Raw genomic sequence first — 72,089 nt, forward strand, 5'->3', positions numbered from 1 at the left:
CTTTTGCCTTTCTTTTTAAATCCCTTCTCCAGGACAGCAGCGATGGATGGTGATAGGTCTGCTGTTGTTACCTGCACAGAGCGTGCCATGTTTTTCTTCCTCCCGGAAGAAAGAACGGATTTCATCTGCACCAAGTGCAAGCTGGTCGCCATTTTGGAAGAAAAAATTAGAGGACTGGAGGCCCAAGCGTCGACCCTACGCTCGATCAGAGAGGATGAAGGACTTTCTCGATAGAAGGCAGCATTTAATCCTTCAAGCATGGCAGGCGGAAGAGCCAGAGAGGGCAGTACATGACCAGGAAGAGAACTGGCAGCATGTAACTTCTAGAAGGGGAAAAAGGCCAGCACGGGAATCCCCCAATGCTATAGAGGTAAGTAGTCGCTTTCAGGTTCTCTCCACAGGCTCTGCAGTGCTGAATGCTTTGGAAGGGACCTCACAAGGAAGAAACCGGAAGGGAACACCATCTACTGGAAGGCATGGGATGCGTAGTCCTAGGAGGTTCTACAGCCACCACCCCCAAAAGAAAATGATGGGTGGTGGTGATCGGGAACTCTCTCCTAAGAGGGACTGAGCCATCCCTCTGCCGTCTGGACCTGGAATCTCAAGAGGTGTGCTGCTTACCTCTCAGATTGAGTCTTCGCATGCTGTGATGAGCAAGTCCCTAACTCACTGAGTGTTTCGGACCCATCGGCTACCCTCACCTGGTTTAGCCAGCCTGTCAATGCCATTGCAGAAATGGTACATGAATACAAATGGGAAAATCATTTGCAGTAAATTACAACTTTTCCAAAGATCCCTTACAAGAAGTATTTTACCTAAAGCATATCCTAATAGAATATCCTAATCATATTCATAAGCATGTTTTTATAAATTATATGGATAGACCCATTATTCGCTGAGAACAATTTTCCAATCAGTTATGCATCCATCTTATAGTAGCTCTGTTAAGGTTACATTTCCCTAGTTTGTTTATGCATATGCATTAGAGTACAGTACATGATTACACATTATTTCTCAGATAGTACAATGTTTTCTCTAACAGCTTTGTAAAAGCGCATTTTAAAAGTAAGAGAATTAATTAGTGACTTGCAGGAACCCTTGCTTTTTTCACTGAACATCATGTTTGTAAATGACTTTCATGATTTGACTGCCTGGTATACTCAGAGTAGTGCAGTCTTAAAGATGCTACAAGTGTATCCAAGGTTTTAGACAAAACTATATGGTATTAAATGAGAAAAAATGTGAACTTATTTTTATTAGGAAAATGTTTGGTTTGAGAGTGCACATACAAATCTTGAACTCTCACATTAGTTTCTGTGTTTGTGTGTGACTATATCCTCTAAAATCTTGGTTTCGTTGCTATGAAAGAAGCTGAATCCATAACTTTGTCAGCAGGTGTGTGAGTAGAATTGCCTTAGCCCTAATCTTGCCTTATCCTCAATCTGTTCAAACAACATAAGATTGTTGCTCACTAGGGAGAAATCTATTGACAAGATCCAAACTTGTATTCATATAAAAATTCTCTTGTGTGTTTTAGTACCTTTAGCACTGGGGATCTGGTTACAAACAGCTTTTTTTTCACAACTAGATCTTCGAGGCAAAAGTTTCTTCTAGCCAGTAAGCAATTGTTTTAATTAGTGTAGTGCATCTAGGGATGGTACAGGTTGAACCATCAAATCTGGGACATTCTGGTCCTGCAACACCCTTGGACCAAAGAGCCCAGGGAAGGGGAGCCAGCTGGGAGTTCAGTGAAGTGACTGGGCCAGGGCTGGCAGTGACCAGATGAGTCCCCACCCTGGAGAGCCTCAGGAACAGGGCCGGCAGGCAGCAGGGGAGCACTGACCTTCTCTGGTCCAGCAAATATCTTGGTTTGAGGTCCCACCTGTATTTTCTCATAAGCAGAAAAAAGAAATCCCGTGTGACAGCATATAACATTATGAACTTGCTCACTGGAATTGGTTAAATCTGCCTCATGAGTCCATTCACCTTTACAAACGCATTTAATTCTTCAAAATCCATTGTTTGTTTTTACACTGGCTCTTATCAAGTGTGAGGCTGAGCGCAAAGGTAAACAAGACACAGTGGCACAGAGCCAGCCTTCTTTCTGCACACAAAAATTGCCTGTTCTCTAAGATCACCTTTTGTAGTTTGATGGTTGGCTAGAAAGTCAGATCTGTTTCTATCCTTAAAAGGAAAGTAATGTGATTCTTCATTTCTTCAGTTAAAAAATGAATGTTATTGAAGTGTACAGAGGGTTGTTTTTTTTATTCCCAACTTCAGTGCTTTGGCTATGTTTTGGCTTGTCTAAGTATTGGACCAAACGGGGTTCCAAAAGTGATTATTATTTCATGTCCGAAATTAATAATAATCTGTTATATAGCATTTTCAATCTGTAGCTCTCAATATGATCTGTAAATGAGACTGCAACACTGTGTAGTGTTGTCAGAAGGAAGCATCATCTTGGAAGGACTGACCACAGCTGTCTTCATATTCCTACAGCCCAGCAATATTATTTTTGAACAGATGAAAGTTCCTAGTAGATGATTTCCTAGATATAAACCTGAGTAAGTGAAATAACAACCATCAGCAAGAGCTACTGTCATCAAGTACACATGTGGAGCTGAAAATTAGATGGTATCAGACGCCTATTGCCAATTTTTATAGCTAATCTGGTGACAAACAGTGAGCCTTGGATCCCAATTCTTAATATTTTAGAAGGGAATTTAGATTCTCTGGGTCTGAACCCATCTCTCTGTCTTTGGTTCTCAGTCAGATCTCAAACTAGAAAAAAGCCCTTTTCCTGATTTGATTCTGTCAAGTTCACAAGAACAAATGCTTTTCTGAAATTTCAGCCTACAATCTTACCTAAAATGGCCCATCATTTTAGGCTAGCATCTCATGAAAATAATCTTGTTCTGATTTAGCCTTGAATTCAAGTTCCAAATCCAAATGTAAGCAAATATAGGTCCACATCTAAACCCTGCTTCCTCATCTCTAATAAAAAATGATTTGTATTTGTATTTGTTTTAACTCAGGTTTTTAATCTATCTAATATATTAATCTTCATTGAGTTTCTTTGGGAGAGTAAACAAGATATTTCCCACTTTTCCATAGCCTTCCCCGCCCAGTTCACTTTGGATGTTGCCAATTTTACAGTTTTCAGGTAGGCTCAGGAGTTCCAAATGCTCTTATCTGCTAATTTATATACAAGATTATTGAATGTGCTCTTCTGAAGAGATTTCTGACATATAAAAGTTCCAGATGTTAAATGTGTTTTAATGTGATTAAATCGTGTTAGATTTTTCTGTGAACAAAGGGCAATCTTATACTTTCTCTAGACAGCCTTTTTCATTTTTGCTTTGATTTCCCTTAATCTAAACTAAATCTCTGTGAAACTGAGTGTCTCTCTTGCAACTGGCTGCCTGTGGTCAGACAGATACTATAGAAATATAAAGGCACAGCACACAGGAAAAAAGGTTGCATGTGCTACATATGCTACTAATAGAAATATATAGTGATCTAATTGTGGAGAAAAAAGAAAGATTTTAATTTTTTGTGTGTGTGCAGATAGCCATTCATGATGTTGTCTTCATTCAGTTAAACCTTCCATTGATTTTTAGTAGGAGTTCTAAGTAAAAACAACAGGTTGTGTTTGTACGTGTATAAATATAGAAAGGAATGATTGTATATTGATCTATTCATGAGATGGCAAAGTAGTGTTTAATAGATGGGACTATTCTATTAAATTATTATTTCTATAGCAACTCTCTGGTGGTATGAACCAGAATAAGCAACAGGATAACATGCAAAGAACGAACTAGTTAAAACTCCTACATCTGTTAGACAATTGGAAGTAATTTAATATGTAAGTCTAAAGCTGCCAGAAATGGAGTCTGCGTCTTTTAACACAGCTGACAGAACATGTAGTTAAGAAAAACAAATCATCCCATAGTATTAATCATTAATGTGCTGCCATTATTTTGACAAAGGCCTCCCACAAATATTCTCCCCTTTAATGATCAATGGTGGGTGGTGCAGAAAACACTGGCAGCCATAAACTGGAGAATAACTTCATTTTTTTCCCATTTAAACAAAGCTGTTTTCTTATAACCAAGGAAGGAAGATCCGTCAACTGGCCAACAAACTTCTGTGACGTGGCTTTCTTTGGAATGTTTATATATTGTACTTGAAAGCTCAGTAAAGTATATTTTTGGTGTAGCCCAGTTCTAAACCTGCTTGATTTGGAATGAAGGGTGAGGATAGAGACTTTGGAAAAGCAGGCTAGAGGATATCCAGCTTTGGGAATATATTTGAAAATGCCTAAACCTTGGTGCAGTTTGGTAGAGTGCATTCCAAAGGCCAATAATGTGTCCCTAATTAGTATTTTATGAGCCCCAGGGCTACTATATCACCCTACAGAGAGGAATAAATCATATCAATCCTCACTTAGTCCACTGGCTATTTTCTTAAACTTCAGTGTTGTTGTATGGGATCCCTGGGGCATCAGGACTACAACTCCATGTCACTCCTTATGAAGAGAAAGCAGCTGCAGCTCCACTGCTTTCCTACCTACTTTGGAGTGACTTACCATGCTAGCATTGCAGAGGTTTTGGATACAGTTGAGCGCAAGGGGTGTTATTTTGCATGGCCTCTCCGAATGGGAGAGGATCCTTGCTTTCCTGTGCAGGAGCAGCATAAAGTCCCAAACTAAGGACTTCATTCTGCTTGTACTGATTTCAAGAGGACTTTGCAATTGATGTAAGTGGAAGCACAAAAAAACCCGCTTAATGTGCCTGTGTAATAGAAGCAGAACATTATTGTCACTATCCATTAGCCAAATCATGAAGTCTATAGTTCCTACATAGTTTTTTCCCTGCTAAAGCTTTCATTTCAATAGTATTTTTCGCTACTGTGGAGTAAACACTGAGTTAAGAACCTTTGGAGTTTTGTTCAGTAATAACACTTTGCACTTTTGTAGCACTTTTCATCTGAGGATGTCAATGTGCTTTACAATCACAACACCCCGGTTAGACACGTTTCATTTGATTGATCAGGAAGCAAACATTTTTGTTTCAAGGTTGCCCTGAGTTACTACAATCAAGATCAAATTCTGCCTTTTACATCCTTGTGACCTTGATAAAATACACAGGGTGAAGGTTACCTTTTACACTGTTCAAGTGACCTTCATGTTATGCAAAGGCCTCATCCTGGACCTCTGAATAGGGGTGTATTTCCCTTGCAGAGTATGAATAATAGAAGATGTTGATTTTAAAAAACAGTTGAAATGCTTTAATGGTACTTGATGTTTAGATAAGTGTTAATAGATTTTTAAATCACTATGCAGAATTTTGAATAGAATCTTAGAATCATGGAATACTAGAACTGGAAGTGACCTCAAGAGGTCATCAAGTCCAGTCCCCTGCTCTCATGGCAGGACCAAGTACCCTGATAGATGTCTATCCACCTGCTCTTAAACATCTCCCTAGGCAATTGCATATTGCAAGTCATTCTGGCGCACTGAGTAGGATGAATGGTCTTATACCTAAAGCACTGGATGATTCTTTAGCAATCTAAGTTCAACATTTAGCTCTCCCATGGAGTTCCTGTGAGACCTCAAGCAAGTCATTTGGTTAGAGCTGTCTGAAAAATTTCTGGAAAAAATATAGTTTATTCTGTTTCCCCAAATATTCTGTTTCACCAAAGCCTAGGGCTACGACTACACTATGACTTTTGCCGCAAGAGACAATGCAAATGAAGCACGGATTAGCATTTTCCCGCACTTCATTTGCATACTCTTTCAATCCGTTTTTGCGGAAAAACAATCAGTGTGGCCATGGCTGTTTTGCGCAAAATCTGTTTCCCACAAGATCCTTATGCCTCTATAGGACAGGCATAAGGATCTTGCGGAAAAAGGAGTTTTTGCGTGACACAGGCACACTGCCTGTTTTTGTGCAAAAACCCCTACCACAAAAACAGAATGAAAGAGAATATGCAAGTGAAGCACAGGAAAATGCTAATCTGTGTTTCATTTGCATTGCCTCTTGTGGCAAAAGTCGTAGGGCTCGTCTACACTGGCCCCTTTTCCGGAAGGGGCATGTTAATTTCACCTATCGTAGTAGGGAAATCCGCGGGGGATTTAAATATCCCCCGCGGCATTTAAATAAAAATGTCCGCCGCTTTTTTCCGGCTTTTAAAAAAGCCGGAAAAGAGCGTCTACACTGGCCCCGATCCTCCGGAAAAAGCGCCCTTTTCCGGAGGCTCTTATTCCTACTTCAAAGCCTCCGGAAAAGGGCGCTTTTTCCGGAGGATCGGGGCCAGTCTAGACGCTCTTTTCCGGCTTTTTTAAAAGCCGGAAAAAAGCGGCGGACATTTTTATTTAAATGCCGCGGGGGATATTTAAATCCCCCGCGGATTTCCCTACTACGATAGGTGAAATTAACATGCCCCTTCCGGAAAAGGGGCCAGTGTAGACGTAGCCATAGTGAAGCCATAGCCTAAATGTTTTCCAAAGATGCTTTGTTTTCAACCAAGTTTTTGATGGGAATTTTTCTGAGGTCAAGAGTGGACTGGCTGCTCACTTCTGAAGAGATAAAGCCCTGAATAGAAAAATGCAACCTTTTTGCTCTTTTAACATATTTCCACGGATGAATTTGAAATTTTTGTTTTCCTTTCAGTGTGAAATGAAAACAAATTCTGAAATCTCAAAACCTTAGGATGACTATTCTGAGGGGAGTATTTCTAGACATATATTTCTAGCATATTTATAAGAGCTGCAAGGGAACGGGAAGCAATAGTAGTAGCAGATGGTTTAAATTTGAAATGTTAAGAAGCATTTGGGTTGTAGGCTAGCCAAATTGTGTCCTTTATTTCTGTAGCTTTCCTATAAAATCCCATAAGAGCTGTCAGGAATTTTCAACGGGAATATTCCACAGGGTGGATCACTTTTCCCTGTAAGACCTTACTGTGTTTAAGAGGTTTAGGTGGCTATATAAATAGACACAGAGCTAATGGCAATGAACACAGTTTCTTTCTTATGTAAAAAAATTGATTTACTAGCAGTGGCTTGGGACTTAAGCTGCCTTTAATTTTTCGTTTACTGTTTGATTAGATTCCAGCTCTAAAAAATGGGCTGCTGGGTAAATGTTGCTGCTAGTCAGGGATTATGGTGGTAAACCATTATCTGAACATCTTACTTACCCACGATGGAAGGTTTGTATGAGTAAAAAATGCAGGATTTGGCCCAATGATGTTCATGTACTATCCTTCCAAACACATCTTTAGAATTGGATGTTTTATTTTATTCCTGCACAATGTCCATATGCCCCCATTTTCCACACAAACTCCATATTTGGGAACATAAGCAGACATTTGTTACTAGAGAAAAGGTAACTGTGACATTAATTTTGATCTGACACCAACTAAAATCAGAAGTAGCTGCATTCAAGTCAAGTTAATGGAGTTTCTTCTGATTTAACAAACTGTTTTTCCATGTTTCTGGAACAGTCTGCCCATATCCCATGTATCAGATTTACGGACACTTGTTTTTCATTTAATGGTCACACTTTCAATGAGTCCCGAGACAGTGTCCATGTTTGTGTGCATATACCCACCCCCAAAAAAAGCATACAGCTACTTAGTGCATCCAAACTTTGTACATTCAAGTCATATATTATAAAACTGAACTTACACCAGTAATATGAATTTCTATCAGACTGATATTCTGAGGTGTTGAGGAACACCTGCAATTCAGCACCTCTGAGAATCAGGTGAACACCATCCACTTCTGCTGATGTACCAGTTGCATGGATAATGGAGCAGAATGGAAATGTGGGCTCAAGACCGAACCCTACATATAAACATACTATAACTGCTTATCTTTAAATATTAAGAAGAAACCGCCGCTGATGGTTTATATTAGTTTTGGCAGATTGTGGTCTCTGTTTGGGTGTGTCTAAACTGCATGGCTCTGTCCAGCATTTCTGCAAGAAGGGTGATTGGATGTGTTTGCTCATTATCTACAAAATCAGCCTGTAGAGCCATTGTAATGGGGTTAACAGGTAACGGAGAAAGAAAGGAAATTACTTCTGCCTCACAGCAAATATTTGAATAGTGTCATTCTTCTGAAGGAATACATCCACCCATTACCCATACCTGAACAAAAACCTTATGCATCAAATGGGGAGATAATGATAGTCTAAGCTACTCAATGAACAGATCACTTTGTACAGTCCAAAATTAGTGAACATCAATTTATTTGATGCCTTAATGCACACTTTTGCATAGATAAATCTTATTTTTTCCCAGGCCACTGCAAATATGAGCTTAATAATGATTTGAATAGGCACCATGTTATAATAAAATCATCTAGATGTATCTAAATGGAATTTTAAATGATTTCCAGAAACTGGCAGACTGTACCAAATTACAATTTTGCTCTTGATGTATCTATAATGCCACACAGGAGAGGGAATAATAGCAAAGGCAGCATGGATCAAAGTATTTCTAGGTCCTATCTATTTGAAAATTTTCATCCTGTTTCTTGTGTTGCTATCTCAGGTGCCTAATATTTTGTGCCCCCTTTTCCTCCCTTTGAAATTCTTGCCTACAGATAAATTTCTGATCGTTTTTGGTTTCAGGATGCTTTTTTTCTTCTGGGTCTATTCTGACTTCCACACCTCCTTTGCCTTGCCACATATTCATTACATCTCAGATCTTTTCCTGTGTCATGTCATACGTTCTGCATCTGTGGTAAAAGTCATTAGGAGCTAGAGTAGTTGGTGGAGTTAGTATGTAAACTAAGTTGCAATATTATAATGAAGAAAAGACCAAGACAAAAGCAGGAAGGGTATGTCTACATGACAGCATGTATTTTGAAATAAGTTATTTCAAAATAACGTGTCTACACACAAAATGCATTTTGCTATTTTGAAATAGCGTGTCCACACTGAGTGGACGCTGAATCACATTTAAGGCCGGCCAGAACCAGGTCCAGCAGGGCATCAGGTCAGGAGTTACTTTGTGTGGCTGCTGCCCAAGGCTATCTGAGGTCTGTGCTTAAAGGAACTGCCCTTGACAGCCAGTTCTCAGGTTTCCCTGCTTGCTTGCCTACCTGGATGAGGGACAGCAAAGCATTTTGTCTCTGTGTGCTCTGGCTGTCTCTCGGGACACCACAGCGCTCTGCAAAATGGAGCCAGAGCTGCCCCCAGGCACTCCGGTGCTTCTCTTGGATGCGTTGCTGCAAGCCTGGCTGCACTTTCTGCAGGCTGCCATCTGGGAGGTCCATCAGGGGGCTGTCAGTATCCAGGAGGCCCTGCAGCAGAGCTTCCACCCTGAGGAGCTCTAAGAGCCTCCCTGGTCTGCCCCACTGGGGGCTTGTGCCTCATTCCTCCCTCACGTCCTTCCACTTACCCATCCCTAACCCCCCTTCCTGATGTTAAATAAAATACACATATTTTCATGAACACAAGCTCTCTTTATTTAACAAAACTGGGGAGGAGGGAATGAAACTCTGGTGAGACTGGGGAAAGGAGGTGGGAGAAGGGAGAAGAGAGGGTGGGAGAGGGGAGGGGGAAACCTGGGAGGAGGGAGCTGGAAGGGGGAAGCAAGGGGAAGGAGGGGGAGGGGAAGCTCAGGGTTGGGGGTCTCGCCAGACCAATTTGATTGTCATGCAAACCTGCTCCTGGGTTCGCATGTGGCTTTTGGTGGCCAGGCTGGCAGCTGTCCTTCCATAGATGTCCTCATTCCTCCATCTAGTGGGGAGATCGTGGATGTTGGGGGCATCCCCCCAAACCTGAATAAGGTCCATGATCTCCACCCTGGACCAGGAAGGCACCCACCTTTTCCAGGCCCTGGCAGGCTCCTGGAAGCTTGCAGACTGCTCCCGGAGAGCGGCGGCAGGCTGGCCTTCACTGGCTTGCTGGCTCATGCATTGGGGCCACTGGGTCGGGGCAGTGACTGCTGGCTCTGGGCTGGCTCTGCCCCTTTAAAGGCTCCAGGGAGGGGGGAGGGAGAGGAGTGTTCTTGGTTGAGGCTGGAGTGGCCACCAGGGCAACCTGGGAAGGCTGGAGGCCCCCTATTTTGAAATAAGTGTCTACACAGCACTTGTTTCGAAATAGCTATTTTGAATTTGGCCTTATTCCTCATGGAATGAAGTTTACCAAATTCGAAATAAGTGCTCCACTATTTCAAATTAATTTTGAAATAGTGGTTTGGCTGCGTAGACGCTAGATATTTCAAAATAACTGCTGTTATTTCAAAATAACTTTGCTGGGTAGGTAGACATACCCTAAGTCTCTCAGAAAAATAGCAAGGCAATCAACAGTAAGATGGAGAAAATCATGAAGAAGAAACAATGAGGAATTCTGTAGTGCCTTAAAAATTAAGAGATTCATTTAGGCACAAGCTTTCATGGGCAAAAATGTACTTCATCAGATACATGAAGTGGAAATAAGAGGGAGGCATAACTATATTAGCACATGAAAAGAAAGGAATTACCTTATCAGTTGGAGGACCAGTGATAATGAAGTCAATTTAGGTTGCCCACTCCCAACAGTAGCTGAGGTGTGAATACCAAGAGAGGAAAAAATGATTTTGTAATGAGCCAGCCATTCTCAGTCCCTATTCAAATCCAGATTAATAGTGTCAGGTATTAATTAATAGTTTCATGGCAGCTCTGCAGTTGCTTTTTGAAGTCTGTTTCTGAAATATTTCTGTTGAAGGATGGCCACTTTTAAATGTTCCTGAGGCTACATCTAGGCTGCAGGAATTTGTCAGCAGAGGCAACACAACTGAAGTGCTCATTAGCATGTCTCACGCTGTCATTTGCATAGCCTCTTCTGATCTTTTTTGAGGAAGAGGTGTTTGCGCAAAAAAAAGCAGTGTAAAAAAACCCCTTTTGCGCAAGATCCCTTACGCCTCAAAAAAGGAGATACACAGGAGCCTGAGTGTCCAGGGAGACTGAAGTGCTCTCCTACCAGTTTTTGTATGTTACCAAGCTTGATGTCAGGTTTGTGTCCATTTATTCTTTTATGCTGAGACTGTCCACATCAGACAGACAATATACATGGCAGTGGGGCATTGCTGGCACAGGATGGCATACAGGTGGGTGAATGAGGTGATGGTGTAGTTGATGTGGCTAGGCCCTATGATGGTGTTGCCTGAGTAGATATTCAGGTACAGTGGGTAATGGGGTTTGTTGCAGTGATTGGTTCTTGGGTTAGTGTTTCTGTTGTGTGGCATGTAGTTGCTTGTGCTTATTTGCTTTAGGTTGGGGGCATGTCTGTAAGAGAGGAGTAGCCTGCTTCCCAATGTCTGTGACACTGAGGGATCGTTTTCCAGGATAGTTGATGATCTGCTGAAGAGGTTTTAGCTGTGGTGGGGGAGGCTGTGTAGATGATGGCCAGCCATGTTCTGTTATTTTATGGGGAGCTGACAGCCTTGCCAGGCCCCCAGGTGAGGACTGGTGGATCAATGCTCATTGAAGAGGCGGGGCCTCAGGCAGAAGGGGCGGGACTTGGGCAGCCACACTGCCTGGACTGTGGCATCCCCACCCCTTAAACCCTTATGGCTGCCTGGAGCTTGTGGAGCAGTGCTCCAGTGGTGATTTGAATAGCCCAGATCTGTGGGATTGCCATGAGCACTGAGCCCTTTTGAATCACTGGGTCCCGGAGCAGTTGCCCCCTTTGCTCTCCCCTATCAGCAGGCTTGGATAGTTTCCTTGTTGGGACTGTCCTGTACCAGGTGACTTCTGGGTACCCATCTGGCTCTCTCATGCTGTTTCCTTGCTTCCCCAGGTGGGCATTACATAAGAATGGACATACTGGGTCAGGCCAAAGGTCCGTCTACCCCAGTATCCTTTCTGCCAATAGTGGCCAATGCCAGATGCGCCAGAGGGAGTGAACAGAACAGGTAATTGTCTGACAATTTTATTCTGAACTATAGTTTCAACTAATTTGCCCAACACTGACATTAGACTTAATTGTAATTACCAGAATCTGTAACTGCCAGGATCACCTCTAGAACCCTTTTTAAATATTGGCATCGCAGTAGTTATCTTCCAGTCCTAAGGTACAGAAGGTTATAAACCACAGTTAATAGTTCGGTAATTTCATATTTGAGTTCTTTCAGAACTGTTAGGTGAATGCCATCTGACTTGCTACTGTTAAGTTCACCAATTTGTTCCAAAACCTCCTCTAATGACACCTCAATCTGAGACAATTCCTCAGATTTGCCACCTAAACAGAGTGGCTCATGTTTGGGAATATCCCTAACATACTCAGCCGTAAAAACCAACAAATAATTAATTTAGTTTCTCCACAATGACTTTATCATCTTTGAGTGTTCCTTTAGCATCTTGATTGTCCAGAGGCCCCACTGGCTGTTTAGCAGGCTTCCTGCTTCTTATGTACTTAAAAAACATTTTGCTATTACTTTTTGAGTTTTTGACTAGCTGTAATTCAAGCTCCTTTTTGGCTTTTCTTATATTTTTACACTTAATTTGACTGAGTTTATGCTCCCTCCTATTTTCCTCACTAGGATTTTACTTCCACTTTTTAAACGATCCCTTTTTATCTCTCCTGCACCATTTACTTGGGTTAAGCCACCGTGGCACTTTTCTGGTTTTGTTATTGTGTTTTTTAATTTGGGGTATACATTTAAGATGGGCCTCTATTGTGGTGTCTTTGAAATGTTTCCATGCAACTTTCAGGGATTTTACTTTTGTCACTGTACCTTTTAATTTCTGTTTAACTAACCTCCTCATTTTTGTATAGTTCCCCTTTCTGAAATTAAATGCCAGTGTTGGGGGCTGCTGAAGTGTTTTTCCCACCACAGGGATATTAAATTTTATTATATTAAAGTCACTATTTCCAAGCGGTCCAGTTATATTTACCTCTTAAACTAGATCCTGTGCTCCACTAAGGACTAAATCAAGAATTGCCTCTCTCCTTGTTGATTCCAGAATCAGCTATTCCAAGAGGCAGTCATTTAAGGTATCAAGACATTTTATCTCTGTATCCCATCCTGAAGTGACGTGTACCCAGTCAATATGGGGATAGTTGAATTCCCCATAGCTTTAAGAATGCTTGATAAAGATCTTGTAGACATATGTTTCTTAGGGTATGTCTACACTGCAGAGGTTTTTTTTGGAAATACAGGCAATCCCCGGGTTACGTACAAGATAGGGACTGTAGGTTTGTTCTTAAGCTGAATTTGTATGTAAGTCGGAACTAGTACATATTGTAGGGGAAACTCTAGCCAAACATTTCTCCAGAGCTCAGTTTTATTCTCCCACACCTCACTTCCCTCAGTCCTTTATTCTCAAGCTGAGGTGTCTGCTGAGAAAAGCCGCTCCACGTCTCCCTGGTCTGCTGGGAGGGGTGCTAGCTTTGCGTCTCCCTGGTCTGCTGGGGGGAAGCAGCTAGTGCGGGGTTGCCTCACCCCGTTTGTAAGTAGGGATCTGATGTAAGTCGGATCCATGTAACCCGGGGACTGCCTGTACAGCCGTTTTTCTGAAAAAACTTCACTTACAATTCCATTTTTTTGAAAAAAATGGAAAGAACAGAGGGTTTTTTCCGACATTGGTAAACCTCTTTCTATGAGGAAGAAGTCTTTTTCTGAAAGAGCTGTTTTGGAAAAAGGCATGAGTGGACGTGGAAGAGGGAGTTCTTTCGAAAGAAGAAGAAAAAGGAAAAAGCACAGGTGCACTGGTGGCTACTCTGTCCATAGTAATAACAGCGGAAATGCAAGATAGCATCCATTCAGTGTGGACACTATCTTTCGAAAAAGCAGATTGCTTTTCTTTTGCTGTGTGGATGCTGTCTTTTGGAAGAATTTTTTTTTGGAAGATCTCTTCTGGAAAAGCTTCTTCCAAAAGAAGCCTGCAGTCTAGACGTAGCATTAGTGATGCACGTGGGGTTGCAATTTTAGGGATTGACTGTATACAATGGATTCTATGATATGTCCTGGATGGAAGCTAGAGGCATGTAGGTAAGCATAGCAGTTTCTGGTTTAGGGTGGTGTTTCTGTGACCATCACTTATTTGCACTATCTGTCCAGGAAGTGGATCTCTGTGTGATCCAGGAAGTGGATCTCTGTGTGATCCAGGAAGTGGATCTCTGTGTGAGCTGGTTCAGGCTGAAGTTGATGGTGGGATGGAGATTGTTGAAATCTCCAGTGGACTTCTTTAAAGGCTTCCTTCCTGTGGGCCCATGTGATGAAGATGTCATCAATGCAGTGCAAGCAGAGGAGGCATGATAGGAGCTGATGAAGTGTTGTTCTAAGTCATCCATAAAAATGTGGCATACTGTGATGGGCATGTGGATGCCCATAGAATGCCCCTAACTTGAAGGCATAGATTGTCCCCAAATCAGAAATAGTTGTGGGTAAGGACAAAGTCACAACGCTCAGTCACTGAGTGTGCTGTGGCATGACCAGGGATACTGTTCCTGATGACTTGTTGTCGATCTTTGCGTGGAATATTGGTGTAGCATGCTTCTACGTCCATAGTGTCAAGGATGGTGTTTTCAGGAAGATTACTGATGCCCCGTACTTTCTCAGGAAGTCAGTGGTGTCTCCAAGATAGCTAGGAGTGCTGGTAGCATAGGGTCTGAAGAGAGAGTCCTCCTAGCCAGATAATCCTTCTGTAAGAGTGCCAGTGCCTGAGATGATGGGACATCCAGGATTTCCAGGTTTATGGATCTGGAATAGCAGATGGAATTCTGCTAGTCTGGACTCAAGGGGTATGTCTGTGTAGATTTGTTCCGATGATTTTTGCAGTTTGTTTCATTTGGTACGTCTCAGAGGATAGTAGCTTATAGAATGTGGTGTTGGCAGCCTCTTAATTATAATTTCACCTATTCATGATGACTATAACACCTCTTTTGTCAGCCTCATTGATTATAATGTCAGAGTTGGTTGTGAGGCTGTGGATTGTGTTGCATTCTTTGGCCCAAACCAAGATTTCCATTCATATGTTCTTATGCAATATGGCTATGGTTTATTCAAAGTGTCACAAATCTTGGCAAGCCTGGCCTAACTTCTACATTTCCTAAGACTCAGTGTCTCCCTTGCTCTTTCATTTGTTTTAGTTTGGTTGCAATGGCAAAAACTCACAAAGGAACAGGGAGGATAAAATGAGTAGACATAGCTGCTGATCCTGCTTCCCCCCAACCTCCAGAAAAAGAATAAATAAAATGTGTAAAGTACAAGTAGTAGAATTTTCATATTTCAATTATATTCTGCCTGGAGGTGGTCCATGGGGAAATGAGCATTATGCTGTTAGAATCACTCTAAATTACCTTAACATCTAAATAGGGGTCTGGCCAAGTCTCTCATCAGCCTTGCATGACATGCCAGCAGATAGTTCAAAGGAAAAGTCATCATAGCTCCATTAAGGATTTTATATTGAAGATAAATGAATATGTGAAAGGAAAACATCTTGGACACCTATAATCTTCCTTTGGTTGTACTTCTTGACAGCAAGTGAAATGTAAGTGAATGGAAGGGTAAACAGAAACTTGAATTATGTTGTCAGTGGAGTTCTCAACACTTGACAGAAACAAGCTTGCAGACTTTTGTCTGGAATGTGTACTTGGATACATTTTCAAATGCGCTCTTGACAATGCGCTTTAACAAAATGTACATGTCCAAATATAAGCAAGCACTGTCAGTTGTATGGGCAAAGCATGAAGAAGTGTTCAAGAAGTTGATTTTGTGAAAGCAAATGCCTTTTTTTCCCCAACGCAGCATTTGTGTATATTTTTCTGCTCACAGACTGTAGCTCATGAACTTTTGCACGCACAAGTTCATTAGCTGAGTATGGAAAGCTGAACCTTAGTTGTGTCCTTTTACAGCTTTCATGTGAATAGGTGCAGAGATGATACCAGGATTTCGACAACAACTTACACGGAAGCAGTTAAAACTCTTTTCAGGAGGGAAGTTAGGTTGGGAGTTACCACCAAGGAGAGAGAATTCCAAAACTTCACCTATTTACGCTGTGTAGATATGACCCCTTTGTTCAATGGATACTTAGAATTAAACACAGCTGTTTCAAGACTAGGTGAGACAAAATCAGACCAATATAGCCTCCTTTATACCTGATGAGAAAAACATTTAAGTATACCCAGTTTGCTCTTTGGTTCTCATGCATAATTTTTACATCTTGCTTTTCTTCTTTCCTATTTCATTGACTGAATATATTCCACAAATACCAGTGATGTTCATTGCTCTGCTACCATTTCATAGAATCAGAGCCATAGCATAGGCAAACCGCTGGGAAGAGACAGATGGGGGCATCTGCCATGTGGCCACAACCCATTTGACTCCTTCCCATGCCACCCTCTAGCCTGGTGTAGGGCCAAGACAACTCTCCTTCTGCCCCAGCCCCACCTTTTCCTACCCCAGCACCCACTCCACCCCTTCCCCTGCAGCTCTTTTCCACTCCCTTTCTGCCTCTTCCTGCCCCTGCTCTGTCCTCACTCCACCTGTCCCCCAATCTCCCTACGTGACATGGTCTGGTGCTGGCAGCAGGGGTCAGGCCTGTTCTGCACTCACCAGTGTTGATGGGAAGCAGAGCAACTCAGCCCTAACGCACTCTGCTGCCCCAGATCACAACTGTGCTGCTCTGCTTCCTGATGCTGGCGAGTGTGGGAGACAGTTCCACCCTTTCCTTCAAGCCCATCCCCTGAGAGATGTGGCTAAGAGCCAGGGTAACAGAGCAGTCAAGAGCCAACTTTCTCCACTTCCTGCCATGTCTGGCGAGTGCAGGCACAGGCCCAAACTCTGCTGCCAGCACCCAGTCCTCTTTTAGCTCCCCAACATGGACCCCACAGGTCCCCCCCAAAACATGGGGCAATTGCCCCAAACTGTCCAATGGATGGAACAGCTTTGTCTGCTGGCTGCTGGTCCCTTACCGCTCCCTCCCATGGCATTTGGGGGAGGGCACATAATCCTATGCCTCCCCCCTACATGTCGATATTCATAGAAGATTCAGGTTGGAAGAGCCCTCAGGAGGTCCTTGCTCAACTCGAGACCAACCCCAAATAAATCATCCCAGTCATGGCTTTGTCAAGCCTGGCCTTAAAAACCATCCTCCATCTCTCTAGTATTCCAGTGATTCATTGTCCTTCTAGTGAAAATAGTTTTTCCTAATATCCAACCTAGACCTCACTCAGCACAAAGAGCAATGGTCTCACATTGCAGTGTCATTGCCATTCTTTTTGGACCTCTCTCCCTTCAGACAGTTGAAGGCTTCTCTTCTGCAGACTGACTAAACCCAGTTCCCTGATTCTCTCCTTGTAGGTCAGGTGTCCCAACCCCCAATCATTTTTGTTGTACTCTACTGGACCCTCTCCAATGTATCCACATCCTTTCTGTTCTGGGGGCCCCTCAATCTGGACACAATACTCCAGATGTGGTCTCATCAGTGCTGAGCAGAGGGAAATAATCACTTTCCTTAATCTGTTGGTAATGCTCCTAATAAGGCAGCCGAATATGCCGTTAGCCTTCTTGGCAAAAAGGGCACACCGTTGACTCATATCTAGCTTCTTGTCTATTGTAATCGCTGCCACTTAACTAGTCAGTCACCAGTCTGTAATGGTGCTTGGGATTCTTCCATCCTAAGTGCAAGATTCTGCACTTCTCCTTAATTAACCTCATTAGATTTGTTTTAGCCCAATCTTCCAATTTGATTAGGTCACTTCGGACCCTAACCCTGCTTTCCAGGTTATCTCTCTCTCTCTCTCCCCAGCTTAGTGTCATCCACAAATTTCCTGAGGGTGCAATACATCCCATCATCCAAATCATTACTGAAGATGTTGAACAAAATGGGTCACAGGACTGACCTCCGTGGCACTCTGTTTGATATTGGCTGCCAACTAGACATTGAGTCATTGATCATTACCCATTGAGCCTGATAAGCTAGCCGGCTTTCTGTCTACCTTATAGTCCATCCAAGCCATACTTCTATAACTCGCTGGCAAGAATACTGTGGGAGACAGTGTCAAAAGCTTTATTAAAATCAAGGTACATCATGTCCACTGCTTTTCCTGTACCGACACAGCCAGTTTATCGTGTTATAGACAATTAGGTTGGTCATGCATGACTTGCTCTTGGTGAATCCATGTTGACTATTCCTGATCACTTTCCTCTCCTCCAGATGTGTCAAAATGAATTCCTTGAGGACCTATTCCGTGATTCTCATACCCATCCCAGAGATACCCATGGAAGAACAAGCTTAACTTAAAAATCACAGAGGTCAATAGTATCAATCCTGATGAAACTAGAAAAAATGCAAACATTTCAATGGCTCTCTGGAAATGTCATTAACTATCATATATAAAATAATGATCTTCACTGTCCTGACATTTCTTGTATCTACATATAGGGTTTTTTTAAACTAACTTCATAATAATTATGTACTCATTTTTTTAAATGGAAAACCTCTTGCCACAATGTCCTCTAAATGCACCACTTCTATGTCCAGTAGTTTCTCTGAATAAGATATTCCTTAATAAGTAAATTGGTGATGTTTTAAAATTTGCATCTAATCATTATGGTTGTTGCAGCTGTTTGTTGTTAATAAAATGAATCCTGTTGAAATCAATGGGTACTTTATTAGAGTCCAGTCTTGCAAATGCTTACTTGCGTAAGTAGTACTTACTCCCATGAGCAGTCCTGTTGAATATACATAGCTGGTATGTGTAAGGGTTTGCAGCATCAGATTTTTAAAGCAGATCTTATTGCAACCTTTTCTCCAGGGTTCTCACTGTAAGCTGAAATTAATTAAATAGCTAGCATCTGTGACAAAGTCCAAGATGGTGCTCATTTTCTTCTCAAGCATAACTCTTATGGAGATCAGTGGGATTATTTCCTGAAGAATCAAACCTTAAGTGAAGCTACAGCAGTGAGAACAAGATAAATTTGAGCCTGGCAGTTTTCAGACCTAATATACTTTAGACCTCTAAAATTTGCACTTTTACATCAGTGGAATTTACCAGCAGGCATGTTACCAAAAAGACACAGAATTTAGACAATATTGTTGCACTAAAAGCTGCTAGGAATAAATCCAACATTTTTTTTTCTAGGTTTAGGGTTTGTTTATTTGTGAATTGGTTGCCCAGAATCCCTTTTTCCTTTTACTGTGTTTTCATGTGGCATGTGTTTCTATTAGCAGTGAGAGTCCTTGACAGGGCAACGGACTTTTATTTATTAATTTTTCTAACCTCTCCGACACCTTTGTATGATTAGAATCTCTTGGCCTCTCAAGGTGTTTGTTCAAAAGCCAAATGCTAACAGTTTTTAAACTATCACTAGAGGCACAAACTGGGCTTCTTTCTTTGAGCAGAAAGAAAAAATATACACTGGCTGACAGAATTCCCTCAAACAGTGCTATTTTAAAGTGGGACATAGGTAGCATAAAGAGTAGTTGGAAGGTCAAGTGTCATAACAAGTCTGTCATCTGTTTGATAGTTGAATACTTTAAAAGAATTATGCATATACTTTAAACAAACTTCTTAATTTGCTCCCCCTCCACCCCTGTATGTACTCTTTCCTTTTAATCTTGCAACATGCCCTAGAAGGCCTTCATTGTAGAGATGCACTAGAAAGCAGGTGGTCTTCCTTATATCTGTCACCATCTGTTCGTTGGAAATCAAAGATGAGTGATTTAAGGCAAATGGGAATGAAATCTACAGGGACACTGTCAGCACTTTTATTTATGTTTTTCTTTAAAAATTTGCTAGGTGAATAAATTGGATCTTTTTATCTGAATAAAATATTTCAGTGCAGTGTTACTTCTCACTTTATATTTTTCTGCATGCTTTCTCCCTCTTTCTTGTGTATTATACTCCTTTGGTTCCTCTCCTATAGTCTCACCCAACTGATAATGCAAGGTTCGAAAGTCACTGCAGCCTCTTATGTACTAAATCACTTGCTAATGACACTTGGTGTCCATTCAGTGCTAAAATGTTATCACTCAGGAAGATGTTTTCTTCACATCCCTAAGGGCATCTATACCACAAGGGCATTTTGAAATGAGTTATTTTGGAATAGTAACTCCTGAAATAACTATTTCAAAATAACCCTGCAGGAAAACATCAAAATTAGTCTGAGGCTGGCTTTCCAAATGTGGACGTGCTACCTCGATGTGGAACCCCAGGAATCACTCTAGGGAGGAGCTATTTTGAAAGAGCAACCGTGGTATACGTCTATCCTACTGCTATTTCGAAATAGCAATTTCTAAATCAGCATAATTCCTCATGAAATGAGAGTTTATTATTTCAAAATAATTTCAAAATAATGGGCTTGTGTGGATGCTCACCTTGTTTTTCTGAAATAATGTGAGTTATTTCAAAATAACACTGTAGTGTAGACATGCCCTGAATGACTCAAATTTCAGCCCTGAAAGTGGCAGTGTAGACACAGCTTTGAGAGCCTCATAAGCCTCTGTTAGCCAGCGGTGGATATAGGGCAGGGCAAGCGGGGCAGCTGTCCTGGGCCCTGCGCTCCAATAGGCCCCTGGCCCGGCAGTATACCAGGAATTTCCTGTTGGGCTGTCTGCTGAAGGGCCAGTTGGCAGCTGCTGGAGGAGGAGGGGGATTGTGACGGGGCGCCATAGCCCTGTACTTTAAATTCCCCGACGCCAGCCAGTACGGGCCATGTGGGGCCGAGGGAGCACATGCTGAAATGCCACGCAACAGCTGAGATGGGAGACCCTCAGGCGTGGCATGATGTCACAGCCCAGGACTTTAAAACTGCGTGGCCCAGCGTTGCACCGCTCAGTTCGGCATGTGGTCTGGAGCCTGGGCCGGGGTCGCGGCCGCCCTGCAAACTGAAAGGCAGAAGGTGGATGGCAGAGGAAGGGGCTTGTGCTAAGGGGAGGAAGGCAGGTCAGGAGAAGAAAGGGGAAGGGGAAGAAAGGGGAAGATGCCAAGGGACAGCGTGGAGGAGAGACAAATGCCCGGGGGCCAAGAGGAGACAATGAGGAAAAAGGCAGGAGGGGAGGTGTCAGTGGGAGGGAGGACAGGGTGATGCTGGGAGAGGAGAGATAAGGGCATTGGGGAGGGAGAGGTGCTGGGAGAAGGCTTGAAAGGAGGGGAGGGCATGAGGAAGGTGGGGATGGAGCAAGGCATATGTGAGGGCACAGGGGCATGAGGGGAATGGGGGCAGAGGGTGGTGAGGGGGTGGGAATCAGGGAAAAAGAGGGCAAAGGGCACGGGGCAGTGAGGGAAGGGGGAGGCACCAGGAGGGTGCAGGGCTAAGGGAAGGTACAGGTGCCAGGAGATTCTGGGGGTGAAGCAGAAGGGCAGACATCTGCAGGGGAGGGACCAGCATCAGAGGAGAGAGGCAGGGCAGGTGTGTAGAGGAAGGTGTTAGGAGAGGAGATGAGGAGGGGTAGCTCACATGATCAGAGTGGGGCTACTGGAGGAGTGGGCATAGAGGGGATGCCTTTTTTCTATTTTTACTCCTAAGGGTGGCCCCGCGAAATTGTGCTGCCCTGGGTCCCGCAAAACTCTCCTCCGCCCCTGCTGTTAGTTTTAGCAACAATAATAACATCTAACAGTGCTAAGGCATATGGTTTTCATTCTGGGGCAATGTGTTAATTCCCAGTAGAATTTCCTCTCTTTCCCTGGTCAATTATTATCTCTTAACATAATAGGGTTGACACAGCAAGCTATTGTGCAGTGCATGTCAACAGATGTCAAGCTAAAGAAACCCCTTTCTGCTCCTTGATGCTTTCATTCTTGTCACTGAAGTTTTATCCATCCTTGTTATTGAGCAAAGCTCTATATTTCATAGGAATGTAAGAGGTTGGATGAGAACAGAGCTCTGTCTAAAGCCATGATCTCATATTGAAGTGAGCAGTGATTAATGGAGAAGGTCCCTTTATTTTGCTCATATTGGATGCTTGGATTAGGTTGTCATCAAACTGATACTCCACTGATCATGGTTTGTGACTTGATTTGGATATCTCCTCCAGGCAGTGCCTTTAAAAAAAAAAAAGTGCCGGTACTCTAGGGGAAAAGTTGTTGATCTCTTGAGCTCTGACTTGAGGTGCCGGTACTGTGTCTGGAGGTGCCAGTACTGCATACCGAGCAGTACCATCACAAAAAAAGCACTGCCTCCAGGTTCTGCAACTGCTTTGAGCATTAAGCACTATTATCTTCGTCAGCAGCCCCTCAAATGCCTTAAATGTGTTTGGCTTTTTTTGGCATGAACTCAACATATATGATGCTGAAGCACACAGCCCTAGAGGGAACATTGGAATACATTATGTAAGTACAATGCTCCTTGGAGCTGCAGGAAACGTGGCCTGTGTGTCACCTTTGGAGAAGGTGCCATGTCTGCTCCCATCTGTACTAATCCAGTTCTGAAAGGTTCAAAGAAAGAAGTGGTGCAGTTAACCTACCTCCGCTGCAAAAGCTAATGCCATAGTAGCCTAAAGAAGTCCTTGCACGCGGTGAACACGTCTTGCATAGTTATTGACACTTGCAATATGCAACTATTCTGATATGGACATAAGGCAGCAGAGAATCACATTCCCTCTTGGTCATTCATTGCAAGGATCCTCTTTGTGCCAGACCCTTGTATAATAATTTTCATTCTTCCTGCATCTCCTCAGCATGCTTATGCAAGGGCTGGGCACAATGTAGCCCTAAAAAATATTTTATTATAAAAACTTGAAATATTTTGAGATACAAGATATGAACATTGCTATTAGAATGAAACTTTCTACTGTGAAAGTAGCTAGCTCCTAGAAACCAATGTTGACTACACTTGCATGGTAAAATAATCGAGGATGTATAGAGTATAAAATATTTCCAATCCCTCCTTGATATCTTGATTCAACCCCAAATTAATTTTGGTGAAAACATCTAATCAGAACATCTGGATCCACATATACTTTATGTATCCCTCTTGCTTATTCTTGCTTGCAATCCGATGAGGAATATCATTGTATGTTTCTTTGTTGACCTTTTTCAACTAAAAACAAATCCTTCGCATACACCCCAACTAAAAATCTATACAAATAACCATATTACATCATTATTTTGTTCGTTTAACAGGCCCCACGAGGCAATGGGAAAGGGAAAACATTCCCTGCCTTGCTGCAGCCACCAGCGCTGCCATTTTAGCCACAAAATCTATAATCTCAAATGAGGTAAGACACATTTAGGAGGTCCCATAGCAACTGCAGTCTATGAAGTTTCTTTTCAGCCATTTGAAGTATTGGAAATCTCCCAGAAATGTTGTTAGTATACCAGGGATAATCAGTGGGTGCTGCTAGAATTGGTTCAGCCTCTAGCTGTGTTCTTGTAAAGACAAAGGGTATGTCTACACTACAGCACTATTTCAAATTAATGTAATTAGAAATAGTTAATTTGAATTAAGCTAATTCAAAATAACGCTTCTATACACAAAAACTATTTCAAAATAGTGTTTTGCTAGTTCGAAATAGCATGTCCACACTGAGTGCACCCTGAACCGAAGTTAAGGCTGGCCAGAACCAGTGCCAGCAGGGCATCAGGTTAGGACTTAGTGTGTGGGGCTGCTGCCTGAGGCTAACTGAGCTCCGTGCTTAAAGGGCCCCTACCCACACCATGATCAGACAGTTCTCAGAGTTCCCCGCTTGCTTGTCTACCTCTATGAGGGACAGCAAAGCAGTCCTGTCTTGGAGTGCCCTGGGTGTCCACACTCGGGACACCACAGCAGTCGCCGGTGCATCTCGTGGGGTCGTTGCCATCAGCCCAGCTGCACTTGCTGCAGGCTGCCATCTGGGGAGTCCATCAGGGGGCTGTCAGGATCCAGGAGGCCCCGAGGGACAGCGTCCACCCCGAGGAGCCCTCAGAGCTTCCCTGGTCCTCCCCACCAGGGGCTGGTGCCCCATTCCTCCCTCACATCCTTCCACTTACCCCTCCCTAGCCCCCCTTCCTGTTGTCAAATAAAAAACACATATGTTCAAAAATAGAAACTGGGTTTATTGAACAAAATGGGGGGGGGGGCGATGAACCTCTGGTGAGACTGGGAAAAAGAGGTAGGAGAGGGGAAGAGAGAGGGTGGGAGAGAGGAGGGGAAAACCTGGGAGGAGGGAGCTGGAAGGGGGAAGCAAGGGGAAGGAGGAGGAGTGAAAGCTCAGGGCTCAGGGTTGAGGGTCTCGTTGGACCAACTTGACTTTCGTGCTAACCTACTCCTGGGTTTGCATGTGGCCTTTGGTGGCTAGGCTGGCAGCTATCCTGCCATAGACGGCCGCGTTCCTCCGTCTAGTGTGGAGATCATGGACGTTGGGGGCATTCCCCCCCAACCCTGCGTAAGGTCCATGATCTCCACCCTGGACCAAGAAGGTGCCCACCTTCTTCAGCCCCTGTTAGGCTCCTGGGAGCAGGCAGAATGCTCCTGAGGAGCGTGGAGGGCTGGGTGCCAGTGGCTTGCTGGCTCATGATTTGGGGCCACTGGGTCAGGGCCCAGGTGGCCACTGCTGGCTCTGGGCTGGCAGACTTGGAACTGGCACAGGCACTGTGGCCAGAGTCTGTCCCTTTAATGGCTCCGGGGCTGGGGGAGAGGAGAGTAAGTTTTCCTGGTTGTGCCCAGAGTGGCCACCAGGGCTCCCTGGGAAGGGCTGAAGGCCCCCTATTTTGAATTAAGTGTCTACACAGCACTTAATTCAAAATAGCTATTTCATTATTCCTCGTAGAATGATGTTTACCAAATTCAAATTAAGGGCTCCACTATTTCGAATTTAATTCAAAATAGCGGTTTGCATGTATAGACGCTATTAAAGTTAATTCAAAATAAGGGCTGTTATTTCTAATTAACTTTGCAGTGTAGACATACCCAGAGGGAGTTCACTAACCTCTCCCTTTCAGGGAAATCACTGAATGAAGACACATGCAGCGGAAAAGGTAAAATAGGAGGAGGAGAGAGAAAGAGAGAGCACTTTTCTGAATTTACAAGGCATAGATGGTGTTTGTGTGGCAGCTTGACAAAAATGTTTGTCAATGGGCCGTTTATATATAGGGCTGTGGTATGTTCACTATAACTCTTTTCTTGACATCAGTATACTGTAAATTGGGGGGAAAAATGGAATATGCCAAACAAAAATACAGCGTGGTGGTGTCAAAAATGCCAAATGTCAACCTTTGACTTACATGGTCATATCTTCATTTGTTTAGCACTTCAGTTGATCTGGAGTATCTCTGCTCACTTGCAGTAAAATATGTGTAAATAAATACATGTGCAATCATTACTTGTGAAAAGTCCATTATTCATCTGTTTGAAAAAGAGATGAGAATGTATTTTCCAAGGTCCACATGTGTGTGTATTTGCAAGCACACATACACATAGTCACAGTCACACACATGCACAAAAATCTTTGTTTCAGATGCACTTGTGATTAGTGCTATCCTTTTTCAGCGGATTCTGTTTCTCTGGCATATATATTGTTGTCTCTCCTCCCCCCTCCAGTGACACTCATTTGGTATCTAACTTTCTTTATAGTCATGAGATATCAAACCATATCAAGGTATATAAAGCTGTTATTGGGTGATGAGACTGAGACATGAATTCCTGCACCTCAGAGTTTGAATTTAAAATTAAACCCTCCTGAGGTAGGAATACACAATTTCATTAAATCCTAAATTACCTGCTCTTCTATCACAAAAATGAGCACCATTTTATCCTCGTATTGCTCCTTAGTTCTTCTTGTAATTCAATTTAAACTCTTTGAGCCTAACTCTCCCCTCACTTACAAGCATGTTTGAGTCTACAAGACGTAGGCCCGAGTGGACCTATAGGCTCTAAAGTTTTACATTGTTTTATTTTTGAATGCTGTTGGTTTTGTGCATAATTGTACATTGGTAAATTCAACTTTCATGCTAACGGCATTGCATTATAGTACTTGTGTTAGGTGAATTTAAAAATATGATTTCATTTTTGTGTAATGCAAATATTTGTAACAAAAAGTAAAAGTGAGCCTTGTACACTCATAGACTTTAAGGTCAGAAGGGACCATTATGATCATCTAGTCTGACCCCCTGCACAATGCAGGCCACAGAATCTCACCTCCTAGAATAATCCTCTCACCTATATCTCAGATATTGAAGCCTTGTAATACTTTGAAGACCCCAAGATGCAGAGAATCCTCCAGCTGTGATCTGTACCCCATGCTACAGAGGAAGGCGAAAAACCTCCAGGGCCTCTGCCAATCTACCCTGGAGGAAAATTCCTTCCCGACCCCAAATATGGCGATCAGCTAAACCCTGAGCATGTGGGCAAGACTCACCAGCCAGATACCCAGAAAGTTCTCTATAGTAACTCCTATCATCCCTCCATTGACCTATTTCCCACTGATAATGAATGGTCAATTAGTTACCACATCGTGTTCTGTGTTGTAATTAAAATACAAATATTTTAAAAGGTAGAAAATATCCAAAATATCTAAATAGAAAATCATTTATGTCTGTTCAACAGTTTGATTAATCACACAATTGATTGTAATTAATTTTTTTATTCACTTACTTGATAGCCCCACTAAAAATATTCCTCAGAGCATATCAGTAGCTGTTGCTAGTAGGGATGTCAGTGATTGTATAATTGAATAGTAATGTAATGGCATAAAATATTATCTGTTACACAACTATTTGATAGTCCCCGAGAGCAGGGCTGGCAGCCTGTGCGCTCTGGCCACACTCTCAGGGAGCTCCCTGACAACCTGCTCTACTGCCTCTCTATCAGAGGCAGCAACGTGGGGGGGCAGGCGGGAGCTGGTCTGTGAGGCGAGCCAGTTTAAAAACCAGCTCCCCTCATGGACCAGCTGCCTGCCAGCCTATACTTCTGCTTCTGATACATGCTCTGTGGGATGTGGAGCAGTCTCTGTCCATGGGGAACTCAGATCCCCCCGTGGACAGAGGCTGCTTTGGGGCAGCCTCCCCTGTTCTCCCCCTCTATGCTGCTGCCTCAGAGAGTATGTCTAGACTACATGGCTCCGTCGACGGAGCCGTGTAAACTATTTTACCCGGCATAGGGAAAGAAGTGGGGATTTAAATAATCATTAAAATAAACATGGCCGTCACGCTGTGCCGATGATCAGCTGATCCGGCACAGCACGGTAGTCTAGACGTGGATCGGTCGGCTGGGGAAGCCTTTCAAGGCATAAGGAGTGGTCGGCAAAGGCTTCCTCAGCCGACCGATCCACATCTAGACTACTGCGCTGTGCTGGATCAGCTGATCGTCGGCCCAGTGCGGCGGCCATGTTTATTTTAATGAAGCGGGGATTATTTAAATCCCCGCTTCTTTGCCTATGCCAGGTAAAATAGTTTACATGGCTCCGTCGACGGAGCCATGTAGTCTAGACATACCCTAAGAGAGGCAGCAGTGGGGGCGAGGGAGTGTCAGGCAGCACTGTGAAGCTTGTGCTGTGGGGAAATCAGGTTTTAAGCAGGCTCCCCCAACACCAGCTCCTGCCTGCCCCACCCTCACTGCCTCAGTAGGAGGCAGCAAGGGGGGGCAGGTGGGTCAGCAGGAGCCAATATGCACAGTGAGCGGGCTTGAAAGCTGGCTCCCTGCACATATTTGCTCCCTTCTGTCCCCCTCTCCCTCTGTGAGGCAGCAGAGTGAGAGTGAGGGAGGAGGCAGATCCTGTGCTCATGGGGAGCCTGCTTAAATCCAACTCTTCGCAGGCCCCGGCTCCCACTCCCCCCTCTTGCTGTCTCTGATACAGAAACAGCATGGGGGATAGAGTGCGTGTAGTGAACAGGATTAACTGAGAAGCCTAGGCTTATCAGTTAATCGTTTATTTGACTATATGCTAACATGCCTAGTTGCTACAAGTGAAGGAATGCAGTCTAGCGATTATAGCACAATCCTGGCATTCAGCTTTGCAAAGGACCTTGAGCAAGTCACTTAATATCTTCTTGCCCTAGCGTGTTTTCTGTTAAATTAAAATAATGGGTATTATTCGCTCCCTGGGGTGTATGTATCAAGGGTGACTCTTCTTCAGTACAAGGTTGTAAAACCATAGTCTCTTTCCAAATAACTAGTCACCAGTTTTAACTACTATGACAAATCAATGCATCTTGAATTGAAAATAAATGAAATTGAAATATTTTTTAAAAAATACAAAAAGGGGAAACTAACGTACATTTTTTCTAATGTACGTTGTCTTTTGACTATTTTGTGTAACCCTCCTCACTTTCATAGTTAATATTACCTGTTGTCTGTTTATATCTCCCCCATGTGATCTCTAAATCAGTTTGTAAATCAGGCCCTTTGTTTATAAAAAAAAAAAAAAGAAAAGAAAAAGTAATCTATTACTCAGCATTGTTTATTATTTTATTATCTCCCGTAGTTAACATTTTAATTTGGTTTTAAATTAAACCAGCTGATCTACCTTTGTGTTCTTGGCTTTTGAGGATCTATACCAAATCATCCTCTCTTTAAGTCTTTAAAACAGAGAGAACAGAAATAATCCAATCATTTCTTTTCCAAATTTTGCTACTTGACTGACTGATATAATGAATGAACAGTAACCAAAAGATCTAATTGTTTTTCTTTCAGGTAATTCTCATTCAGGCTAACAAAGGCGGCTAATCTTTCTCCTTTGTGATTATTACTAATCTCCAGTTTACCTCAGTGATTTTATCCTCTGTTCCCATGGTGACACCCATTGGAGTATTTAAAAAAAAAAGAAAGAAAGAAAGAAATGAAACAAAGAAAAAGAAAAAAATCAAACAAAAAAATACCCTTATTGTTTTTATAGCATCAGCAAGCTGATGAAATGGATCTATTTCAAATACATTAGCCTGTGTCCACAAATGTGATGATTGGAAATCTCCCAGAAATTTCACTTCCCTTGCTATGAGTTATCCCCAGAGGAAGGATAGCAGGATTGGGCTTCCTGTCTCCAGTGAAAAGTTACCTTTTTGAATGGTAGAACTCACATAGAACACCATCCTGGCACCTCCACTAAAAAAACTTCTGGTTTAACTTTCAGTATCTATTTCTAGTTCATCCATTGTCAGCTTTCTGATCTGTCTGCCACTTGTTATCTTTCAGGCATGCAATGGGGCTGATCCTATTCCATATGAAATTGAGAGCTGAAACCCTGGCCTCATTGAAATCCATGACCGTAACTTCTATTTAGTTCACTGGGCCAGGATTTCACTGGAGGATTTGAACATTGACTGTAAAAGCAGCAAGATAAAGCCCAGTTTGAGTGTAATTTTCTACTGCATAGCTGAATTCTATTTTATTTTTCATAGTTTTGATTCATAATATGTTTAAGTATTTTTCCCATTTTTATCAATTTAAGTTTTCATTTGCAGAAAATTAAATGGGAAAGGGAGAATATTCCAGACAATTATTTAATGATAAAAGGCACTGTGACGGACTGGGCCGGGTGTAGGCATGGCTGAGGGCAGGAGCTCAAGGCGAATTGCTCAAAACCAGGGCTACTTACAGCCCTTGACTGGAGACTTTTCCCAAATAGGCCACAAACCAGTCACACAGAACACTTCAGCTGCCAGTGTGGCCAGCAGGAAGCCTCAGGAGCAAACCCTTTCAGACACTGCAGCTCTCCCTGTGCCACAATCAGCCCCTGACTGTACACACAGGTGAGAGGTTATAATACCCAGTCTCACCAACTCTAAACAGATCCTCCCAATTCCAAAGAACCAGCCACAGTGCCAGCCTCACAACAAGTAGTCCAGGCCCATTGCTCCCTCCCAGACAGAGAACATTTAAAATACAAGCACAGAGGCCATATTCATAACTCCACATACAAAATGTATACAGGTACATGAGTATCATACATAGAATCAGCAGAGCATAAGCTTCTATTTGACACTTCACATGGCCCAATTTGTTCAGAATTTGGGGCAAACACCACCCATGGGTGCAACAGTGATCTGTATGCTCACTTTAAAATCCAATAATGTGACAGGCACCGAAATTTGATTTTTTTTTAAATCAATTAACACAAATTGTGAACATCACATGTAAAAATACAGAAAGTAAATATCCATAAACTTAAACTTCATATCTATTGTTACTATTCATTCACTACTCCATTTGCAAGAATCCTAAATCAAAAGTCTGAAATCAGTGGATTTGGGCTCTCGTCAGTTCTCAAATAGTTTTTCATATTGCCAAGCATGAATACAAAGATTAAGGCAAAACTACACAACACACAGGCCCTATTTAAGTCAGTACTGCTGATATTAATAAACACAGTATTTTCCTGATTTCCACCCATATGACAGCACTTTTAATGAGCAATGACAGCCCAGGAATTTAACTGCTAAAATGCATATCAACAGAAGACCAGTATATTGGCTTGCCATTGTGGAGCTTGTTCCCAGTGGAGGCCATGTTCAAAGGATCCCCCACGCAAGCCGTGTGTTAAGCCCCTTGTAAACTCGGGCCGCAAACAAATGGGCCACATGCCGCATGTGGCCCATGAGCCACATGTTGAATAGCCCCGATCTAGACCATCCCTGACAGATGTCTAGCTAACCTGTACTTAAATATCTCCAGAGATGTAGTTTCTACAACCTCCCTAGGCAACTTATTCTAGTGTTTAACCACCCTGACAGGAAGTTTTTTCCTAATATCCAATCTAAACCTCCCTTGCTGCAATTTAAACCCATTGCTTCTTGTCCTATCATCACAGGTTAAGGAGAACAATTTTTCTCCCTCCTCCTTGTGACACTCTTTAAGATACTTGAAAACCGTTATCATGTCCCTTCTCAGTCTTCCCCTTTCCAAACTAAACAAGCCCAATTCTTTCAGTCTTCTCTCATAGCTCATGTTCTTTAGACCTTTACTCATTCTTGTTGCTTTTCTCTGGATCTTCTCCAATTTCTCCAGATCTTTCTTGAAAAGTGGTGCCCGGAACTGGACACAATACTCCAATTGAGACCTAATCAGCGCAGAGTAGAGTGGAAGAATGACTTCTCATGTCTTGTTCATCCTGTCAGCGTGGTTAAACACTGGAATAAGTTGCCTAGGGAGATTGTGGAATTTCCATCACTGGATATATTTAAGAACAGACATCTATCAAGGATGGTCTAAACGGTGCTTGACCCTGCCATGAGGGCAGGGTGCTGAACTTGATGGTTTCTTGACGTCCTTTCCAATTCTAGTATTCTATGATTCTATGATTCATTCTGGTATGATGGTTTAAAAATGCTAATTTTGTTTTTTTTGCATTAAATATAATTAACCTGCGTAACTCACTGCAGCAAGATATCACTGAGGGCAAGCACATGGTAGCATCCAAAAGAGGATAACAAGAACATCAGCTTACATTAGCTCTGAAATATTTGTGTGCATCTATGCATTTAGAGATAAAAGCCTTGATGCTTCTCATTGATGGGAATTAGGAGGAAACATTTCCTAAGGACAGACTATATGCTACCATTGTCTACACAATGTCTCGATATTGCCTCTAAAGCTTCTGGTCCTGGCCACTCTCAGGGACAGGGGATGAGATGAATCTTGGGTCACATACCATATGGCAATTTTATATATCAAATTATCAACAACCCTCTGAATCTTTGATCATGAGACCACCTTTACTCCATGAATATTCTCAATGATTTTGAATTTGTTACCTAATAAGTGGCTATTTTTCAGGAGTAAAGTTAGAAGAATTTGGCCTTGTACTGATATAATGAAAATAATAATTGTAAATTATGTAACACTTAGCACTGTAAACATGTGTTGTATAATACAAGTAAAAAGTCAAGGTCCCTCTCTTGAGAAGAGTGTGGTCTTGTCAGACAAGCACAACAAACAGGACCATGATCACAATTCATAGATAACTCATTTGTGTGTATATGCTTGCTTGCTTTCACCTGTAAATAACTTTCTTATTTCTTGTTCCTAGTTAATTGATCTTTAGATCATTTTGTATAGGATTGGCTACAGGCATGGTCTTTGACATAAGACTTAAATTACAAACTGATCTGGTACAGATTGAACCTTTCTTGTCTAGCACTATCTGGTCCAGCAACATCCATGGTCCGGCATGATTTTATTTAACCAGATGTCCACTTATGGGACTGAACAAGTTTCCCGTGGTCCCCTCAAATGTGGTTACAGCTACCAGACCTGGCTCCCAGTGTTCTGTGCTGTTATTTAGCTCTAATTTACCCATAAATGTCGTCTAAGAGCCCAGGAAGCAGTGGAAGTGTTGGTAATGCTGCTAGACAATATTGACCTTCTGTGGTTTGGCAAATTCTCAAACACCATGGGCGGGAGAGGTGAGGGGCCTGCAAGCAGCTGACAGAGGGATTAATGGGGAGGGTGACCTGGCACCTGCAGCTGGGACCTACCTCCCCACTCTGCACTCACTGGCCAGTGGTGGGGCAAATGGAACCGTGACCCCAGTTCGCTGTGCTCCTCCAGCCTTTTCGCTGAGGGGAGGGAACAGGACTGTCTCCACTCATCCACAGGAAACAGAGTCACAGTGCTGGGGGGAGCAAAGCGAGCTGGGGCTGCATTGCTCCGCTTGCCCCACCACTGCCGGTGAGTGCGGGGGAGGAGGTTGAAGGGGGTGGATTCCTGCTGCTGGCACCAGCCCTGGCCCCATTGATCCCCCAGTCCCCATCACTCAGGAGAGGAGGAAGAGTTAGGGTGGGGGCAAAGCAAATGTGGGGAAGAAGCAAGAAGAGAGTGGAGCAGGGGCAGGGCCTGACTCAGAGGGGGATTGTTCTGGTCCTTCCCCAGGCTGAAGCAGGGGTACCATGTAGTCAGCCATCCCCCTTGTTCCCCTTTACCAGTTACCCCTGTACTTTTTAACCTGTCCTTCCCTATTTGGGCTTCCGCTACTTCTTTCTTGTTAATATTGATTGTAATAGCCAGGGCTCGACAAACAATGTAATCTACTTGCCTGTGGCGAGTAGATTACACCCCGGAAGAGCTGGCGCAGAACGATCTGCACATGCGCAGAGTGCAGAACCGCGTGGCTGGCAAGCGGGGCTCGCTGCCGCTTAGCAAGCCCTGGTAATAGCTATTTGGCTTCAATTGTTTTAGTAAAGACTGAAGCAAAAATATACATTAAACACCTCAGCTTTCTTGGTGACGTTCCTTATTAATGTTCCTTCCTCGCTAAGTAGAAGGACTTACAGTTACTTCCTCTTTCTCTTGTTCCTAAAGTATATAAAGAACCTTTCCTTATTGCCCTTTGCATCCTTTGCTATGTGAAAACCCTTTTTATGTACTAGCCTTTCTCACTACCTCCCTGGATATTTGGGCTCTTCTTTTATATTGCTCTTCAGTGTTTTGTCCATGTTTCTACTTTTTGCAGGGCTCCATTTTGATTGTCAGAACATTAAAGAACTGATGAAGCCATATTGGCCTTGTATACTATTCCTCCAATCTTTCCTTCATTTCAGGACTGTTTGCAGTTGTGAGTTTTATAGTGTCTGTTTGAGAGACTGCTAGCTCTTCTCAATGGCTTTTTCCCTTTGATTTTTTCTCTTGGGTCCTTACCTATCAATTCCCTGAATTCACCAGTGTCTGTTTTATTAAAGTCTATTGTATTTATTCTGCTACTCTCACTCCTTGCTATTCTTAGACTGATGAAGTCTCTCGTTTCATAATCACTTTAAAACATGTGAGGGAAACCTAAACCCGGGGGCCAGATGTGGCCTCTGGCTTGCCTTCATCTGGTCCCTGAGGCTTGGGAAGCCCACGCTGCACTTCATCCGCCCATTCCCACCGCCATCTCAGTTTGGGCCTGGAGCATACAAAATCTACCAGCCTGCCCCTCACTAGGTTCTGGTGTGTGAGGGGAATGTGAGGAGTGCCTTTCTCCTTTTCAGTTGAGGGCCACATCTTTGAGGGTTTGTTTTTTCTTTTTTGCTTCTCACCTGATTTTTTTTTCTTTCTTGATTTTTGGGTCAGTGGCCCCCAACCCAAAAAAAGGTTTCCCATGCCTGCTTTAGAACAAATTGTGTTTCACCATCAGCACTGCTACCAATTCCCCCATGTTGGTCAGAATCAAGTATCCAGGGAGGCAGTAAAAATAGTGGGCTACCTGGGTAACCTCTCCACTTCAGAAACACAAAGGTTTCTCCATAGGATCTGAGTTCTGAGCTGTGTTTCTGGCTCAGAATAAGGCTGCTCCCAGAGTCTTGGGACCCTTGTATTCCAGAAAGAGCTCTTCACTATCCTCTTGTTCCTCTTCCAATGTCTCTTGCTCTTTATTCTTATGGTGGTTATAGGGGGAGCTTCAAGATCCAATGCCTGTTTGGATTTGGTAGTGATGTATCTGGTCAAACTTCCTGTCTACCTCCCCCTAGAAATAGACAGGTTTTATTTCTATGGCCAAACTGTTTCCTGTCTTCCCTAGCTTTAATGCAAGCTCCCCTGAGCTGTTTGTTCAACCACCAGTTGATTTAAGAATCAAACCTCTTGTAGCTCATTTCCATTAAGATGAAATATATAATTAAACTGACTTGTTTTCATTAGTATTTATTGGAAATAATTAGCTATGTATAGGAGACTCATTAGAAGGACACTCCTTGTCTATCAAAAGGTTGCTTACCAGGTTCCTCGAGTTAGAATTGTTCTCAGGACCTCCCCAAAAATGTATCAATTTTCTAAGACAATAATTACCATATAGAATCATAGAATTAGAAGGAACCTCGAGAGGTCATCAAGTGCAGTCCCCTGCATTCATAGCAGGACCAAGCAGCGTAGACAACTATCATGACACAGAACTTTACATATTTTTATATAGGAAAATTCAGGCACCAGAAGACTCCAGATATCTTATGAGTTAATTGGCTGTTCATCATGGAATTTCATGAGAGAAGCTCACGATGATCTAATAAGCTTGTCAGCAAAAGCTGCAAGTAGAGCATTGTTAGATGGTAGAGTCCTGCCATATTAGTTAGCTGTGAAATAACTTAATGCCTTAAGCCCCAAATTCATGATCTATACCTGCTACAGCAACTTGAAACTACAGGAAGCGGGGAACTAGGCAAGTCTTTAATTTTTCTTCCTCTGGCACCTCTGATGATATACCAATTCTCTCTCTCACCACATCAGATTCTCAGATAATTGAATCCTCCAATTGTGGGCTTCAGATCATATGGCTGGCTTTAAGTTACAAACATAATCTTTGAGGACACAAAAGAACATCATTTTTACTGTTCAACAAGAATAGATGAAAGTCACATCATAAAAGCAAATGTTTTCATCTCACCACCAACACAGATCAAGCACGTGGAATATGCATTCTCAGACATGAAGTAAATGGAAAGGGGATTTTCATTCTGCCTGAAAACTTAAAGCAATTAGTGTAAACTAGCTCTTAAATAAAACAATCTCACTAAAGTATGTGATTTATAAAGTATGATATTTTATAACATAGGTATATATACATACAAAAAAATAGAATTCAGGAAATACTTTTTTGGCTCTATTTTTTAAAAATCTAACCCATGCAAGCCTGTTGTATTAGGCCAGCGGGTCAGTTTTATGCTGAAATATTTTTCTTACCAAAACAAATTCTCATATAAGAAAAAAATCTGGGAAGCTAAGAAAAAAGGTACCTACAGCATCAATCAATAATTAAAACATTTCAAAGCATAGGGGTTCAAAACTAGATGAAATAAAAAAGGCCAAAGACCTAGATCTATTTTGTGCAGACTCCTTGACACCCATGGAATGAAGGCAGAGCCCCTGACTTCAAAGGGAACAGAAGATTGCTCTGAATGTGAGTTTACATGTTGTCAATGTAGATTAATAGCTGAGATAAGTGTTGAGTGCAGTGAGAAACCATTTTTTTGTAACATCTCATTCACAACAGCTTTGCCTGTTATTTATCTATTACCTTGGAAACCCAGATGTATATTCCATAGCTGTGGGGAAATGGCCCTTTTCAATATTGTTTCATTGGGAAACTTGTGATACAGATTTTTAAAAGTACTCCTAAAATACACGAACATAATCAGTTTTCCTTATGGTATCCTTTTTTCTAATAAATGTCCAAACATAGTAGCTCCACCAGGTAGCAATTACAGATGTAAAATCCTGTTCCATTGGTTAATTGGTTAAATGTTAATTTAACCAGTTAACCTATTAAACAGGTGGGAAGATGGGGGGACTGCTCCAGCTCAGCTGGGCTGGAGCGTCCTCCCCCACCCCTCACTGCAGCTGGGCTGGAGCTGCCCTGTCATGGTAACTGTAATTGGTGACCCTCACCCATTAAGGGTGAGACAGGTTAACCAGTTAACTGATTAACCATTAACATCTCTAGCAGCAACAGTAAGTTTATTCATGTAGATAAGGCTTTAGGTAGTCACTAATATTTAAACCGCTGTTTCATTGAGATTTGCTCACTGGAAAGAAGTATGCTCAATTAGATGGGGGGGAGGGTGTATTAGCCTGGGACTCTGGACATGGAGTTTCAGTTCCCTGCTCCTGGGTAATCTTAGGGAAGTCACTTAGTCTCTGTATCACAAGTCATTTAGTTCCCCTTCTGTAAGATAAGGATAATAGAATTTTCCTATCAAACAGGGTTGTTGTGCTCACTACTCAGCTAATGTGTGTGATAGAAACACCTTATTTAGAGAGACAGTAGCTCTAAATGACATGGAGTCTGACTTTCATAGTGCTAAGTGCTTACAAATCCAGCTGAAGTTAGACACATGTGCATGATCAGTAGGTCTAGAAAATCAAGCTCAAAGTGGTTAAAATATTGATGGTCCAAGATGCCTTCTCTACACAGAGGCTACGTCTACACTGGCACCCTTTTCCAGAAATGCTTAAAACGGAACAGTTTTCCGTTATAAGTATTTCCGGAAAAAGCGCGTCTACATTGGCAGGATGCTTTTCTGGAAAAGCACTTTTTCCGGAAACGCGTCCGTGGCCAATGTAGACGCGCTTTTCCACAAAAAAGCCCCAATCGTCATTTTCGCGATCAGGGCTTTTTTGCGGAAAAGACTACTGTGCTGTCTATACTGGCCCTTTTCCGGAACAGTTTTTCCGGAAAAGGATTTCTGCCCGAACGGGAGCAGCATAGTTTTTCCGGAAAAACCATGACGATTTTACATTAGATCGTCATTGCTTTTCCGGAAAAGCAAGCAGCCAGCGTAGACAGCTGGCAAGTTATTCCAGAAAAGCAGCTGCTTTTCCGGAATAAGTGGCCAGTGTAGACGCAGCCAGAAAGTATGTCTTGACCAGCAGTGGGAAATAATTTTTGATGGGGGCCAGTCCAAGATTTTGGTGGCTCAAGCTGATGTACCAGAGCTAGCTTTAATTTCACTGGTGCAGGTCCAAGAACAGTGAAGCTAGGGCTGCACCAGCCCCCACAGAACCCTGGGCATTACTCATGGAGTTAGCTTGTGCTATCATTCCTTCACTAGTACCAGTGCCAGACTTGGCAGGGTAAGGTTAACTAAAGTACATGCTTATGCAGCCAGAGCTGCAGTGGTACCCTATGACTGCAACCTAGACAAACACTGATACTCCCATTATTGCCACCACGAGTGAGAATCTTTTCAGGAAAAAAAGGCTAGGATGGGCAAGAATGGGTAGATCCTCATACACAGAGGTTTGTGGTGAACTCTCTTGAGGTGCCATGTGCTTTTTGTCAGTTCCCACTTACTTAAGATCAGATGCCTATGGCCATATACACAGCTGCCTGCACTGCAGTCAAGTCAGTGAAGTCTCAGAAACTGATAATATGGCCTTTGTCACAGCATAAACCAAGACAAGGAATTCTGCTTTAGAATAGAGAAGGTCGCACAGTAATAACAGGAGACTGACTGTGCCTTCGCTGCCCTTTTTCTGTAGCCGTCTTACATCCTTTTCCTTCACAAAAGAGGATGGATTATACAGAACTCATTCTTACAAGTGGGCACCCCAAATTTTCAATAATTATTAAGGCAAATACACCTTCAGGCTCATAAATGCCTTGATTTATTCACTACATTCTTATTTGGTTATCTTTGGATGTCCTGCTAAAGTGCCCATGTTTTACATTTGATCCAAGATTCCCAGAATAAGGTTGGTTCATTCAGTTTTCCCAACTTTTTCCATCAAATGTATTCGGTTATCAGCATATATCCTACCACACAGAGCCCTCCTGGGAAAGGAGCCATTTTGGCATACCATTAACAACAGCACACCCATATTCACAAACCACCGGTTGCCAATACAGGCAGTCCCCGGGTTACGTACAAGATAGGGACTGTAGGTTTGTTCTTAAGTTGAATCTGTATGTAAGTCGGAACTGGCGTCCAGATTCAGCCGCTGCTGAAACTGACCGCCAGTTCTGACTTACATACAGAATCAACTTAAGAACCCCAGGTGTCCCCAAGTCAGCTGCTGCTGAAACTGATCAGCAGCTCATTCCAGGAAGCCGGGGCAGAGCAACTCTGCCTCGGGCTTCCTGTAGTCAGCGCTGGTCAGTTTCAGCAGAAGCTGACTTGGGGACGCCTGGGGCAGAGCAGCTGGGGTGCTGCTGGGTTGCTCCAGTAGCGCCGCTCCTCAGCGCTACTGGACCAACCCAACAGCACCCCATCTTCTCTGTCCCAGGCGTCCTGATTCAGCCGCTGCTGAAACTGACCAGCAGCGGCTGAATCAGGATGCCTGGGGCAGAGCAGCTGGGGTGCTGCCGGGTTGGTCCAATAGCGCCTAGAGCGGCGCTGCGGGACCAACCGGCAGTGCCCCAGCTGCTCTGCCACAAGCGTCTGGAGAAAAGCCTAGTCTGCTGGGAGGGGGGGGGCGTACTAGCTGCGTCCCCCACCCCAGCAGACCAGGAAGACACGGGCGGCGGACCGAGGCGCACCACGGTCCCGCCACCTGGTCCTCCGCGGCTTTGCTCCCTGTCTCCCTGGTGTGCCAGGGAGACGGGGAGCAAAGCCTCTGAGGACGCCAGCAGCGGGACAGCCGCGGGGCGTCTGGGCTGTCCCGCTGCCGGCTTCCTCGAGGCTTTGCAAAGCCTCTGCAGACCAGGGAGACACGGAGAAAGCCCCGGAGTACACGGGCAGGAGGACCGCGAGGTCCCGCAGTCCGTGTCCTCTGGGGGAGCCCCATTCGTAACTGCGGATCTGACGTAAGTGGGATCCGCGTAAATCGGGGGCTGCCTGTACAAGAAAACAAGAGACGCGCCTAAGCCATAAATCCAGCTCCAGACCTTGAATCACCCCAAATTTGAGAGTATTTTGATTTCAAATTTTAATTTGACCCCAGTGACAACTGGAACATTTGTAAAATGTGGATCTAAAACAAGAATCAGTTTATGAACTCTTCTCAAAGTTTGGAAAGCAGGAAGGAGGGTCAGTGACGTGTGGTGGATCATCTTTAGAGAAAGCTAGTGCTCTTTTGTGCAACAGCAAAGCCCTCTTCACCTTATCCCTTTGCCTCTGAAGTCACTGAACATATAGTTTAAAAACATGGAAAAGACCTGTTGTAGAGTGAATAAGAACAAAAAGTGCAGTTAAAATTCCAATGCAAACGACCTCTCGGTTGCAGAAAAACCTGGGGGAGCTGCAAAATAGCCAAGAGTTATGAGAAAAGAGTGAGGGACTCCGACTCCAGCACAGAGCCTGTTGTGGAGGCGTATTATTTTAGTGCTAATTGACCCTTCCTGCACTTGCCACAGCAACCTCAGCATTTGTTACATTTATGTTAAAGAACTTCGCTGGCAGTGGCCACTGCTTCCAGTTTTTGCTGAGAAGCAGCCCTTTCCCCTGACTGATTCATCTGGGGTTTATAAAGGGCATATTCTCTTTTGAGTGAATGTGTTTCTACAATGTGATTAACTGCTGCAGTTTCATTCGGGGCATTCCAGGTGAACTCACCAGCATGTGGCAGAAAAGTGAGTTGGCAGCTGAGAAGCAGTATTTGGTATTAACATCAGGAGCGTCACTGCTAGTGCTGGATTCGTTCAGTAAATTGTCCAGGCATTGTGTGCTGGTTCCACTTGCGTGGAATGACACAGGGGACAAGTTGTTAGGGCTGCCCTGGTTTGCCACATGAGTGAACTTTTTAATATGACTTCAAGGGTGAGATTCACTGTGACTTCTGAAACCAAACCTCAGTGTGGTAACAGTTTGTGAAATACATTGTGGGATCAATGGCTCACTCATTTCACGAAAAAACCTGTGGTCTTGTGTACGTAGAAAAGGTATATCAGTATAGCTAAAGCAATACAACCCCACTCCTCAAAAATGTGGTCACAGTTATATCATTGTAAACAAGCTTATATTGGTGTAGCTTAGTTCTATGCAGGACAGGGAACAATTGCACCTGTAGAAATCAACAAGTGCTAGCAGGTCATTGTTGATGGGGTTTATAATAATAACATTCATTATTTATTAATCAAAAGCACTGAATACAGCTTTACTTCCTTCACTGAAATGTTCAGTATTGTTTTGCCTGCCTTACATTGGAAAAAAGGACAGCATGAAAATGTTCCACTCTTGAGGGAGAGAGGGGATTTATTTTATTATTTTTTGTTTTGTTCTTCACTTTCTGATTAGGAACGGTTTTACATCACACTAGTGAAAAACTTTTCCAATATTCACCTGCCTTGAATTGAATGCATTTTATAAATTCTTTCAGAACTGTATTGAAAAACAGCCTTTATATTTTGAGCTCCGTAGCTTCTTTAAGCTTCTGGGCTCCTGCTGCAGTGCTATTTAGTAAGATTTTTAGCAGTTCTCATCCATAAACCACAGAGTGATTCCTGTATCCGCCAATAAGCCCTATATTTTTGGTGCAGTCTTAAAACAGAGAAAGCACACCGGAGCTTAAATAGAAGTTATGTTAAGGTTCTAACAGAAGCTCAAAATTCCTAGCAAGTGGTCTTTCCAAAGGTCTGCACAATGTTATGTAAGCAGTACATGAAGGAAACTTTTACGTGCAAATCTTGTACTGACCACTCTGCACTTTCAATTTTAAATCCAGAGCAGCTGAGTGTCCTTGCTTTTGTGGGTGTATCTTGGCCCTTGAACATTGATATCACACACAGTATAAAAACAGAGGTGTATTGTTTATTTAGATACCTCAGCTGATTGAGTCTGGTCCTTCTCACCAGGAATAAAAAAGCCCCCAAAAGACCAACATCATTTCACTGTTCTTTGATGCTTGTCTTGAGTATGTCACTCTTTTTTTTAAAACCAGCTCTAATATCTCTTCCTATTCAGCCCCCGTCATCCCTCCCTTGTCTAATCCTTAGTCAAGCATAACATGGCCAGCTGGTTATAGCCCTGCAGCAAACAATGGTGCCAGACTCTGCCTAATGATGTTCTGCCAGTGCCTGCCATGATTCCTTGTGTCTCCTTAGTTGGAAGTCGCAGCCCTTCCTCCTACCCATATTTAACTGTTGTATTTAGAAAGGATTAAAATCTGTGAATTGGTATAAAAAAAGTCATTGTAGGTCAACATTGTCTCTTTGAAAAAGCCTGTGTCTGCTTCCCAGACTGACCGTCTGGGACACTATATGGCACTAAATCAACCACAAGGACAAAAAGGCAAAACAGGGAAAAACAGTTAAATTAGAAAAGGGAGATCTTTTCCAACAGCTGATTTCCAGGGACCTTCAGCTATCAGAAAAAGTGGTGGGAGTGGGTGGGCAGTGGGAAAATTCTTAAATGTGAATTAATCTTTCTTTCTTTCTTTCTTTCTTTCTTTCTTTCTTTCTTTCTTTCTTTCTTTCTTTCTTTCTTTCTTTCTTTCTTTCTTTCTTTGTCAACCCAATGACCATAATATAAAGAAAAAATGTGATTTATAAAAAAAAATTGAATTCCAATGAGCGGAATAGCTATTCCACATTTCTTGATACATTTCTACCAATGCTAGATATGTAAGCGGAACAACATCATTCGCTGAGATTTCAGGTATAGTGTATGAGATAGGTGTGAGCTCCCTGGCAAGACTGACGATTTGGTCAAGTGGGACCCTCAGATGTCAGAATATGTGAAAGTCTGTGTTCTGCAAAAGACGGTTAGCGATGTAATTATATCATATTGTGATAATGAAATCATTTATAAAGTTAAATCGTTTTATATCTGAAGGACTGGGGTGGTTGGTACCCATTAATTTTAAAGGGTTTATCAGAAGAGTTCATTGAGCCATTGGCATATTTAAGAAAACTTGGAATGTTAGGGAAGTTTCAGAGGACTGGGAAAAAGCTGAATGCTCCAATATTTAAGAGTGAATGAGATGCTGTCAGTAACTATAGGCCAGTTAGCTTGACATTGATCCTGGACACTATTATGTAAATAGTTCAATCAATAAAGAATTAAAGGTTAGTAACTAAATTAATGCCAATAAACATGGCCTTATGGAAAATGGGTCTTGTCCAAGAAACTCAATGTCAGTTTTTGATAGATTCCATGCTTGATTGACAAAGGTTGTCATAGTATTCAGACATCTTTGAAGAATATTCATCACAAATTTCAAAATCAATACAGCATATTAAATAGATTAAGAAGTGGTAGATCACGAAAACTAATTGTAAATGGCAAAACATTATTCAGAGAAGTTTCTATTGGGGACACACAGGGATCTGTTCTTGGCCCAAAGTTTATCAGTATCTTTCTAAATGATGTGAAAGAAAATACAACATCAGTTCAGGTACCGTTTTCAGATGACACAAATTGGTGAGTGATAAATATTGGTAGATCAGTTCTCTAGAGTGATGTGGACCATCCTGCAAACTGGTCTCCCTTGAACATCATGTATTTCCATAATACAGCTATGCATGAAGCCATGCATCCAGGAACAAAAAAGGTTGGTCATACTTACAGGAGGGGAGACTGTATTTTGGACAACAGTGCATGAAAGGGAGTTAGATATCATAGTAGATAAATAAATGAGGAGGAACTTCTAATCAGTGCAATGTGATGGCTAAGAGGAAAGCAGGATTCTTGGGTGTATAAGCAGGGAAATATCAAGTAAAAGCAAGGAGGTGGCTGGCAACTGGTGTGTCTGCACTGATTTGAATCTCAAATGTAGACTATTGTGATGCTTGAAACTGCAGTAAGCTCACCAGTTGCAAATCACAACTTTCTGTGTCTGTATTTGGGATTTAATCTGATGTTGCTGTACTGGTTGCTAGACACTAATGACTAAATAGGGAACTAATCCTAAATATAGATAGGAACTTAGTTTGAGTTTGTGAAAAGCTAATACAAACCAATGGATTTTTCCTGCAAGATGGTTCAATTCAGAAAGGAAAAAAAGTTCTCCTAGTGACAAAGTGGCTTATTAGAAATAAAAGAAATACTGAATAGCTGGCTTCTTAATAGTGCATACCCTTTACATGTTGCATGTATACCTAACTGCACCCACTCAGTAATGCCCCACTCAGCTTGGCCCGATCATGGGAGATGTAGTGCAATCTGGAAAGAAGCCCAGACCATACAATGGGGACCTACAGGAGGTGCACAACAGCTCCCATGAGGCACTATGGCAATTTGGGTAAATAGAATTTAATGCTGAACTAACTCAAAACAAAATGGTTTGGTTCAGTTCAACAAAGCTGAATCTTTTGATTTGGGTGAAACCAACCTGAAACAAAATATTTAGCTTAGATTTTTCTGACAAAAAATTATCAGCAGAAATAAAATTTTTGCAGGAAAAATTTCCATTTTGTAGAAATGGCATTTTATTTTGCCAAATCATTGCTATGGAAAATGCATGACCAGTTCAACTATATATGTTCGCATTACAGTCTGTTTCTCCTCTTCTCCGTTTCCATTATTTTCATTGCTTCTTTGCATTTGTTTTTCATTCTGCTTCTTTCCTGTTCTGTTTCACCCTAGTTTTTCCATTGGATTTTTTACTCTTTCCCTTTTTTTTTTAAAGGTTTCTCCGAAGAGGCACAGGAACTTGATAATTTTCAAATCTGAGTAAATCTTTCAATTCATGATGTGCAAGAGACACTTTAATACAGTGTTGGCATAAGTAGCATGCCTGCAGGGGGTTGAAACAGAAACATCTTCCTGTAAATAATTATGTTAATGACACAAAGGAACCTGTAAGCCTTGTATTTCTGTTTGGGAGTGTACAGTGGTGATGCATAGAGCTGGCTAGAGAATCTAAAAATGGCCTGAGGGAAGGAGGAAGGCAGCTTTAAATAGAGAAACTGATCTGCTTCCAAAGTTCAGTCAGAGAAGAGACATCTCTGTTCATCCGTGTTTATATATGTATACCACACAAGAACTCCTTTGATTGTGGAGGGGCCAGTCAAATCATGTTAAGTAAGCTCATCTGCTGGAAAGTTGCCATGTAGAAAAATGTTTCACTTTTGCACCTGGATAAGTCTGTTAAATCAGTGTTCTTCACACTTGTATGGAACAAAGAAATTGTTTACCACTTTCTCAGGTGTGAGGCAGAATATGCCCAATCATGAGGTCCTTTCAGCATTCTTACTCCATTTTTACTCAGGCAAACTCCAACTGAAGTCAATTTGATCAGTTCTTATCAGTGGGAATTTGCCTTAAGCTAGAATGTAATAAACACAGAGTAAGAGCTTCAGAATTTGGCCCACTGCATTTAACATTTCATTGTGGTTTCTAATCTCTAATTATATGGAAAATTCCAAGGGGGCTTGAATCTCTCATCGGGTGATTTAATGAACTTTCCTAAAATCAACCATTGTATTTATCTATCTTGAGCACTCAAGAATAAGACTATTTTGTCTCAACTTTTGTTAGTTTAGGAGTCTTCTGTGACTTTCACTTTATTTCATCTCATTTTCCCTGCCTCAGCAATCTGAGAACAGAAGAACTTCAGTGCCATATGGATGGCACAGATGCTAAATTATTCTGTCTGTTTGCAAAATCAACTAATCTTACATTCCTTGACTATCCCGAAAATGATCGTCTTACAAATAGGGTGGTTCATTTTTTACCTAGGTAAAAATTAAAAATTACTCTATTATCATATTAAACTAGATGTTATTGGCCAAGCAGAAGAAGGCTGGCTTGAAGACACTTCAAAAAAACAACTAACATTTGAATACTGATTTTGGGGGTTTTTTTTAGCATGTCATTGTTCAGGAAGCAGTATTATATAATACATAGACCATAGGAGTAGGGATTTGTTCTATTCCTCCTTTCTTGGGTAGCCTGAGGTAAGCCAGTTAACTTTGCTATGCTTCAGTTTACATATTGCTAAAATAATAATAATGTTTTATTATTGTGTAAAGTGCTTTGAGATACTCAGGTGAAAAGTGCTATGTAAGTGCAGTGTTATTATTAATTGTTTTGCACTAATATTCAAAAGCAGTTTTTCTGCAAACCATGCTACTGAGTAGGTGGAATACAGTGTGATGTAGTGAGTAGGGAAGGCCGCTCACCGACCCCCGAAGAGGAAGAATCCCTCTCTGAACTCAGGTGGGCTGAGATGGAACCTGCCCCTTTAAGTCCACAAAGGCCTAGGGGTGTAGGACAGGAAGTATAAAAGCTCAGCCCAGAAACTCAGCAGGGAGGCTGCCCCACTCCACCGAGCTCTCCGGCCTAAGCCCTGGAGACCTGGCCAAGGCGGACAATTGGCCCAGTCTACCTGGTCTCGTCTCCAAAGAGGAGATTGTCTGGACCTCGTCCCCACCTGTGGAGCACCCGGACCCTGTGGACCTGAGGCTGATGAGGAGTCAGATACCAGTGGAAGGAGAGTCCGGAAGTGGCCCAGGGAAAGCAGATGTTGGGCAGGTAGACCTAATAACTGTAACTAGGGTCTGATTGGATTCTCCACTGACCCCAATGGCCACTGCTAGGGCCCTGGACCAGGACGTGGTGGAGTAGGGATGGTCTGTGTCCCCACTGCCACCCCACGTACTGGGTGGTCATCTCCCCCTCTCCATTTGTGCCAAACTACTGTTTGTTTGCCTGCCCCACTCTGAACCAGGGCCTGGGCTAAACTGACTTTGAGAACTGTTTGTTTGCCTGCCCCGCCCTCTGGCCCCCTGGTCTTAAAGGGGCCTCCGGACTAGTAAGTATAGGCTTGAGCACCAGTCAGGGGAACAGGACTAAGCGAGACCTCTTACAATTGATAATTCTTTATATACCTAATTGTTTGGCTGTTTAATTCCATCCAGATGAATACTCAAAAGTTTAGATGCTTGCTTTCTTCTTCATGAATGCAAAGCACGCCTGGACATCTCATGGGAGTCTTTTTATGAGGTTTGGTTGAGAATTTGGCTGAAAGTTCAGGACTATTCTTATTTGATCTGAATTGTCTGCCACCGTTCTAGAATTACTTGTGTTTAATTCTGACAATTTAAAAAAAATTTACTTAGACTATTATATTGGACCAGTGTCCAAAACCTGAAGATTTTCCCAAATCTTCCAAATTCATCTGCATATCCAAAGATCTCGTCACTGAAGAACCAATATAAACTTTGCTTTTCTTCCAATTGCATTCTTATCCATTCATATCTCTGACTTTCCTAGGTTGAGTTTCAAGCAGCCAAATCTTATCTAAACACTGTCAAGTCATAATTTTTCATTTTAAGCATGAGAGTAGTTCTACTGAGTTGATTATAAATAATATGTACATTGTTTTCAATAGGAACTACTTACATTCTTGACATTAAGCACATACTGAAGTACTTGGCTAAATGTTATAGAGATCTGTGTTATCGCCATGGACTCCTAGGGTTAGAAGAGTCATTTAGTCTCACCCCCCTGCCAAGATGCAGGAGTAGTTGTGTGATTTCTCTAAACCATTCAAGACAGATGGCTTTCTTGCTGAATACCTCTTTGCTCACACCTCTTCGCTCACTCTTTTAACTGACAATATGCATAGTGAGCAGATTGTATTAAGAAACTGAAGCTGGAGAAACACCAGATGAAAGGCCACTTGGTGCATGTAACCAAGAACTATCTGAGGGGGTGTTCATCCACACCAGTCCTGCAGGGTGCACACTAGGTTAGTAGGGCTACTTACAAGCCCAGGCTGCAGGTGGAGGTGACCTAGGGGTCAATAATGTATAACTAAAGATTAAGCTCAGCTGGGCAGGAACAATCAGAGCTTCTATAAAGCTAAGAAGCTGAGAAGAGAAGGTGGCTGCCAGCAAAGCCACCCCTAAGGGGTTGCAAGGCTGGGGGCAACCTCCTTTTCTGCCTCCACTGCACTCTGCCTCTTCCTGTAGCTGTTCTGCCTTTTCCTGTCCCCATTGCACCTCTTCCTCAAAGTGCCCTCCCCCAAATGATGTGATCTGGGGGATTAGTGGGGACTTGGTGCGGGGCAGCAGCAGGGTTGGACTCCCTGCACTCTGCAATGGTAGGAGATGCAATAAGTAGAGCAATGCAGCAGCCCGCTTTGTTCCACCACCCATTTCTTAGATTGGTCACTCTACTTCATCATGGAAGCAGAGCAACCTGGCCCCATCCTGCTCTGCTCCACTCCACTAAGCTCTGAAGCACTCCAAGGATGCAGAGGAGGATGGGGATAGGTCACTCTGTCTCCTGACAGTGGGGTGAAACAGGGCAACGTGGCTGGGACACGGTGGTGGGGCAGAGCTGAGCAAGCTGTTGCATTGCTCTGGGTCCTGCAGGTCCTGCCACTGCAGTGAGTGTGGGCAGGCCTGACCCTGCTGCCAGCATGAGCCCTCCCTCCAGGTAATCCACCAGTTTGCCCTGGGCCCCATAGGTTAACCTCAATATGGGGGACTGTCGGTCAACAGGGCAGTTGGGTTGGCTGGCTGTGATACAGGCCCTTTAAGGGTTAAAACCCAGCCCTGGGAGAAGGCGGAGAGAGTGGAGCCTGAAGCTGAGGCAGATACAGCCAATTAGGGCCCAGCTGAGGCTGTATAAATAAGGACTCCTGGAGGGAAGGAGAACACGCACTCTAGCTGTGGAGCAGGAGGGATCTGACTGACAGGGAAGCTAGAGGTGTTCTGAGACTGACCAGTGCTGGGAAAAAGGAGGCGGAGCTCTGGTCTGACTTCACTCCTAGGCTACAGGGCCTGAGGCAAGGCCTGAGGGTACTAGGGCTGTAGGCCGAGCAGTGCTGGGGAAAGGCAGGCAGAGTTGGGGAGCTCTAGCCTGACCTCACTTCCAGGCTGCAAGGCTGAAGGGGGACAGGGAAACAACCCAGGATAGGAAAAAGCAGCAGGTTCACACCCCCTTGCCAATGATGAGTGGCCATTTCAGACTGCAGTTTGCCCTGGGAGAGAGGCTAGATGATGACTGGCAGTGGCTCACTGAGGCAAGGTGGGCATAGAGGGATTGGGAGTCCCCTGAGAGGGGAGGACCCTAGAATGCAGGGGCATTGACTGGAGTTACTCCTGTAACATTGACATAGTTAGAGGAGTGTCTTGATTCTGACACATGCATTCTAGTTTGTGTGCCATTTGAGATCTTCAGAGGAAGCTGGGTCACACTGGGCATTAAAATTGTAGTTAAATGTGTGTACAAATACTGTGTAAGGAGTTACGTATATTGACTAAAATTATGTTCTTCAATTTGGTATCAAGCCATGAGTTACCCACAGAGGTGAATAAACAGGTTTTCTGCTAGCCAAGAAATGTTTATTCTTTCATCTCTCTGTCCTATGTAAATTATAGGGATGTTAAAATGTGTTTAATTAGTTACACACAGGGTGGCAGTTGAATCCCCAGGAGCAGGTGTGTTCTGGGAGCCTGCGTGTAATCATGAACGTTAACCCATGAGCCCAGGCTCCTTGGTTAAACATGTACATGGTTACACTTTCACATCCCTTGTAAATTAAGCATTGGAAACTACCACAATGGATGCCTATGTACATAGAAAATTAAAGAGAGGGCAGCAACCCACCAGAAAAAAAAAACAAAAGTAGGGATTATACTGTCTCTGAGCATGGACAGTGAACTTTGGGAATATAAGTAGAAGGCAAGGAATTCATTCCTATCATTCTGCATCTGTCTGAAATACTTCAAAGGACATTTGGTGGGTGAGAGTCGTCTTTAGATAAGAGGTTAACCGAATAGCTAAATCCCAAGAAGACATGCTATGATTTTTGTTTTATATGTAACCACTAGAAGATTAATCCAGTGTTGCTTGGGTCCTTAACTCAATTAATGTTTGAGTTTTTTATTTTTTAATACAAAAAAATGTATATGCTTCATTTGAGTCATTGCTCTGGGGAGGGGTTGGGGCTGAGAGGTTCAGTATGCAGGCTGATCTTGGGAGAGAGGACTGTCCTACCCCTCTGAAGCAGCTTTCACCCAGGTAAGAAGCACCTCTCCATGGCTGCAGCGGGCACAGCTGGGGGAGGGGTGCATGTCACCCGGCTAGAGAAGGTTCAGGTTCATTTGCCCCCCACCAACCAGAGTGTGGAATGCAGCAAACTGTACTTGAACTTGCTTCTTGATGAAGGGAAACAGCCAGCAGTGTTCCCGTACTAATCACGGTAGGGGAGCTTCAACCACTCTCACCCTCTCTAATGGGCACCTGTGGGTGGGAGGCTCAGACAGGGGTTGTGCCCCCAGTCAGCTCCTTTCACCTTCCTGCTGATTCTGTCTCTTTTCTGTATGGTTTTACGAGAGAGAATTCCATTCCCAGCACATTCCATTTTCTTGGCACAACCAAACCCTCATCTTGCCTTATCTAAAAATATGAGGAAGCGGCATACCAAATTTGGTGGTCCTAGGAGACTTTCTTGGACGGACAGACACAGAGACAAAGAAACTCATTCAAATATATAGTAAATTTGTTTGCAGTATTTTTACTCACTGTCACTTGATTCTTGGGAAGGAGAATTTTTCATAGTAAATGTACCCTTGTTTTCATACTGAATATATTGAAGAGCTGAGATATTAAGCTAGGTGTTGAACTTGTTTTGAATCGTAGAAGCTGTTGTGTACTCTAGTCCCAGGGATATTTCTGTGAATGGTCAGTGAATAAGGAGCTGGATGTTTCAGAGGACTCTGGACCTGGGCTACAGCTATTGTTAACCTGCAATTAAGAGCTTGCATAGCCTGGAGGAGAATGTCATTCACTGAGGCACAAGCAAAGCTCCCTCCTGCTGGACTCAGTGTGTTAACAAGTTGAGTCTCCCTCCTAGGCACTCCAAGAACCATTACAGTTGGGGCAGAAAATCACTTGCTTGATGTTAATGTGTGGGTTCTTTCAGAAGAAAGAATGTGTCTGCTTTTACAACTGGAAGTAGGTGAGACAACAGAACATCCACACTTTGAAGACAGCTGACAAATCAAAAATACACAGGCTCCTGATTTTCAGCTTTCACCAGAAACTCTTTCACCACAGTTTGGCTTCCAACCAAACTGATGGGGGTCAAAAAGAGCTAAGATCTCCTGATATTGCTGGATTTGCCTCAGACTATCTTCCCCACAATCATCTTCAGAAAAGGAAAAGTCAGGATAGAGCAATAACCAGAAACATGGCAGTACCAAGTCACTGTTTCTTGAGTAAGAATTTAAAAATAATTTATTTCAGAGGGGACTGCCTCTTGAAAATCAGCTCTGCAAATGACCCTAGCAGCTCTTCATTGGTTTTCATTAGCTAAGATGGGGGGCACAGTTCTAACTCACAGGTTGAAGCTGTATATCTCCAGAACCTCACTCAATGACATTAGTTTAAACTTAAGCAGGGAAAATTCTGTATCTATTCCCTCTAGGCACAGCTGAGCTACCACTGAGACAGTCAGCTCGGTCTAGATTGGAGTTATTTTTTAGCAGTAAAATAATTTGAAAATTCTCCACAGTGAGAAATACTGAACTCCATTCCAGAAGCAAAAAATGGTGATGAGTCAAGTGGTATGCAATCCATAATCGCACCGCTGATTAGCATTTTGCAAATGCTATGGTGAAGGTAAAGAAGCGTTTATATTCACAATGCGCTATTCAGAGTTTCCTTACACTGTGATTGGTTGGTCAGATATAGATGGCTATGTATGGTGCATAAACAATCTTCCCTCCTATTTCTATTGCTGTAGCTCATCTGAACACAAAGGTAGCTGTTTCATTATTTTAGGTATATACAGTGTGACAGTCTTACCAGCAATTCCTGACTGGCTAGAATTAAAAAGACTAGTAAGAAACAAATATTGATTAAATCTAAGGGGTCACTGCAGAAGGTCATGTCACTGGTTGACATTTTACTATGTATATGATATACACATAGATGTAACAAATGGTTAGGAGTTGTCCTTGTTTTCCCTCTTGCGAAATTTGCGTGCGCATGTGTGCACAGACACATTTTGACTTCTTTTCACATCTCCATCAAGTGATTTACAGAATTTTGACTGTGAGGGCTCATATTTAGAGTATCATCACTTAAATTACAATTCTACTTGAGTATACTTTGTTTCTAGAGCAGGACATGTTACTGTGAGGTTCTTTGACTGACCTACAAGTTGTTAGTTCCCTCACTGAAAGGAATCCACTAACATTAGGCTGCTAGACCAGCCATGATAGCTTGGCATTTTAGAAATACACAGATTGTCATCCAGCCCTATCTCTTTAAGGTTGTTCATTAAGTTAATTTTCAGATACTTTCAATGCAAATTGTTTGTAAAATCTCCTCTCCTTTCCCTCTTCCACTTTTTACAGTTCAATTTACAAAAATTAACAAAACATGTGTTTTCCTAATCTTTGTAATGAAACTCTTAAAAAAAAAAAAAAAAAGAGTGCTTGTATAGTTCAGGAGATTGGTAATAGGCTTTAGAGACTTTCATTTATAGGTTGCTGGTTTGAATACGCTTTGCAAGATGGTTAACAATTTGATGCCTCCAAAATTATCTATGTGAAAGAAGTTTGGTCTCAGTCCACATCCCAGTGTATCAATAGCCTAATCAAAAAAAAAAATAACCACAAAAATAGCTAATTGGCACCTCTGCGGGCAATTTCAGCAGCGTGAACAATGATTAAATAAGCCTGGGCAGGCTTAATCTGCAGATCCAGGTTGAGAGACATTAAAAGTCGTAGATTGGTATTATTTCTGTTTGCACCTGTTCTATAGCTATAGAGAAAATGTCAGTCTCTGGAGATATAAATTCAACATAGTTTACAAAGGCAAAATTCATTTAAAACACTGTATAGTGAGATGGGAAGGGGGAGATAATTCCATTTTCTTGTCTGATTTCCATTATAAGCTATGTCTACACTGAGATTATTTCAAAATAACTTCCAAAATAACATGGCCGAACTACAAGTCCCCATTGAAATAGCGCAGATTTATCTCAAAATAGTGTGTCCATGCTGATTGGAGCCTGAATCGCATTTAAAGGCCCTTGGAAGCACTCTGGGGAGGACATTAGGAGAGCAGTCACTTCTTGTAGCTGCTTCCTGAGGCTAGCTGAGACTCATGCTTAAAGGGGCTCCTCTCCACTGCCGCGTCTCACACACCTCTTCTCCATTGCCCACTCTGTCAAGGGACCGCAAACTCACCCCGTGTGCCCTTTCAGATGCCACAGCACTTCCAACATGGAGCTGGAGCTGCTGCAAAGCAGTGCTGTCAAGGCTGTTCCCCACTCTGGCACGACGAATGCAGAAGTGGGAGCCCACAAGAGCACTCCAAAACCTTGCCTCTACAGGCTCTGATACAAAAACTCCCCCCCCCCCCACCACCACCAATCTCAATACTTGGATTTTGGGAATTCCACTGTTATTACCCAAGTAATTCCAAGAAAACCAGGGAAGAGATCACTTGGGAAACCTCCTCCCTAAGGTAAAACTCTCCCTCCTTCCCCAACCTCTGTTTTACTTGGAGTTGGGATCAACAGAGGGGATTGACAGACAACAATGGACTCAGCCCTTATAACTAGGCACTGCATCAAAGCACAAAACAATCAACCAATTAGAAAAAAGAAACAAACTTTTATTATCAAAACAAAACTACAATTGCAAGCATAGTAAAGTGGCAAGATGGAAAGAGCCATCAATTAATCTAGGTACTCGGGGGGGGGGGGGCAGGAGGGATCCCGAGGCTAACACCTTTAGTTACAAAAGAGAAAAAACACAATTAACAGCTCAGACATTGTTTCCAAATACAGAAAATAACAAATCCTGATGGACTATCTAAACTTTGCCCTACTTACACATTGTAAGAAGTCCATTCTTGGAGAGAGAAGTGACTCCCATCTCCCTCAGTCTTGGAAGAAAACTGCTCTAAATCTCAAAACACAGAAGAGAGAGATAAAACCCCTCTTTTCCTGTTTGAAATTCCTACCTGCATTGTCATTGGCTGAGCACCCGATACCTGGCTAGGTACAGGAGGCATTAGTCACCCCTTAGTCACCAGGTGCTGGTCAGCACTCCTGATTGTCAAGTGCCAGGCTCTTTGACCTCTTGCCATCCTTCATGGTGCAGTTCATGCAGGCTGCCCATGAGGTGCTGCAGGAGCATGATGACCAGCTCAGAAAGATGGACCTCCTCACCCAGGCCCAGGCACTCCTCCTGCACCATGTTCCCTTCCATCCTCCCCTGCACACCCTGATACTCTGCTTCTGGTGGCAGGAGACCAGTTCATACTATTGGGACCGCATTGTCCTGTAGCCATGAGCCGACCAGCAGTGACTCCAGCCTTGGGTACCATGGGACACTTCAGCTGCCTGGGAGGTCCCACCGCCATATGTTTGTTGGCCCCAGCACCTCCTGGGGAGGCTAGGAGGAGAAGCCATGGGGGCAGTGGTGGGTGTGGGTGCTAGGAGTTGTGGGGGGTGGATGCTAGGAGCAAGGGTTGGAGGACTACTTGATAGCCATGACCAGGCATTCCGTGGTGGTGTGACCGAGGAGTGCATGGCCTTGTGCTAGCAGAACAGCTGCTCCCAGATTGTCTGCCTCAGCTTCCAGTCAGCCCAGTGCTTCTGGCACTCCTCTTCAAAGTTCCTGTTCAGGTAACGGAGACACTCAAGGTTTTCCACAACCTTTTCCATAGGTCACCTGCACCCATGGCTCTTGTGGGGGAGGGAGGATGGTACAGGAGGTGGTGGATGTACCATGCTCACAGCTGGCCCAACTGTGAAGAAAAGTGACAAGGGCAATCATCGCAGAAGACACTGCTCATGAAGCCTAGCCCTAATCTCTGTGCTGACACTGAAGTTCTTGTTTCAAATGATGGTGATGTGCTTTGAGCAAGGCCCACTGTTGCCTAGACAGCAGGCACTTTCCTTCAGAGGTATGGACATCCCAGGGGAGCCTTGCTATTCCACAAGGCCTGGGGACAAGCAGGCATGGGAAGGTGCCGGCCAGGAGCCTGCGGGTGGGAAGGGGGGAACTGTGTGGCGTGGCTTCCTTCCGTGTCCTGCACAGGCCGGGTCCAGCAGTGGCAGCATCCCACAGAGAGAGAACGTCTATTCCTGCCAGCTGAAGGAGGTGGGGAGCGTGTTGGGGGAGATGTTTGTGAGCAGCAGAAGCTACTTTCTTGGGAGAGTGCTACTGGGGTCATCTCCTCCCCTGGCAGGTTCTCATCGGTGTTCACTGCATTGTCACGCTTGACTGTGAGCGGATGCTGCCCAAGAGTGCGGGTATGAGCCTGTGCTATGTGCAGTGCACCTGTGTGTTTCCAAGACCCCAGCCTCCTTAGTGGTGACTTGTTGTGGGAAGGTGTCTCACCATGGAGTCTGGCATGAGGCAGGTCTATGCAGGTACTTTGGGAGAAGCATCGAGGGGTTCCTGTGTGAGAGCATCATGAGGCTGAATGCTCTGGCCTGGTGCTCCACTTGTATCCACGTGCATAGGCTGTTGTGTGAGTCCCAGACCGTGGAGGCCGAGTGAAGAGAGCTCAGCCCCTTTCAGCCTGCCATCTGCCCCTGTGTGTGTATAGGGAAAGTGATGGAACTCACCTGCAGTGCCTTTCCCAGCTTCATCTGAGTCCTGGGAGACATCCTGGGATGGAGGGACCGGCTCCCAGCAGATGATGAGCTAATGGCTGATGGGCATGGTGTCCTGACTGGCCTGCTCCTCCGCATCTTCCTTTCTTCCTTGATGATCGTCATCAGCCTCCCAATCATGTGGAGGCTGATGATGGGCGTGTCTTGGCCGGACTTAGTGACCGTGTGGGGGGGGGGGGGGAGAAAGGTGACTGACTTCCCTCCCAGGATGGTATCCTGTTGCATGTAGTAGCAGCAAGTGTGTGTTGCTGCCTCATTGCAGGGACTTTGTTCCCTGGCATTAGTGTAGGCCTAACGCAGTTATTTAATTTTCATGTGCACCAGGTCCAGCTATGCCCATTCTGGGCCAGGCTGGTGGCCATCCGGCTCTAGACATCAGCATTTCAGTGTCTGGTGTGGATATCCTGGATGTTGATCTTCTCGCCACAGACCTCAATGAGATCCAAGATCTCTACACCAGACCAGGCTGGTGCCCTCTTTTACCCTGGCCCGGGGCTTTAGAGGTGGCTGCTGGTGTACTTGCAGCCGGGAGGGCTCAGAGGGAGCACTGGGGTGGCTCATGGCTGCATTGAAGGGTGCTTCTGTATGACACAGGGCGGGCAGGGCTGCTGTGGTGCCACAAGTCCTTTCCCTTCAGCCTGCAGCTTTAAACACTGCGGGAGAAGGGGCACATTAGAGTTGTCAAGGGTTGGCCAGAGTGGCCACAAGGGTAGCTGTGAGAGGCCTCTGGAGGGCAATTATTTCAAAATAACAGGAGCTGAGTATCCACACTAACGCTATTTCAAAATAACAATTTTGAAATAGGCGTTATTCCTCATCCGAAGCAGAGGTTATTATTTTTAAATAATTTCGAAATAATGGGCTTGCTGCGGGGATGCTTGCCTTGCTATTTCAGAATAAGGGGAGTAATTTCAAAATAACTCCCCAGTGTACACGTGCCCATAGAGCCTTCATCTGAACGCTTTATTCATACAAAATCCTTAAAGAAGTCTATGAGTGTTTCATATGAGTAACATGTGGACAAATAAACTAAGAAGAATCATTAGATTGATCATGGAATTATTTTAATGCATTTTCCAGGAATTTTTGTGGCACATTGTTTGTAAAATGTTTTCCCATTATGCACTTCTGTTTTTGTTCAACATCCTTATTAATGACTTGGATGAGGGGAGGGATTGCACCCTCAGCAAGTTTGGAGATAACACTAAGCTAAGAGGAGAGGTAGATACTTTGTAAGGTAGGGATAGGGCCCGGAGTGACCTGGACATATTAGAAAGATTGGGCCAAAAGAAATCTGATGAGGTTCAACAAGGACAAGTGCAGAGTCCTATACTTGGGATGTAAGAATTCCAAGCACTGCTATAGGCTGGGGACCAACTGGCTAAGCAGCAGCTTGGCAGAAAAAGACCTGGGGATTACAGTGGATGAAAAACTGGATATGAGTCAACAGTGTAGCCTTCCAGCCAAGAAGGCTAACAGCTTATCATGATGCATCAGGAGGAGCATTGTCAGCAGATCTAGAGATGTGATTATTCCCCTTTATTTGGCTCTGGTGAGGCAACATCTGGAGTATTGCAGCCAGTTTTGGGCCCCCCATTACAGAAAGGATGTGGATGCATTGGAGAGGGTCCAGCGGAGGACAACCAAAATGATTAGGGGGCTGGAGCGCATGACCTACGAGGAGAGACTGAGGGATTTTGGCTTATTTAGTCTGCAGAAGAGTGAAGGGGGATTTGATAGCAGCCTTTAACTACCTGAAGGGCCTGAGAGGCTATTCTTAGTGGTGACAGATGACAGAACGAGGAGCAGTGGTCTCAAGTTGCAGTGGGGGAGGTCTAGGTTGGATATTAGGAAAAACTATTTCACTAGGAGGGTGGTGAGGCACTGCAATGGGAGGTGGTAGAATCTCCATCCTTAGAGATTTTTAAGTTCCGGCTTGACAAAGCTCTGGCTTGGATGATTTTGTTGGGGCTGTTCCTGCTTTGGGCAGAGGGTTGGACTCGATGACCTCCTGAGGTCTGTTCCAGCCCTGTGATTCTATGATTCTGTGATTGGCAAAAATAGAAATCATGCCATATTAGTTATTTTGAAGGACACATTTTTATCTTAGAGGGGATAACAAAGATCAGCAGGTATGACATGCAAGTATTAAAGAGAAGGGATTAATGGTTTGATACTAGCCTGGAACTTCGGAGAGCTGGGGTCAACTTACTGTTTTGCCCACATAGTTCCTGTGTGACTTTGGACAAGTCACTTATTCTCATTGGCCTCAGTTGTACATTGGAAAAATGGGATAACAGTACATCCCTATCTCAGAAAGTGATATTGCAAGGATAAATTCGTTAAAGAATTCTGAGGTCTTCAGATGCTATGACAAGGGGAGTCATATAAGTACTTAAACCAGATAGAATAAAGGATATTAACACAAATCAATAAATGCAAAATTTAAGTACAAAAAATGAAGTATTAAAAAACTGTTGCTATAAGTTTGGACTTTGTAATTTTCAACACATGTTCATCTCTCCCGCTGAAGTCAATGGAAATTCAAAAATTCAGCACTTCACAGCTGAGCACTATACAGAATCAGCCCTTTAAATAAAAACAAAAGCAATGACAATATTCTCATAAGGGATCAAATCATAGATACTGTGGCCTATGTTCTACCAGCTCTTAGGATAAAGAGAAGATCAGAATCAAGGATAGTCTGTTTGGCACCTTTCAAAGCATTACATTCTGGCAAGATAAAATACCTATGTATGTGCAGGCAGGGGGAACCCATTCTTATAATATTAATGGGTGAAATAGGTCAGAGTGAAGGGTATAGAAAGAGATCGTCTCATTGAATTCCTTTATGTTAAAATCTCAGGAAAGTAGAGAGTATGTTAGTGAAGCAGAATGGAAGCCACAGTGATTGCCATGGCAGCTGTTCTTATGTAAGATGATGAAGTAGTGTCATCTGCTGGTAAAACTAGGGAATGTTTTCTTGGGCATTTTACTGTATGTTAACTATCTGGAAACAATAAGAATCTAGGACCATTCTTACTGCTGATTATCTGAACTATGACACACACACACACACACACCAAGCTCAATGAAATTTGCATGGATATGTGGGAAAAGGTGACTCAGCTTTATTAATTATTTTTAAATCTAAACTGTTGTCAATAGAGTTGAACAAAAAGCTCCTTCAATAAAAGACACATGTCCTAATGCAAGGAGAATAGCAATTTATATAACCATATATATCTAGGAAGCCAAGTTATTGCTAATTGTTTGAGTTTGTCTTTTTTGCTAACTCTCATGTTTGTGATTGTCCAATACCATTTATTGGTTTGCAACATTCCTAATATCTAAGGCCCCCAGAAGCAGAACACTTGAGTAGGCCCAATGATTTCAATAATATAATACAAAGAATATCTATTAAATGACTCTTTCATCATCAAATATTTTATTCACAAATATATTTAGCAATTATTCAGCCAGTTCTGCTACTGTACTAGATTCTGCTTGGTTTTCATTCCATGCCATATGGAACTAGTGAAAGGTTTGGCCAGGAAAATTTGGATCTGGGCTTCAATCTGTTTCAAAGTATAAATATGTTCAGATCCAATGTTTGGGCCCAGGTCAATGTCTGGTTGGGACATTTTTGTTTTGCATATTTTTTGTCTGAAACCATGAATTGCCCTTGCATGTTTCTTTTTTAGGTTCATATTTGCTAGATGGTTCATAAACATAGGCCACCCAGCATGAGTTTCTAGTTTGTTAGAAAAATCCAGAATCAGGCAATGCTGTTCTTGTGTGCTTTTTTTGGCAAAACTTTCTCATTTTATTAATTTATCTTAATACTGGCTGTCATGTAATTATGAACAGTAATTGTATGGTTTTCTGTAAGAAGTCATCAAAATCAAGTTTCTGAAAGTGTAGCTGTAGAATATCTGTGTTTACTTGTAGAAGATAAAATGTGTACAACTCATTAAAAATATAACGCTATGGCTTAATGCCATTTCTGATAACACCCTTTACAAAATTCACAGGTAATCACACTTTATGAAAACAAATTAGTTCCTCTCTGCTCTATGACTCGTGGGCCTAAACATTCGGAAAATGGAGCAACAACTGTTCTAACCATCTCAGTCCTTGAATGCAGGCCTGCCAATGGGGGGTAGGGAGGACAAATGGGGCAGATGCCCTGAAGCCTGGTGATTTAAAAGGGCTTGGGGCTTCTGTCTGCCACCACCGCTATAGTAGCAAGGGCAGCGGCTGGAGCCCCCGACCCCTTTAAATCACATCTAGAGCCCCATGTTGGGTGCAGCTGAAGGGCTGGCATGAGGGAGGCTAGCTCCCAGCTCCACCCTTTCTGCCCAGAGTCTTTTCCCCAGGACCTAGCAAAGTCTGCAGGCCACCCTGTTTAAATATCTTAGGCTGTGCAGCCTTTGAATGGTGGCTGTTTGTAACATTTGTACTAAAGAAATTGTTAGTACTGCTGTTCATGCTGAATCATTATGATGATCCTAAAACATACAAGACTTTCATCAGGTATTTATTACAAAAAATCGCCAATGTCTTCTGGTGGTCTTGCTCCAAAATCAGAGATAGTAGGTCTAAATGTATCTCAGCATTTGAACTGGTGTAGCTTATTTGTTGAAACGCCCTTAGACTTGTCTCCACTTATAAGTGTAACCCTTCTGCCAGGTAGTGCTGGCAGCAGCCGGGGCCAGGTTCAGTATCTAGGGGTTTCTTTTCATCTATCTCTCACAGAACCGTCTTGAGCCCCCGCTCAGTAGCCTGAGAAATTCACACACCCCTGGGTGCTTCTAAGAGGCAATGCTTCTCCACTCACAAGCACAGAGTCTGAGTGTAGAGAGGAAACTTTTAATGAAAGAGGGAGAGAGAAGTCACATGGCACTAGCTTGGGAAAATATCACAACCAGAGTTCATAACCTCTCATGAGTAACTGTCCCAGCTCAAATGGATTGAGCAATGTCCTATGCCCCTCAGGCTCACTAGTCCAACAATGTAAGGGTCCCATTCACCTACCCAAACTTTCTCCATACCCCACTTCAAGTGCCCCACTTACAGTGCTGTCCAGTCAATGTGGACTCAGATATATCACCCTGATGACTCCACTCATTGGGCTGAGGCAATGCCACCTTTGTGCTGCTCCTGTGGTCCTCTTGCTCCTGCCAGCCACCTGCTGCTTCTCCTGCCAGCCACCTGCCACTTGTCCTGCTGGCCTCCAGCTGGTCGCTTCCACCAGCTGCCTGCCTATTCCTGCCAGACACCCCGCTGGCTGCTGCACCTACCAGCTGCCTGCCAGTCATGATGGGCTTGGCTCTAGGCCAAATTAGTAACTTCAGCGCTTAGTGATTTCAGCTCTTAGCCACCCCCTAGGCTGGCCAAAAGATCCCAGCTTCTACTGGAATAACGAAGAGACTCCTTATGGAGTCTGCTTTAGGTCTATTCTTAGAATGGGGGTGGGGAGAGGGAGGAGGGGAAGGAGAAGACAGGTTGAATCAGTCTTACAGCTCATGCCTGGTGGACATGTAGCTAGCTGGCTGGCTCAAGCCCCTTCCCCTCAACTCAGTCCACTCAAATCTGGAAGGGGTAGGCTTGTTCATCTGAGACCCTTTACAATGACAGTGTCTCTCCTGCAAGCTCTGGTGTCATATTTTACAGTTTCTACATTTAGGGGTAGCATGGTTGGTGATCCCACAACAGCCCAGATTAGTTACAATACACCACATTCCATTCCAACAATTGACCATCCATCAGGCCTATAGCACTGGCTGAACTGGATTTACATAACCACCCCCCGGATTCCTTCCCCATTCCAGCATGAGCTGTATTTACAAATCAAAAGTTAATTATCTTGCAGAGCTAAACAATTGAGTGAGCATAACCATACCCATGGCTGCTTTCCCATTTCAGCTGGCTGCATTGCAAGCAGTTGTTCAGACCTTGCTTACATCAGCTTGGAACTTGAATGCCCTAACACATTGGCTATGTCTACACTGGTGGGTTCTTGTGCAAGAACCTGCAGAGCATCCACACTGCCTGCTCTCTCTTGCTCAAGAAGATTCACAGTACGGCGTCAGAAGACAGGACTTCTTGTGCAAGAACTATGCTCTTTTCTAACAAGGGTAAGCCCTCTTGCACAAGAGCTCTTGTGCAAGAGGGCAGTGTGGACGCGTGATAAGGGCTTCTTACACAAGAAAGCTCTATGGCTAAAATAGCCATCATAGCTTTCTTGTGCAAGAGTGTGTCCACGCTGCCATGGATGCTCTTGCGGAAAAGCACATGGCACTGTGGACATGTTCTTGCGCACGAGTTCTTGCACAAGAACACTTGCGCAAGATGTTCTTGTGCAAGAACCCGCCAGTGTATACCTAGCCATTGTGTCTGAATTGGGGCCCTGGAATCTAGGGGAGTCAAAATTGGTGTCATTCACATGAGGAGGCGTAGGAAAAGAGAGAGAGATACAAAAAGAAACAAATGGCAATGTTTTAAATAAATGTATGTTAAAGTAATTCACCAAGTTGGATTTAATCTTATTACTCACATTGTCTCTTAAAATATATCTCTACTGGAATCCTAAGTTCAGATTCCAATGAATGCTGTTGCAAATTAGTTCACAATGCAAAAAGGACTCTACTAAAATTACAATGCTACAATTCCACTAGCATTAAACCTCCAGGCCAGTGTTAATGCCTGTGGCTACGTCTACACTGGCGGCTTTTTGCGCAAGAACTCTTTTGTGGAAGAGTTCTTGTGCAAAAAATCTTCCACAAGAGAGCGTCTACACTGCTATGTCCTTTTGCACAAGAGATGTGGTTTTGTGCAAGAGCATCCACGGCAGTGTAGATGCTCTCTTGCGCAAGAAAGCTCTGATGGCCATTTTAACCATAGGGGCTTCTTGCTCAAGAAATTCATGTTGCCTGTGTACACTGCCTTCCTGTGGAAGAGCTCTTGCACAAGAGGGCTTATTCCTCATGCGGAAAAGCGTCCATGCCAATCTAGACGCGCTTTTCCAGAAAAAAGCCCCGATCGCCATTTTCGCGATTGGGGCTTTTTTGCAGAAACAAATCTGAGTTGTCTACACTGGCCCTTTTGCGCAAAAGGACTTTTGCCTGAACGGGAGCAGCATAGTATTTCCGCAAGAACACTGGCAATCTTACATGAGATCGTCAGTGCTTTTGCGGAAATTCAAGCGGCCAGTGTAGACAGCTAGCAAATTTTTCCGGAAAAGTGGCTGATTTTCCGGAAAAACTGGCCAGTATAGACACAGCCATAGTGTTTTAGAAAGACCTCAGTTGACTGTATTTTTCAGGTTTTTCCTGTGACATTGGAAAGATAAATTATTAAGTGAAAAGCCATAGATGTTTTAGATAGATGAATTTAACACCACAAGAGCAAGCTATGGACAGTTAAAGTAATCTTACATTATATATATAAAAAAAAGATGGACAATATTACATAAATAAAACCTGTCCAGCTTAATAAACACTACATTCAGGCATTTTTCTAGCAAATAATCAATTCAATGGTTTTCATTATAGCAGAATAAACTTAGCGTCATAGCAGAATAAACTGTGTAAAATTGCTTGTGAAATTATATTCATTGTACATTTTCCAGCTATTTTTTAACACAAAGACTCAGTATGCAATATTCAGAGGAGATGAGAAAGGGGAGTGGGAGACAGTGTAATTTTGACGTCAAAAAATGGGTATGTATCCAAAGAAGACTGAGTTGGTGTAATTTACTGGCTAAAGGAAGTAGAAGAAAAGGGTAAATTACATTAGGTTAGACTCCTAAGAGTCAACTCTGAATATGGTCCCTGTATTTAACATGTAACTAGTTTAGCACTTAGAATAGCCACAGGAACTAGGAAATGGTTCATTTTCAAAGAGGCGCTCCTGTTGTTGGAATATCTTTGTATTATTATTCTAGAGGAGAAAGGGTCCTTTCATCTTTCCTGTGAAAGCAAATATATTTTGTCACCTATTCAGTGAAATTGCAAGCAAAATTGTTCTGCTCTGGCACCGCAATTTACTGTCATGTTTGCTTGTTTTTGACAACTATTTGCGCTACTGAACATAGTTTACTTCTGGTGGTATACTGATTCAACTGGGCTGGAAGCGCATAATTTTTCTTATCAAAATATTTCACATATATAAAACCATTAGAAAGAAAACACATTCAACACTATAAGACTGAAAAGTTTGGCCTCTTGTGACTCCTTCAAAACTGATATGAACATAGATCCTGAGCTTATACATGTAAATGTGTATGTGCAAAATTTTATTGAAAGTTAGATTTAATGAACTTAACTCGGTGTCATATTTAATTAGAAAAAAGTGAAGAATGTTCCTATGTTTTGTCCAGCTATGTATTTGTAATTAGAGCATGTATCATACTCAACTGATATACTTATATGTAAAAGATTTATTTTATTCTCTCTAATACTGGTGCAGTACATGAAGGTTTTTTATAAATATAGAAATTTAGGGTCATATTCAAAACCAGTCTCCAAATGTGTATGCATATAGAAAATGCAGGTTGAATCCTCTCCAAAATTGTGCTCCTTCTAATAAGTCTCATTAAAGCTATTCATGATGAAGCAATTTTAAAATGCCAATGACTAGGGATGCCAGTTATTCACTAACATTTGGAAACTAAAAGCTTCCTACTCCATATCCCATCAGTGGGCTAGATCCCTGACTCTGTCCAGGTGTGATAGCTGCTATCTTGGCCAGGGTTAAAAGCATGAGTTTCTACAGCTTGAGCTAAAGACTCTCTCATGGAAGGAAAAAGAAAAAACAGACTCTCATCCTTTGTGGATTGGCACAGAAGGGACGTCTGTAACATCCACTCTGTAGTAAGCTACATAATGCCTGATGGAGAGGGATAAATGGTGCACTTCACATGTCTTCTTTCCTAGAGTTAGTTGGGGTTATGATTAGCCCTGAATACAAATTATGGTAGCCCAACTTCCATGCTCTGTTCTGGCTGCTGCAGATCACTGGAGTGCTGCAAAAGACTGGACACGACCATGTGTTGGGCCTGGGTGAAGCTGTGCTGGTGTTGCAGAGCTGACACAGCCATCTGTAGCCCACTTGCAGATTACCCAACTGGAGCAGAATCATCTACATCTTTAGCAGCACAAAAGTGGCTTATAAAACACAGCAAAGTGATCAAGAGTATGTAGATCAAACCAAGAGTATGCAGATCATTACTGAAAAAGCTGCTATGTTCTTATATATTTTGCAAATGTGGTATAACAATGGATGAGGTATTCATGCATAAGGACATGCTTCTGCTCTCAAGGAAGATAGTAAGGTCATGTCTACACTAAGGAATTATTTCAAATTTACTAAATTCAGTTTCTGGGCACCTGATTTTACAAATTTGAAGTTCCATGCCCTCACTACAGGGAAGATTCTAATGTAGTCCGAGGCAGGCTCCATTAATGTGGGTGCACTACCTCAAACTTAGAGCCTCAGGAAGCACGCTGGAGAGCTGTAGGAGAAGCCAATTAGTTTGAACTAGCAGCACCAGAGCATCTACACTAACGTTACTTAGGACTTACAAGTTCGGAAATAGCATTATTCCTCATGAAAAGCAGGACTACAGCATTCCAATTCCATGGTGCCTTGTTCTGGAATAACAGGCTTGGTAGTATGGATGCATTGCTTACAAAATCAGCTTGGAGGGCTATTTCCGACTAAGGTCCTAGTGTAGACGAAGCCATGCATGTGTTTTGTATTAGCCAGTTTCATACAAAAGGCACAGAATATAGATCACCACAGTGTATTCAGCATAACAGCTGGGCTAGATCCTAAATGCTCCTGGGCATATAGAAGTGTAGGAGGTGTAAAGTAGAGGTGATTCAAACTGCACTCTCTGGTCCTCACTGTGCATCCAGCTCTCCTTGTAGCTGGCTCCAAGTAGCTCAGGCATGTCCAAAGTCCGGCCCGTGGGCCAAATGCGGCCCGCGGTCGGATTTAATACGGCCCCCCACTTCTCCCGGCTCCCCGGTGCTTTTTTTAACTGGCGCGCTCAGCGCGCCGCTTCGGGCCGCCGCCGCGGCGGTCCCAAACCCTGCCCCTGCACTCCGCTTTGGGGCTGAGAGTGCAGGGACAGCCCCCGCTTCCTCCCCCTCTCCTGGCTCCCCGGCGCTCCTCTGACTGGCGCCGCTTCCGGCCGTGCCGCCGCCGTCCATGGCGGCCGCTGCGGTCCTAAAGTCCTCCGTGTAGGGCACGTCCGCAGCCCCGCTCCCCCGCTTGGCTACGGGTTCGCCCTGCCCCCGGGCTGCCGTGAGGCCAGCGTGCCCTGCGCTCTCCGCCCGCCTCTGACCCTGCAAGCCCTCTACCTTGGGGCTGAGAGTGCAGGGACGGACTCCGCAGCTGCTGAGATCAGGGACTGCCTTTGAACCAGACCTAGCCTATGTACTGCAGTCCAGATCTCAGTTTCACCCTTCACATTAGTGTAGGCAAGTTTTTTTTTCAATTGAGATGAATACATTGTAAAATCTCAGTTAATGTCAGTTGGTCTAAATCAGTTATAAATATATTTGGACACAACATGTATAGTTGGTGTTATGTCGTTTGCTGTTTGCAATAAACTTTGCATAAAATAGTTAATTTGCATTTAATTTTAATGGTTCAAAGAATGTCAGGCAAAATGGTCGGCCCTCACGCATGTTCACTTCATCAAATCTGGCCCTCTTTGAAAAAAGTTTGGACACCCCTGAAGTAGCTGTAAGTATGTGTAGCCCCTCCTGTTAATTGGCCCAGTATAAGATAATTCACCATAGGGGAAGCCTTGTGACTTTTTTACACAACTCTGGAGACGAGGACTGAAGCTCCTTTGTGTGTTGTGTATTCTGCGTTGTGCATGTGCACCTCAGACCAGACCCACTCAGACAAACCACCAGGAAGAGGCTTTATTCTGTAAAGAACACAGAACAGGATTACACTTCAGCAGCCTCTCTTCTCTGCCTGCAGCCTATGTGCTCCCAGGTCAGTCCCTGCTGAGACCCTACTGGGAGAGCAGAGGGTACATGTACAACACAACCCCCATTACAAACATGTTCTAACGCCCACAGTAACTAAATAACTAACAATCAAATCCATGTTGTCCCTTAGGGCATGTCTAAACTACATCCCTCTTTCAAAAGAGGAATGTAAATTAGGCAGGTCGAAAATACAAGTGAAGCAGGGATTTAAATATCCTGCACTTAATTTGCATAATCACGTCACAGCATTCTTTTGAAAAAGGGTGTTTTGAAAGTGAAACCACCATCTAGATGCAGTTCTTTTGGGAAAAAAAACCCCTTTTTCGAAAGATCTTGTACTCTGCCATCTAGACGGCAGTTTCACTTTCTAAATACTCTTTTTTGAAAGAACGCTGTGGTGTGATTATGCAAATGAAGCATGGGATATTTAAATCCCTGCTTCATTTGCACTTTCGATCTGCCTAATTTACATCCCTCTTTTGAAAGAGGGATGTAGTTTAGACATGCTCGTAGTGTCACTTAAATGACTTTCAGGGTGCCCTATGAGCCCTTTTTGGGCCTATCTGTAAAGAACAGAACAGGATTTCAGTTCCAGCAGCCCAGCTCAATCCCTGCTGAGACCTTGCTGGGGGGAGGGGGAGCAGAGAGTACAACCTGGAAGGAACCATAAAGTTCTCCCAACATCCCACAGTTTGTTGTCCACAACTTGTAGTTGCCAGGACTGCTGCTGAAGCACATTGGACTTTGGGTTCCATATGTACCATAGGCCACACTGTGGTAAACTTCCTCAGCAGGTGGCCTAGGCCAGATGAAGGTAACTGGAATGTAGAAAATGATGGTGATTTAGGGATTGCCCTCCCAAGCCAAAACTGTTCTGGTAGCCAAGGTGGGAAGAGACCACATATTGGTCCAACATCTTGAAAAGCAGGGCATCAATGTATTGTGGAAGATGAAAGTCATGACTGAGCACTGCAAAACTCATGGCTATCCATTGCAGCTAAAGAAGCCTCCAGTTGTAACAGCCTTTATGCCATTGGCCACGCTTCAGCAGCAGAGAGAACGGGGTTATCCCAGGGCAATGACGCTCCCATTTTAATCAATCTCATACCCACATCATTTATGCGCATTTCTCTTCAAAAGACCTGTGGCAATAGGGAAGTGGCAAAGCAGCAAGTGAAAATGATTACTGGTCTGCAGCAGAAAAGCTTGGAAACACCCCTGGTATCAGCCTTTTTTAGGATTACATTGCTCTCCCTTTGTAAGGGAAGGGGATAGAAAAGGTTCCTCAAATATTGCCTGCCCAAATTAAATCTGGCTACTTTACCGGGACTAGTGGATCATCCTCAGTGTGGTTGAAAACCACAGACAACTAAGAAAGCGTTAGAAATTGTTGCTTGGAACATCAGAAGTATGGTAGACAAAGATGATACGATTTGATTTGAAAAAACAGCTCTCCTTTGAAAAGAACGAGCCTGGTATGACATTGATGTTGCAAGACATGAAGACAACTATGCTTAAAACATGATAAATGGCAGGAGAAGGTAGCAGAAGACAGTCAAATGTCTGTGCTAAGGAATTAATTCAGGATAGAAAATAGAGATGAAAAAATCTGAAAAAGCAATGTGTATTTGTTCTTGCTAATCCAATAAGAGATGATGTGTGAATATATATATATATATATATATATATATATATATATATATATATATATATATATATATATATAATTAAGTTTACGATATTCCTATAGACAGAGAACATAAAAGAGTATCTTGATTTGAATGATATCCAAAAAGTATCTTGATCTGAGTGATTTTCACTTGGAGTCCAGAGCTTGCGGAGTTATGCACTTATTCTCTAGTAGTTTGAATATATGTTTCCTTTGCCTGGTGCTCAATTTTGACTTGGAAAAAGAAAGTGGGAAAAGTGTAGAGAGCAGGGAGAATGGAGGTTTTGCATCCATGACAACAGTCTCTTCTGAAGGTGCTGCATCAGAACAGGTGATGACAAAAAAAAAATGGGATGGAGAAGAAGGTGCATATAAAGCTTCACCTTTTGATTCTCAGAACTGGTTGATATCCCGGCTTTCATTTCAGACCTTCTTTTATTTGTCCCTGCTGTACAATAAAGCTTGGGTGGGAAAAATTCTTCCCGGGTTGAGGAGACAGTATAGCCTGTTGTAGATTTTTATGGGACTTAATATGCTGCTCTTCTTTACAGAGTAGCATTTAATGCCTCCTATCTCTCCCTGCTCAGACCGTGCATGCCAGTCTCTAAATCTTCCTCCCCCACCTTTGAAAATTTATAGGAGCTTTCAGACAGGCTTGGCTTAAAGCCATTGACCTCTGTGGCCTGTGTTATTGACCAGAACACAGCAATCTTCTGCTCACATAATATATGTCTCTTCATCTCCCTGCAAGAAAAGGAAATGGCTCTCAGAATGACCAGAAACACAATAAAATCGGAAACAACCTTCCTATTTTCCCCTGCAATGCTGGGCTTCACAAGAGGATAACATATGGAAGCAACATGCTCATTAGCCAACAATTTGAACCATGCATGGCTTCACAATGCCCTGAAGTTCTACCTGAATAAAAGTGCCATTTGCAGAACGCCTAACTTGAACATTACTGTTGAGAATGGCACTCTTTTTTAAGTAAGCAATGGCATCCCACAAGCTACGGACATCAGCAAGTAATATAATGCAGAACACCTAAACAGACATCACTCTGAAAGTTAAGATTCACTGTGAGATGCTTTCTGAAATACATTTGCAAAATGTTTGGAGCCCTACAAACACTAAGCTGCAACAATTTAAACTCTATACCAGCTACAATGTCAGAACTAACTTTTTTCTCTCCTCTTCCTTCTCTTTTCCAGAGACTCATCAGCACCTTCTAATCAGACAGTATTTCCATCCTGCTTTCTATATGCAGGAGCTATTCTTAGTCAAATTAAACTTCTGTTCGTACAATCCATACAGAACAGACAAATAATATATCAAAGGCAGCCAGTGGAATACATATAAGATTATTGTATATTTAAGGATTTATCATGAAATCCTTGAGAGTCTTGGCAGAAGAAAGCCATGAGGTGGTTAGACAGTCAGCTCTTTGAATTATGGGTATCTCTTAATATTTAATGTGTTTCTACGGTACCCCTGCAGTGGCAGCCTGATTTGATCAGGGGCCTCTTGACACTGCTGCAATACAAATAATCTATAATGGTTTAAAAGCAAAAGCATGTGATGCTCTTGCTATAATATAGGGGATGTAGCACTCCAGAAAAATATTGTATTGTAAATGATGAATGAGAGGACAGTCTGCGGTGGAATTATTCTATCACTTATCACAACAGTGTAGTTTACAACATGAAATACAAGATGAAAGCAAAATGAAAAAAGAGATGGTGTGTGTGTGTGTGTGTGTGTGTGTGTGTATTATATAAATTATACACAGGCCTGATTTTGTTCTCATTTACACCAGTGTAAATCCACTGAAGTCACTGTCATACATATATAGATCAATTGTAATAGAAATAGTCAAAAGTGGGGGATTCACAATTTTCCCAATTTTCCCAATTTTTTTACTTTTTAACAGTTGAAATTTTGAAATCAAAACATTTCGACCAGCTCTATACTTGGCAGAAAAAATATTGGAAAAATATTCATTTCTTCCCATTTTTTTACTTTAAAATTTTTGGAATGTGCAGAATTTTGAATGGCTCTAATGTAGACAGAAAATGAGAAACTGGTAGATATGGAGGAAATGAGACTAGTATATTAGATTTGTTTCTGTATTAGGGCTGCTAAAACGTTTGAAATTGAAGCGTCACAGTGATTCCGTTAAGGCCGCGTTTCTCAAACTGTGGGTCCTGACGCCCCCACCCCGAGGATGGGGGGTATCGCGAGCAACTGAGAGGAGGGTCATGGTATCACAAAGTTTGAGAACCCCTGCATTAAGGGATTCTAGTAGTGTCTGTAACCACAAGAATGAAGCTTAATTACTTTGCCTGCATCTAAGTAGAATTCTTCCTCTTCCACAGCAGCTGCTTCTCTTTTCCTCCTTAGATGCCTACGCAGCTTCTCTACATGGATCACAACAGCAGGAACCTGGTGGTATGAAAGCTATTATGCATATTCGTATGTCAGGCGTCACACCTTTACAGCAAGCTTCAAAAAGCAGTGTTTACCAGTGCTCCAACAGATGGTGCCAGATGGCCTTCTAATACTTGGATAGTGCACGAAGGGAAGACACAACCAGGATAACAGGAACCTTTTATTCATTCTCTGGCATAGATAAGGTAATACCCACACCATCTAACACAAGATGCAATTCAAACATAGCTTTAAGTGAACAGTAAACCTGATACTTAACACAATTACAACTGTTCTAATCAGCAAACCTTTGCACCTTTAGCCTAGACTACTGTGCATAACCAGGAGCAAAACACAGGCATGGTAATGAGTCTTTCCCAAATACACATTCTATAATAGGTAGCCTTATTTCTGAAAGTTGTATGTGGGGAGATAACATAGGTGTGTTAATAAGAGTTCTTGTTTTCTGCACCTATTTACTTTGGTATGGACACTCTACAGACATGTATTAAATGGAGACATCCATCTCTTTCAATTCTCTCTCCCCAAGCAAGTTGAATTCTTGATCTGAGTATATAGATCTATGAATGGTTCAACAACCTTTAATGGCATTGGAAGTAGCTCATCCTCTCACCCACAATTTTCCATTCACCTATAATTTAGCTGCTTCCTCTCTTTTAGTCTCCTGTGAACAATTTATAAAAATCAGAGATGTGCTGCAAAGTTCTGAACTTCCCGACTGATCAAAGACAGCCAGATCAGAGATTTTGAGTTAATCTATTTCAGACTTAGAAGCAAGGTTCAAAATTCAAATCTGAATTCATAGCTGGTGCTGAATGCGCAAGGCTGTTTGCCTTTTCTTCAGATTCTAGACCATCTAATAAAACCGAATTGCTTAGGAGGTTCTGGTAGCACTATCTCAACATCAGTTTGTAAACAATCCCCAGGATGCTGTGTAGAACTATTGTATTCTGATTTTTGAAGGGACGCATCCTTTTTTAAAAAGTCTCCAGGAATTCCAATGTAATAGGTTGTTAAAGTGTTGACTGAAATCTCCAAAGAAAATTACCTCTTAAAATAGTTAGGATATACAATTTTCTGGCCTTGCACTCATCATTCATTGCATTCTAGTAACTATTACACTGAGAGTTAGTTAGATCTGCTGTCCTATTGATTGGTGCCACAACGAAGAAATATGTGTCATGGATTATTATTATGATTTAGTGTTTTAATTTGTAAAATCCCCAAATTGTGCTAGTTGCTTCCCAATCACAGAGAGACACTGAAAGGAGCAGAGTACTAAGTCTGTTACTGATACCTGTGCTAGCTTAAAATTCCCATTATATGTAGGTCAAGGAATAAGTAGTTCTAGGTGCCACCCATTGAGATCTGAGAAATAGCTCCTGATCCCAATCCCTACTTCCTCTATATCATTTATTATTGTTTCCAGTTGTGTCTCCAATGTGCGAGGCACTCTTCAGACACGCATGCAAAGGCATGCATGTATGTATTCCAAGGAGCTTACAATCTTCTACTTTCCTTCAAACACTGCTAGCATTGGTGGGGCATTATACTTTCAGGGTCCTTGGACTAGCCAGGCCTGACTCAGCATAGGGCTGGAAGATGGGCCAAGGCTACACCTGTGTTCTCCTAGAGGGCTGGGCACTGTCGGGCTCACAGTAATTTAATGTAGTCTTCTTAAAAGCCTCTGGCTTTGTTTCTATAGAACCAAATGAAAGGACCACTTTACAGAGACCCGTAGAACATGAGTCAGTGTTTCCACACAGTCTCAACTCCTTTTGAAACCTTATTTGTGGGGCACAGCCTTTTTTTAATTACATTGACTCTGTTGTGAGATCAGAGCTCTGATAATATATTGCCCTCATCTTGAAAATCCTGCCACTTGAAATTACAGCAGTGTATTAGACCTGACCTTGCATGTGACATTAAGGCAGATTTATTGTCTAACTTACTATCAGACCCAGATCTATGAAATAGCTTTTTGTAGTGGGGCTCATGTTTCTTCTTTGCTGCAATGTTTTGATTTCAACATCGTTTTATATCTGTTTTCCCCCACACTCCTTGCCATTAGTTATCTGTTTTCTTTGACACCACTTAGCATCCTGCCAATCCCAATGCTTCAGGCCTTTGTTGGTTTATTTGAAAAGTGTCCTAGAATAGGG

The sequence above is a fragment of the Pelodiscus sinensis genome, chromosome 6, assembly GCF_049634645.1.
Source record: "Pelodiscus sinensis isolate JC-2024 chromosome 6, ASM4963464v1, whole genome shotgun sequence".
NCBI classification, from domain to species: Eukaryota; Metazoa; Chordata; order Testudines; family Trionychidae; genus Pelodiscus; species Pelodiscus sinensis.